This window comes from Macaca nemestrina, chromosome 4, assembly GCF_043159975.1.
Source record: "Macaca nemestrina isolate mMacNem1 chromosome 4, mMacNem.hap1, whole genome shotgun sequence".
In the NCBI taxonomy this organism is placed as follows: domain Eukaryota; kingdom Metazoa; phylum Chordata; class Mammalia; order Primates; family Cercopithecidae; genus Macaca; species Macaca nemestrina.
In genome coordinates this window covers 162622093-162694181 of record NC_092128.1, presented here as the reverse complement: position 1 = coordinate 162694181, position 72089 = coordinate 162622093, and the positions used below count along the sequence as shown (strand labels likewise).

Genomic DNA, 72089 nt, shown 5'->3' with positions numbered 1-72089 from the left:
AGGAAGTAATCTTAAATCATCAGTTAACACTGGTAAAAATTGTCTCAAAATATGCATTAGTTCCTAGAAATAAAACACTACCCCAAGACCAAAATAGATTTGCTCAAGAATAATAAGCTTTATTACAAATGTTATTAAAGATTTTTTACAAATGAAAGTGTGCTTCTATGTGCCATTTAGCTCTGTCTTTAAAATGGATTCAATGTATTTATTTCATGTATTGTAACAATAGTATTAATTACATTAAATTAGGAATAATATCTTTTGGATTTATTTCTAAATGTCTGCTTTTTGTTGTCATTGTAATTAAATTTTAAAAACACAGATTGTTTATTTAATGGATATTTTCTTCCAAGAATTGTTTTGCTTAAGGATTGCACTGGGAACAAGATGTGAGCAACTTTCATCTAGTGCAAACATTATCTGACAACCACTACTAAAACTCTTCTCGGGTCAGTTTTGTGTTTCAGACAGATAAACCTAGGAGTAGGTGAATAAATCATTTAAGTATCTAGCTTATCTGCTGCACTAAGATCTTACTAAATAATTTGTTTAAATTGGTACACATATGACGTCAGGCACTACCAAAACAAAACACCTGATTTAAATCTATTAGAATAATAAAACATATTCTATCCTTTCATCATCATTCTCAATTGGAAAAAAAATGGTGTAGGGTTTTATTTGCATTTATGGAAAACAATGTCTGCTTGGGAAAAATTAAGGAACACAGACAACCACTTTAAATGTGCAAGGTTAATGCAATGTATTATTTTCTTAAAATACATTTTTTGGATTAAGCAAGTCTATTTGCCAAAGTTCAATGTTGTTTTGTTACACACACACACAGACACACACCACACGCACACACACACAAATTTTGACAATATTTCCATTAGCAGGTGTTTTTGTATCAACAATGCCACCTTTGAAATGTACAGGACTCAAATATTATTTGATGTTTAGTATTGTTTTATTCCAGATTATAGCACCACACCCCTGCTAATCCCTGAAAGATTTGGCAGTCACAGCGATGGTTGGAGGATAGCTTTAAGCTGTTTAAATCATCCCAGATTCTGTGTTCTTTCTTTCTGCCCAATTTGACTGATGTCTTGCTCCTTGATTCTATTTGCATATGGAGCTCAGTCACTTTCCTCAGATTCTTTAAAACTAAATAGAGGGTTAATAAGCACATACTTCATCTTGCACCATACAGTAAATTGACAAGGTTTTGTTCTGTAGAAGCTTTACTGAAGTTACGGATAATGAAAATTTTAATTACAACACAACAGAAAATATAACATAAAATTGGGTGTTTTGATGCTCTACAATCATTTTCAATCCACTATTTTTATCCTCCCACAACATTATCACTTTTTCTTTCTGCAAAAACAAATTAACTCCACTCCCACTGGGATTTCCTCTAAAAAATGTCTTTTAAAAAATAAACTAAATAGGGCCGGGTGCAGTGCCTCACGCCTGTAATCCCAGCACTTTGAGAGGCGGAGGCAGGCGGATCACGAGATCAGGAGATCAAGACCATCCTGGCTAACACGGTGAAACCCCGTCTCTACTAAAAATACAAAAAAAATTACCCGGTCACGGTGGCGGCACCTGTAGTCCCAGCTACTCGGGAGGCTGAGGCAGGAGAATGGCGGGAACCCGGGAGGTGGAGCTTGCAGTGAGCCGAGATCGCACCACTGCACTCCAGCCTGGGCGACAGAGCAAGACTCCGCCTCAGAAAAATAAATAAATATACTAACAAACTAACTAAATAGAAATGAACGGAAAGTGTGATGGTTAATATTGAGCGTCCACTTGATTGGATTGAAGGATGCAAAGTTTTGTTCCTGGGTGTGTCTCTGAGGATGTTGCCAAAGGAGATTAACATTTAGGCCGACCCACCCTTAATCTGGAGGGCACAATCTAATCAGCTGCCAGTGAATATAAAGAAGGCAAAAAAAAAAAACATGAAAAGGTGAGACTGGCCTAGCCTCCGAGGCTACATCTTTCTCCCATGCTGGATGCTTCCTGACCTCCAACATCGGACTCCAATCTCTTCAATTTCAAGACTCAGACTGGCTCACTTTGCTCCTCAAGCTTGCAGACAGACTATTGTGGGAACTTGGGATTGTGTAAAAGTTAATACTTAATAAACTCCTTTATATCTATCTATCTATCTATCTATCTATCTATCTATCTATCTATCATCTGTCTATCTATCTATCCATCCTATTAGATCTGCCTCTCTAGGGAACCCTGACTAATACAGAAAGCTAAACAAAGCAGTTCAGCTCTTATGAAAATACTTTGTACCTGCCGTGTCCTTCCATAAATTGCCTACATCCAATTTTGTCCACACTTTGATAGGCTATCGGGTGTTTCCCTTAATAAGTAATGTTCCTCCACTAATAGATGCCAGCTTTTAAAATACTTTATTTATTTTTTTTAATTTATTTATTATTATTATACTTTAAGTTGTAGGGTACATGTGCATAACGTGCAGGTTTGTTACATATGTATACTTGTGCCATGTTGGTGTGCTGCACCCATCAACTCATCATTTACATCAGGTTTTACTCCCAATGGTTTTATCCATTGTTTGTATGGAAGAGTACATTATATCTGTGACTACATTGATGGTAAATTAAGTATATTATTTCAATAAAATTTATAAAGAAAGCATTAATCACAGGATCCATTTCTTTAAAATATAACTAAATTTAATCCCACTATTAGTGATTAAACATAATGCCTACTTTAACTGATTTGTCTGGGTTTGTTGAATCTTCAAATATTTCAACTAAATTTTTTCATGTATATAGAAATATATCTATATGTTCCTAGATGGAAGACAACAGGATTTTATTCACCAAATAGTATTTTAAGGAAGAAAGAAATGGCTTAAATCCCTGTTCCTGGTATGGAAAAATGAGGAAGTGTATATTTTAACATTGAAATCAAAGGAGTACTCTGAGTTGAATGAGAAACAAAGTATAATATATATTCTTTCTTGCATTTTAGCACAGCATCCTTTTTACACAACGTATTTGACTACCTGTGATTTATGCAGCACAATAGCTTTCTTATGACACTTATGTTAATCTTTTTCCCCCTTTCCATTACCTGAACATATCAGTATGTTTTCTTGTTGAAATAATTTGGAGTAGTAATTTGCAAATTTCTTCTGACAGCCCTTAAGGTACAATAAATTTCTCAAATCAGTAGGAGCTCTTGAAATGTGTTTTCAATATCCCTGCTGCAAATGAAACTAGCGAGCTACAAATGTGCAAGTGCACAGAAAATCAGAAAGAATGAATTTTTCACTTAGACAGAATTGGATGTTTCCTTAATTATTTGTAACCTAGGGCCATAAAAAAGTTTCTCATTTTAGAATTTGGTTTTACAACCAGGATTTTTTGTTTATATGAATGTACTAATGAATTTGAACCCATAAAAAAACAGAAGGACAAACACAACCGCCATATTATACCATTTCTTTTAATAAATTATAAGATTGTATGCATATAATATTAAATCAATATGTAAAACAATGTTACTGAATACCCATGGGATAGAATAACAAAAATATTTAGTCTAATATAAATTTTCACAGATATTAAAGATTTTCTTCTGTGACTGATAATGACGATGGCAAGAGCAGGTGGCAGAGAGTCTAACTTATGTAGAGTTTCTCCATGAGAAAATATGTTATATCCTCTATATCTTTAAAATTCTACCATTATGATATATTTTATTTTTGATCTTTTAAAAAGCATTATAATATTTCACAGTCATGACAAGTGCGCTTTTGCCTCCAGGGCAGTAGGCTGTAATTAAACTGAACCTCTGAAGACAGAGCACTGGAGTGCAAATCCTTGCTTTTTACTAATTAACTTGGGCAAGTGACTTGGTTTATTTAAAATGCAAAAAACTATTTCTAAGATTGGCAGCACATACAAGAAAATCCAATATAATAATGTCTTAAATATGTAATTGGCTACTTTTCTCTCACGAAGATTAATTCTAATGGCCAACGATTCTGAATTTCTAGGAAGACTTGATTGAGTCAACAAAAATTTAGTCTCCTTCTGTATGTCTATCTCTACTGCCATCTTCAGGTTTCCATCCTCAATGGTATATGATGGGAACTGGAGCTCTAATAATGATGGTTACATCTTTATTTCAGGGTGCATAAAGGTAGAAAAGGGAAGGACACAGACTCTAACCTAGCTTAGCCATTTGTTTCCTTTAAGAAACTTCTGGCTGGGCACAGTGGCTCACACCTGTAATCCCAGCACTTTGGGAGGCTGAGGCGGGCAGATCACGAGGTCAGGAGATGGAGATCATCCTGGCTAACACGGTGAAACCCCACCTCTACTAAAAATACAAAAACAAAATTAGCCGGGCGTGGTGGCAGGCACCTGTGGTCCCAGCTACTCAGGAGACTGAGGCAGGAGAATGGAGTGAACCCGGGAGGCGGAGCTTGGAGTGAGCTGAGATCGCACCAGTGCACTCCAACCTGGGCAACAGAGCGAGACTCTGTCTTAAATAAATAAATAAATAAATAAATAGAAAAGAAACTTCTAGGTAATTTCCAACTTTCATTTATATCTCATTGGCTCAAACTTATTCACTTGACTATAGTTAGCTTCTGCTCCACTTATTATCACTGACTAATCACCTCAAACTTGGTGGAATCAAAGAACTACCATTTTGTTATGGTTGCAGGAATTTAGAAAGGACATAGAAGTAATGGCTTGTCTCTACTCCAAAATGATTAATGCCTCAGCTAGACAGACTGAAAAGCTAGGAGTAACTTGATGGCTGTAGGCTGAAATAGTCTGAAGTCATCCTCACCGATGTGTCTTAGGAGTAAACATCCAACATAAAGCACAGAAGCTGAGTCCTTTTCTAACCTAGACTTGAACATCACATGGTATAATTTGAATGCAGTCTCTTCCTGCACACACATACATAAACCTTTGCAGATTAAAGAGGAGTAGTGGCATATTTCCAGAAAATCATATTTTGTAGGAGATACTGTTTGTCATCTTAGGAAAATTCAAATCTCCTGTCTTTACAACTGAGTCTCAGAAAATCTAATCCTTTGTCTGGGTGCATTTTACCCCTGTAAAAATTGTGGTTTGGGTGCCTCTATAAAGATGAGAGGTTATTCAGCAGAGGTCTTTGAATGACCTCTGTTTGTCTATCTATAAAATAAGCAATATGATAGTAGCTACCTCTAAAAGTTATTATCAGCTGTAAGTGAAATAGTAGCAGTTATCACTTTGGGGACATTGTAAAGAAATATGATGAAATATGATAAAGCACCCACAGCCTGGTACTTTACTCCACATGGATTCCCCATTGCTCAGGATACTTCCAATGTATTATCATAACCTGTTGATTCCCAGCATTTTCATATCATGGCTCACACAAAAAACATAATAATCTGTGACAAAAATTGAAGTGTCAAAGGTTGCTCATAGCCTGAGCTGCCAGAACAAAGAGCTCTGAGTCACATAGGCCCAACTCAGTTCACCTGCCTGCTGAGGAAATCAATAACTCTGCAAAACTTTAACACACTGTCCACCGTTATCAACCTTTGCTGGGCCAAGAACCTTTAACTTGTAAACTCCTTCATATAATTTTTCCTCCTCCCTGGAAGTTCATGAGCTATTCCATCAGATTAAAGATTTAAATTTTAACCAGAAATTTATGTAATCCTGAAAGCATTTCAAGGTTTTCTATCACTAAACTCTAGTTAAGTTTGAATCTATGTTCCATTTCCAAGGAACATCATTTTGCTTCCCTAAGATTTATTACTTCTGGGTTGAGTAGGATTAGGTCTTTATAGTTCTGTAGAAATCCCTTAAAGTGAGTATCACATTTTCTTTACTAAATTTGTTTTTTCTGTCAAAGAATTTGCTGCACCTCTTATGTGTCCAGCTCTTTCCATTAATTGCCACAGAGAATCCCACATTTAAGGAGATTCTACATTAAACATTCTATTCTAAGCAACTCGTGCAGGTATTTTCCTCTAACATAAGTTTCCTTGCTAAGAGGAATTCTGGCTCCAGTTATTCTGTTACCTGTACTACTTTACAGAGAAATTTTTTGAATGAGAACAAGTTGTGTCAGGTGGAAAATCACCACTTTGCAATGGTAATCTTCAGGAAACTATGAGGCAAGAGCTCCTGGAGTTGAAAGTCACACACACCTCCTTAAGATTTGAATTACATTGTCTACTGAATCAATTTAAAACATAATAGAATCAATAGCAAAATGGGATAGGTTAACACAGTTAGAATAGGGCACATGTTGGGTGGAATGACCACAAATGTACACTGTGTTACACAATATTAATACGTCCTGTCTCTTACTCTTTTTCTGCCACAACATCCTTCTCTGCTGATAATGTGGTTATGAGAATCAAAGGTAAGATTTGAGCAAGGGGATTCAGCAGAAAGAGGATGCCTGGAGCCAAGTATACTAGCTCTGTTGGAAGGATGAGCAGCCAGTATGCCTGTTCAGTAAATATAGCTTGCCTGTGATTTGCAGAGCAGCCATGCTTATTAACTACATTTCTGCAGTAGAGCACACAGGAGTTCCACGTTGGATCATAATAAATGTCACCAACAGGTGATTTATTTAGGGATAATTTCACTGTCAAACTGAAGGGGGTATGATTTGTGCTTCTTAAGATTTTAGATTTACTGGTTCCTTCCATCCCTTTCTATCCATAATGGAACTCTTGCTTTTGTCTTTATCTACACCATTTATTCTATTTATCTTTTACTTTATATTATAGGTTGCTAACTTATATTTTCTTCTTAACAATTTTATGAATTTTTCTTTTGTCTCATAAGCTATTTTCTTGCTTACTCTGTATCCTTAATACATCCTATGATTTTCACCCATTCTACTATTTTTTCATCATCTTTAGCAGAATTGAATATTCTTAAATAATACAACACATTGCACTTTGATAATACAACTGTTTGAAACTCTGGCTATGTTTAATGAGGTAGAACATAGACACCACAAGGATTCTGAACTCTAGATTGCTCACATTCCATTCTGAAACTCATCAGCACTCATCCTGTTTCAGTTGCCATTGAAACCCTGTGTAATTACTTTTCAGTGACTGGTGTTAGGGATAATTTGTGTTCTGCAACGACACTTCTCTGGTTTCTGGTCAAATAGCTCCTTTAAAAAAATTTTCCTTGCCCTATTGTAAGTTTTCAAGAGGATTCAGACATCCCCCAAGGTAGTCTATAATTTCAGATCACCGGTAGCTCTTGGAAGAAGACTAACTTCCAAGAAGATATAAAAGAAAATATAAACATCTTCTTTTTTGCCAGAGACAATTCATTCATTCTAATACATTTATTGATTATTACTGTGACCCATGTGCTCTTGCAGGTGTTTAGCATAGGACGATGAACAAAGAGGCCCCTGTACTTCAATAAGTAGAGACAGACTTGATGCATGCCTGTCAGATCTCCATTTGTGAGGAGTGTAATTAATTGCCAATTACAGATCTTATGCTCTAAAATTAATCGTTTTTGCCAAGGGCATGCTTTCTGTTGTTTTTCAGTGCCAATGACTGAATGAGGCAAGGGTGTTAAGGTGATCACGTTCAGGAGGGTGATATGGTGCTTCTTTGATGGGACATTTTGACGCAAGAACTTTACAATAGCCTTGTCAAGTCTCTTGGTCTATACAGCAGGCTAAGTTGCTTCATTCTTTCCTTTGTTCTTTTTATCCCTTGCCCAGGGCCAACTGGCATCAAGGTCTGATAACTTTTCAGACTCCCCCAGTTCCCCTCTGTTATCCCTCCAAGGCATTGTCCCTGGTAGGTCTCTTGCATGACTAATTTCATCTTGTCTGCATCTCAGAGAAGCCAGATGAACTTATAGAACAATGGAAATAAACAACAAAATATATAAGACATTACTTTTTGAAAAGTTCTATGGCGAAAAATGTGAAACAGGAAAATAGAGATAAGAAATAAAAGGTAAGTGGAATTGCTATTTTATGGTATTTGGGCAGTGGAGGTTACAGACCTCAGGAGGTGAAGCAGCGAATATGCAGTTATCTCAGGAGGGCTGTATTCCTGACCCTACACCAAGCCTGTCCAACCTGTGGCTCACAGGCTGCATGTAGTCCAGGATGGCTTTGAATGTGGCCCAACACAAATTCTTGAACTTTCTTAAAACAGTATGAGGTGTTTTTTTTTTTGGCAATTTTTTTTTCACAATTTTTTTTTTTTTTTTTTTTTTTAGCTCATCAGCTATCATTAGGAATGTTAATGTATTTTATGTGCAGCCTAAAACAATTCTACTTCAATGTGGCCCATGGAAGCCAAAAGATTGCACACTCCTTACCTAGACTTTGCATCTTAATCTTTGGGTATTGCTGTGATACACCAAATTAGGGGCAACATCTAGAGGAATAATGACAATGTATTTTTTTCTTATTCATGGATACATTTATCCTATTCATATTACCCCATGGTGTAGAAGGGCCATTGAGTAATATGGATCAAAGCTAAATAAAAGCACCAAATTAACATAGCCTTAGAGATGATCAAAGAAGAGACATCTAATAGAAGGTAATGAAATTATGTAAGACAATATTGTAAGTTGTCTTCTAGATACTGTGATTAGAGTTAGGAAACTTTTTGAGACTGTAGTAACTTAGGATAAATGAAGTTGCTGGAAATGCTTGAGTTTGCATACAATAGACGGGCTAGTCTGTTCACAATGGGGGAGTTGCTTACTTAGCTATACAAATAAAAGATTTCTCCTTTAAGCCAGAGGCAGAATATCAAGATATTGAAATCTGGATCTACTATGTAGATAAGTTATTTAATTGATTTTGTTCTTATTTTTCTCATTTATATAAAAATTGAATTTATTTTAAGTGATTAGACAATATATGTAAAGAATTTAGAACTGTACCTGGCTTATTATAAGAGCTAAACAACTATTAAACCAAGTGAATTTTAAACAACCATGGAAAAAAGATATCTCAGCAATTCTAAAAGCATTGAAAATTATTGTTCATTAAAGAGCTATAGTTAGGAGTATGCAACAGATTCTTTAGTTGAATTTAATAACACAGATTGATTCAATTATTGATGAAGTTCTATTTTCACTTACGAGAAACTCTGAGAAGTATTTTATGGCATACTTGTTTCCTTTGACTTAGTTTTTTGAGATGTCATTGCAATCATATTGACTTAAGTATTGTGTGGATGGCATTATGTTTGCAATAAAATACAATAAGATAGTTTTTATTAACTACACAAGTCATAGTGATAAAAGAGCATGAGTATCCAGTATTTTAATTTCTCATTAGTCATTCATAGAAAAATTACTTTTGTGAAGTCCTCAAATAAAATAGCTCCTAAAAATAGTTATAATCAAGAAAGGAGACTTGTAAAGTGGAAAAATTATAAGTTACTTGAGTTACCTTTTCAGTACAAGTTTATCTTGAATATATATTTATAGCTTGGGAAGCAAAGGTAATTTGAATTGAATAAATATTACCACTACTAATTTGAAGGATTAAAGAAATAAATTAAAATTTATCATTATTTATCCTTTGCAACATCCTTGCTATAGTATCAAAGAAATTTTAATAAAAAAAGAGCCGTTACACTGTGGCACAATTTAGCCTCTATTTACGGCCATGGACAGATAGTCTATTCTTTTACTAATACCACATTGTCTTAAATATTGTAGTTTTATAGTAAGTCTTAAATTCTAGTAGAATTTTGCTCTCCTTCAGTAATAAGTTGGCTATTCTGGGTCTTTTGCCATTCAGACTTTTTTCTTTTTTCTTTTTCTTTCTTTCTTTTTTCTATTTTTTTTTTTTTAGCTGGAGTATAGTTTTTATTTTTGAAGGAGATGAAGTCTCACACACTCTTGCCTTGGATAGTCTCAAACTTCTGTACTAAAGCAATCCTCTCACCTTGGCCTCTCAAAGTGCTGGGATTACAAGCATGAGCCACTGCACCTGACCCAGATCATTTTTAAATTAATGTTTACTCAAAAAGTGCCAATTTCCAAGGGAGGCAGGACAACCTGAGAGTCATTTAGTTCACTATTAATGAACACAACATGTCTACACTTAATAACTCGAAAACAACCCGCCAAAAGAAAAAAAAAAAAAACTCTTTAAGTTCTGCTATGGAGAGTCCATTCTCCAAAAACACAAACTGTCTGTGCCCATAAGTAAAGGCTAAATTGTGCCATATTGTGATGACTCTTTTTTTATTAGGCAACTATATAAATAGAACAGAATAGTGAATCTATAAACTGACCCACATAAACACAGTCAACTCATCTTTGATAAAGAAGAAAAGACAATACAGTGAAGAAAAAATAGTCTTTTCAACAAGTGGTGCTGGCACAACTAGGCATCCACATGAAAAAAAAAATAATAATCTGGAAACGCTTCACAAAAATGAGCTCAAAATGGAATATAGATCTAAATGTAAAACAAAAAATGTAAAACTTCTGGAATATAACATAAGAGAAAATCTAGATGAGCTGGGGCATGGGAATGACTTTTTAGATATAATATCAAAGGCACAATCTGTGAAATAAATCACCAACAATCTGAACTTAATTAAAATCAAAACTGCTCTGTAAAATGAAATGTTAAGAAAATGAAAAGACCAGCCACAGACTGGAAAAAAATATTTGCAAAAGACTCATCTGATAAATGACTGTTTTCCAAAAATCTACAAACAACTTTTAAAACTTAACAAGAACAGGAATAAAGATGTTAATAAATGGACAAAAGACCCAAATAGATGGCTCATCAAAGAAGGAATATGATGGAAAATAAGTATATGAAAAGATATTCAACATCATATGTCATTAGAGTATGGCAAAGTAAAACAACAATCAGACATCATTATACGCCTATTAGAATGACCAGAATCCAGAACACAATACTAAATGCTGATGAGGATGCAGAGCAATAGGAACTCTCGTTCATTGCTGGTGGAAATGCAAAATGCTACAGCAAGTTTGGAGAATAATTTGTATAATTTGGCAGTTTACAAAATTAGACATAATCTTACCATACAATCTAGCAATAGCTCTCCTTACTATTTACTCAAATGAGTTAAAAACGTATGCTCACACATAAACCTGCATAGGGACATTTATGAACAGTTTTTCATAATTGTTGAAACTTGGACGCAACTAGGATTCCTTTGGTAGCTGAACAAACTGCTACAAATAAACTGGCACACCCAGACAATGGATTATTTTTCAGCACTAAAAAGAAATGAGCTAACAAGCCATGCAGAGATATGGAGGAATCTTTAATGCAAATTACTAAGTGAAATAAGGCAATCAGAAAAGATTACGTGCTGTATGATTCAAATGATATGACAATCTTGAAATGAAAAAACTGTGGAGACAGTAAGAAACTCAGTGGTTGCAGGGGAAAAGAGGAGCTGTGATAGGCAGAGCAGAGAGGATTTTAGGACAGTGAAACTATTCTGTATGGTTCTACAATGGTGCATACTCATCATTATACATTTGATGGAAAAAAACAGAATATGTAACACCAAGAGTAAACACTAGTGTAAATGATGGACTACGTATGATAATGATGTGTTAATGTACATTGATCAATAGTAACAAATTCACTCCTGTTGTGCTGAATGTAGATGATGAAGAAGTTTGTGAATGTGAAGGGGCAAGTCTTACATAGGAATTCTCTGTATTTTCCACCCAGTTTTGCTGTGAACCTCAAAGTGTTCTAAAAGAATAAATTCTATTTTTTAAAAAAGATCCAATCTCTCATCTCAAATTTGTAAGTCCCAAAGGAAACTGTTGTTTTTATATGAGTAGGAAAATGATGCACTCTCATAATTATATAATGATTTTCTTATAAAAACTGTCATATCAAATATCAACTAAAGCAATAATCTATGTCTTTGAACTTTCAATAAAATGGATCAACCAGCAGCAAGATGGATGAGAAACAAAGACAAAATATTTAAATACATTTGTATTAGAAATATTAAAATGAGACACTTCTGCACATATCCTACACAAATCATTTTCATAAAGGCACATCTTGTGGTGGATATACCCTAATGAGCAACACCTTTACAAAGTCTCCTCCCCTGATGTGAAGCAGAAGCAGTCACTTCCAGCTGGTAGAATAGGGCAAAGACAAGAGAATGTTGCAAATATAACCAAAATCCCAAATCAGTGGATTTTGAGTTAATTAAGAGGAGATTATATTGGATGGGTCTAATTCAAACAGGTTAAAGTTCTTAAAAGAGGGATTGCAGCCCTCGTAAGGTGAAAGAGCCTCTGTCCTACTTGCACTGAAAAACCAAGCTGCCATAAGTTATTCACCAATAAGAAAATGAATTTTGCCACCAACCCAAGAAACTTGAAAGCTTAATTTCCCCCAGTTAGATCTCTTATGAGAATATGTCTCCGCACATACCTTGACCACAGCCTTTGGATATCCTGAGCAGAGGAACCAGGTAAACCATATACAGACTCCTGGTTGATGGAAGCTGTAAGATAAGAAAATGTGTGATGTTTTAACCTAATAAGTTTCTGGTAATTTGTTATTCAGCTGAAGCAAAGTAATACAATTACTAAGAGTGTAACAGTGATTTATGAGTAATGAAAAATTACAACAAAAAATAGCGTTTCAAAAACCAAATCCATAGTCTAAATTTTTCCCCTGACAATGTACATGTTCCACGTATTTTAAAATCTAATTTTAGGGAAATATATGGGATATAGATAGTCCTATTTGTTATACAGAAAGCTATTTATTATTTACAAAATAAAAATTTAAAGCTTACAAAATAATTAACTAGTACAATTTACCCTAGGAACGCAAAATAGGTTGATATTTTTAAGTTATCATTTGAATTCTCCACATTAATTGATTACAGGAAAAAAACTCTTGGTAGATTCAGAAAAAGCATCTGAGAAAAACGTATCAAATGTGACAGATTATAGCAACTTGATAAACTTCTCAAAAATCCAAGCAAAATCATCCGTAAAGAAGGGAAATGCAGTCATTTTCCTAGTATATGCAAAGTGCTAGCTTGCCCACTGATGTCACTAATAATCTACAGGGTACTGGAAGTCTTACCTGAAGAAATATGACAAAACAATAGAGTAACAAAAAGTAGAAAATGAAAACAAGCTGGTAAATTTTTAATATAAATCTCATAATGATGCAGAAACTAAAAGAAAATCAATCTTTAAACTAAGATGTATTTAGCAGAGTAATTGTATCAAAATATAAAAGTAGTAGCATTTCAACGAATCAACAATAACAAATAATTAGTATGTTTTAAAATATGAAAGGAAACATTTAATATGACGGACATATTCATATATGAAGCTACAAAAAGTTTTCAAAACTTAATGAAGAAATTTGCTAAATGCTTTTGAATATTAGATTTTGACTCTTAAAATTTAAAAACCTCTGTGATGTCAAAAGCCAATAACCTTTTGACCATTTATTAATCAAATTATTAGATTTTTTTATATTGAGTAATTTGAGCTTCCTTTGTATTCTGGGTATTAATCCCTTGCCAGAGGAATAGTCTGCAAATATTTTCTCCCATTCCGTGTGTTGTCTGTTAACTTTGTTGATTATTTCCTTTGATGTGTAACTTTTTAACTTGATGTGATCTCATTTGTCCACCTTTCTGTTTCCTGTGCTTGTGGAATATTACTTGAAAAATATTTGCCCACTCTAATACCTTGAAGAGTTTCCCTAAAGTTTTCTTATAGTAATTTTATAGTTTGAGGTTTTAGATTTAAGTCTTATTCCATTTTGATTTGGTTTTTGTATATGGCAAGAGATAGGGGTCTAGTTTCATCAATACACATTTCCCAGAAGAAGACATGCAAATGGCAAACAGGTGTATGAAAAGGTGCTCAACACCACTGATCATCAGAGAAATGCAAATCAAAACTATGATGAGGCTGGGTGTGTTGGCTCACACTTGTAATCCCAGCACTTTGGGAGACTGAAGCAGGTGGATTGCTTGAGCCCAGCAGTTCAAGACCAGTCTGAGCAACATGGTGAAACCCTGTCTCTACCAAAAAACAGTAATTAATGGGGCATGATGGTATGCACCTGTAGTCCCAGATACTTGTGGGGCTGAAATGGGAGAATCATCCGAACCCAGGAAATCAAGGCTGCAAGGGAGCCATGATTGTTCCACTACACTCCAGCCTGCCCTGCAGAGTGAAACCCTGTCTCAAAACAAAAAAAGAAACAAAAATCAAAACTACAATGAGATACCATCTTATCCCACTTAAAATGGCTTTTACTCAAAAGACAGGCAATTACAAATGCTGGTGAGGATGTGGAGAAAAAGAAACCCGCATACACTGTTGACGAAAATGTAAGTTAGTACAACCACTATGAAGAACAATGTGGTGATTCCTCAAAAAAATAAAAATATAACCACTATATGATCTAGAATCCCACTGCTAAGTATATGCCCCAAAGGAAGAAAATCAGCATATCAAAGAGATATCTTCATTTCCATGTTTACTGCAGCACTATTCACAACAGCTAAGATTTGGAGGCAAACTAACTGTCCATCACCAGATGAACAGATAAAGAAAATGTGATCATACACACAATGGAGTACTATTTAGCCATAATAATGAAAAGATGAGATCCTGTCATTTGCAACAACACAAATGGAACTGCAGATTATTATGTTAAGTGGAATAAGCCAGTCACAGAAAGACAAACTTCACATGCTCTTACTTATTTGTGGGAGCTAAAAGTTAAAACAATTGAACTCATGGAGTCAGAGAGTAGAATGATGGTGACCAGAGGCTGGGGAAGAGTAGTGAAGGGTAGAGGAGAGCGGGAGGAGAGTGGGAACGGTAAATGGGTACAAAAATATAGTTAAATAGAATGAATGAGATCCAGATTTGATAGCATAACAAGGTAACTACAGTCAACAATAATTTATTGTGGATCCTAAAGTAACTAAGAGAGTATAATTAGAGTTTTTTGTAACACAAAGAAAAAATAAATGCTCTAGGCAATGGATACCCCATTTACCCTGAGGTGAATATTACCTATTTTATACCTGTATCAAAATAGGTCATGTACCCCAACAATATATACACCTACTATGTACCCACGACAATTAAAAATGAACCAGAATAATAATGTTAAAAACATTTTAAAAACTGGAAACGGATATTTACATATAAGACAACAAATGACGGCTGGGAGCGGTGGCTCATGCCTGTAATTTGGGAGGCCAAATTACAGCACTTTGGGAGGCCGAGGCGGGCAGATCACCTGAAGTCGGGAGTTCGAGATCACCCTGACCAACACGGAGAAACCCTGTCTCTACTAAAAATACAAAATTAGCCCGGCGTGCTGGTGCACGCCTGTAATCCCAGCTACTAGGGAATAAAGAAAGAAAGAAAGAGAGAAAGAGAGAAAGGGAAAAAGAGAGAAAGAGAGAAAGAGAGCGAGAGAGAGAGAAGGGAGAAGGGAGGGAGGCAGGGAGGGGAGGGGAGGGGAGGGAAGGGAAGGGAAGGGAAGGGAAGGGAAGGGAAGGGAAGGGAAGGGAAGGGAAGGGAAGGGAAGGGAAGGGAAGGGAAGGGAAGGGAGAATGGAGTAGGAAATGGATATAAATGGTAAGTCTATATTAAAGTGTGTGTATTATTCTACCTTTATACTTTTCTGGATAATTATGTTACCCCCAATATACTTCCATCTTATAATTTACCTGAATGATAATAATAAAATCCTTGCAATGAATTTAAGCAGCCACATAGTGATGCTCTGAAAAAAAATGTATCTGCAAATGGAAGGTTAAATGACTTTATGAAAACTCAAGTCCCAACATTTTCATTATAGAAATGAAACATAGTTTTTCTTTCAAATAAAAAACTCACATTCAAGTTTGAGGAAATAAGTGTATGTTATTAGAATGTAAAGCATGGGAAGTGATAAGTGAGAATACTATGAAAACATGATGGAAGAAAATATGTTAGATTTGCTCAAGAAGAATAAAGGGGATAAAGCTTAAGCTAAATTTTAAAAGGCAACAATAAGATATTACTCAAGATAGGTGACTCGAATGAGAATACATTTCTAAAAGAAAACCTGCAGGAAAACCTAATTTTGAAGAGCACAAGGATAGACATAGATACTTCAAAAAACTATAATTTATTTTTCCTTAATCATGCTCCTGGCCATGTACTAAGCACTTTACGTGTATTTCTTTCCTACAAAAGTCTTGTAAGTATATATTAGAAGATAAAAGAATTAGACTTAGAGAATTTAAAAGGGTTAAATAAGAAACTCCTTATAGACACAAATATAAGCCTTTCCTGATTCCAAAACTCCTGTTATAAAAACTAATGGCAATAAACATTATGAGTGGCTTCATACAAGGCAATAAACAAAAACTTCCAAAAGGATTACAGATACAATAGAGAATTGAAATGAAAATTATACAATAGAGTGTGAATTAGAGAGTGGCAGGTAGCATTTATAGTGTCACTGAAATAGGATAGAGGAAGTCCGTATGTGTTCAGTTGCAGAATGATTAGGGAGTGAAGAGCCAAGGTTACTAGGTGTACTATTTTAAATGACTGCACTGTGAATGAAAGCAAATGAGAGAACATTTACTAAAAAAATTGTACATGCATTTTTAATCTGAGAAAATTTTATGGATTTTGAAAACTATTTTGTAGTCTATCAACATGGTACTGGAAGTCATAGTGTGATAAGAAAAGACATTTTAAAAAGAGAGTGGCATTAAGATTGGAAGGCAATAAATAAACTGTGTTTCTTCTACATATAGCATATATAGGATTTTTTAAAATTATAGACAAATAATAATAATTAGTAAGGAAATTTAGCAAGGACAAAAATTAAATGTAATTCTCACTATAAGGAAAAACATGGAAAATAGAAGATAAAAATGAAACGTTTTCAATAGCATTAGAAAGATAAAATACATAGTAGTATATCTAACAGAAGAAGAGCAATAACCTTTCAATATGAACTACAAAATGTAAATACCATCAATTAAAGACTCTCTAAACAAATACACTGTTCAAGGTTCAAGGTTTGGAAAAGTCAGTATTGTAAACATGTAATCTCTCCTAATTAATATATTGATTCAATGCAACTCCAACAAAAATCCCAGCAGGTTTCTTGGCAAAACTAGATAAGCTGTTTTTGAATCTTATATGAAAAATAGAGCCAATAATAGTTTGAGAAATCTTGCAGAAGTATTAAAGAAGCTGAAGAACTTTTATTCTCAGATATAATTATCAAATATACATATATATTAAGTATGATAATATACAATTAACTTAGAAATAGACACCTAGACAAGAATATTATAAAGTGCCAGAAAAAGGCTTTGGAGTCTTTTGTGTGACTTATGGAGCCACATAAAAATGTGATATATATTGAAATGGGGAAGAATTTATTTTTGATACTGAGCCAATTAAACATCAAAAATGTAAATCGTGACTCTTACATCATTGTATTCACAAAACTCAATTCTCAGTGCATTGTAGACTCAAATATAAAAGAAAAATACTATTTTCTAGAAGAAAATATATTTCAATCTTTATGATCTAGGAATAAGCAAATATTTTTTAAACAGGACAAAAATATATAAACCATGTAGTAAAATATGAACGTTTAACCTACATTAATCTTAATCACTTTTATTCATCAAGATGCACCATTAAAAGAATGAATAGACAAATCACAGACTAATTTACAGTTTAAATTACTGAAAAATAACTTACATCCAGAATATATACAGTATTCTTACAAATCAGTAAATAACAGTCCATCAGTTTGTTACAACTGTTGCAACAAATAACCACAGACAGAGTGGCTTAAACAACAGAAATGCATTGTCTCAGTTTTGGAGGTTAGAAATCCAAGATCAATGTGTCACAGGGTTGTTCCTTCTAAGGGCTATGAAGAAAAAAAAAACAGTTTCATGTCTTTTTCCTAGCTACTGGTGGTTGGCTGGCAATGTGTGGCATTTGTTGGCTTCAGCTACGGCATCCCAATGTCTTCTTTAATCGTCACATGGTATTCTCCCTATGTGTCTGTGTGTCAGAAATTAAACTTTCCCTTTCAATAAGGGCATCAAGTATATTATATTAGAGCCCACCCTACTTCAGTATGACCTCATTTTACCTGACTACATCTGCAATGACCTTACTCCCAAAGAAAGTCTCATTCTGAGGTTCTGGGGGCTAGGAACTCAACACGCGAATTTTTGAGGAACACAATTCAACCCATAACAGTCAGATAACTGAACAGATCAAAAATGCAAACACCAGAAAACTGGATCAGCTACAACACAGGAAAACATGCTCTACCTCATTAGTTAACAGAGACCTGCAAGATAAAATCACGATTAAATTTTAGTACACAAACACTAGGATGAATAAAATAAAAAAGACAATAGCAGATGTTGTTCAACTGTGAAGATTGCTTATAATAGCCAAAGAAAACCTGAAAACTCAACATTTATAGTAGATCACAAACACAGACACACACTTTGTTTGTATTTTCATGTAATAAAATATTTCATAACAATGATGAAAATTAACTATTGTTTGGATATCTCACTAAGTAAAAAACGCCAGATGCGAAATAATCTATACAGTAAAATTCCATCTTGCAGACTATACACAAATATGCAAAGTACTTAGTGTTGAACATCAGAAGGATTATCAACTTGTTGGAGAATTTTAGTGACTTGGAAGGAAGCTGAGGGTAGCTTCTGGGGGTTAGTGATGCTTTATTTCTTGATCTAGCTGATGGCTATAAGGAGAACTCATTTTATGAAAATCCATCAATTTGTACATTTACAATAACTTCTTTAAAGTTTTTGTATGTATATTCTCCTTCAATTAAAATTACATAAAACATTGGAAAGTTATTATACCATAGTGCTCAATATCACAAGAGTCTCTCTAGATAAATATAGTACATCTATATATTCAGTTTCAGGATAATTCTGTTTGAAATGAATAGATCATGTTTTTAATAAGAACATGAAAAAGTATGTGAAATAAAATATAATGTTTTTAAAAAGCTATTTTAGTGCTTTAAATGCAATAAACTTTGCAATAAAAAATTATACAATTTTACATATGGTCTTACTTGATTTTGCTTGTTTATCTTAGTGTGTCTAGCATAGTATATTTGCAAGTTGTTCAAATCCTTTTAGAAAAAAACACAAACACAACTATAAATCGCTGGAGTCACACTGACATATCCAGAAATACATTTTATTTATTTTCATAACAATCAGTATCATCAGGATAAATATTATCATAATATATAGGAATTTTTAAAATATAGTAATATTACAATAAGAATAATTCTGGAACTAAATGAAATCTCACTTTTAAAATTTTTTCTTATTTACTTATTTAAATAAAGTTTAAATTTGCATAATCATTTGAACGAGGGTTCCAGTATACTGATTACATAGTATATAATTCCTACGTGCATGACATATCATCATTTCTATCATTATTAAAAGTTTTTAGATTTAATCAAAATTTGCTTCTATGTTGGGCAGTAGAAAACATATTCAGGCCTGGTCATGCCTTAAAATATTTATAAATAAGACTTGAAATCATATTTCAGTCAAAACTATCATCACTATGAATAATAGAAAAAAAACCCTTAAAGACAAGAATTATAAATACTAGGAAAAAAATGATCTCTTGCTTCTTCCATAGATCTTGACTAATAATGATTTTAAAAATATTTTCATGATAAGCCTGCTTGTGATTTCATGTTTTCTTAAACAATATTTAAAAAAATAAATATCAGTTATTCAGAGTTGACATTAAAATAAAATCATTATTAATTCAAACTTAAGAATGTCAGCAATATGGCAAAGAAAAATCCTTGACCCCCATTCCTCTAAAAGAACGTTCAACTAGCAACTGTCGAAAGACAGGACATCCTTTCGAAAACCTCGGCATCTGGAAACAAGCCTGAGACACCTGTGCAATACGCAGAACTAAACAAAATCTAAATTTGATGGCTAAGAGGAATGGTCTCACTCCGACTGCACCCCCACCTCCCCTTCTACCAAAGTAGCATAGCACCAGATAAAGATTTTCCTGGGCTCACAGTTTCTATGAGGGGAAAAACGAACTTGAAACAGTTATCCGACTTCACTAGCGTTCTGAAAAACTTCTCAGGAAGTGCACTGTGGTCTCACTTAATGAGGAATACTAGGAGAAATGGCATGCTTGATCACCCAGGAGTAAAACAAAGGAAATGACAAGGATTTTGGTGTTCCCACTGCATCCCGTCAGCTGTAGCACTTGGTCAGAGGCATCAACCAACCTCTTAGCACACTTACAGAGCTAAGCTTGTCACCTTTAAGAGCATGGTAGGAAACACAATCTAGCTCACACAGAGTGAGCCCTTAGACGAGTCTCCCCAGCCAACTCCAGAACCAACCACAAACCTGTCCAGTCAGGGAGACTCATGTCTTCACAGATTTCAGAGATGTGAAGGAGCTACACATGTTTGATCTGGGAAGGTAATCAGAGGTGCCACATGGCCAAAAAGCCTGGCCAATGACCCCACCCAGGCAGAGAGATTCCTGTCTTTGCAGATTTCAGAGAAGCAAAAGGAGCCAGACTGGTTTGACCCAGGAAGGCAAGCAGTGACCCCACACAGTCAAACAGCCCACAGAACAATCCCAACTAGGCAGAGAGACTCCCATTTCTGTACATTTTGAAGAAACTTAGAGGCTAGTCCTACTTGATCTGGGAAGTCAAACAGCCACTCAACTAAGCCAAAAGCCCACCCCACAGCTCCACCCAGACAAGGAGGCAATCTCAAATTGTGCGTTTGTAAGGAGCACAACCTAAGGTCCTGCCTGTTCAGAGTAGTGACTCCACCTATTCTTAGAGTCCAACCTGCAGCCCTGCTCAAGTGCAGATTTCAAATAGCAAAACTGCCCATCCAGGGAATATATATTGTGCCGGGTCTAACCAGAAGCCACTGAAGTATGAGCCAGCATACCACCTAATAGCAGAGTCCAACCAATGGTCTCACTGCTCAGCAGAACCAGATAGTAACTCCATTCAATATCAAAGCAAAGGCAGTGACCCAGCCAACTGGATAACTTATAACAAGCTCGCCTCTCCAGGATCATCACCAGCTGAAGCTTCCAGGACCACAGCCTAGACAATAGCTCTATGTCTGCTAATAAATCTGTGCAGGACCAAAAAGGAACCTGTCTCTTCACATATGCAGGTCACAGCATAAGAATACAAAGATTATGGATAATCAGGGAAGTATAATTTCTCAAAAGGAAATAAATAAACCTCAAATAATGAATCCCAAATAAATAGAGATCTATGCAATGACTGACCAGTAAGACAGAATAATATTCATACAGAAGTTCGGTAAAGTTTAAAAATATACAGATGGAAAATTTAATGAAGTTTGGAAACCAATATTTGAAAACAGTGAGATCAATAAATAAGTAGAAACTAATAAGAACACAGTAGAAATCCTAGAAATGAATAATACAATGACTGCAATAAAAAATTTAACAGAAAATTTTAACAGAATAATTTATCAAGTAGAAAGAAAGAATCAGTAAGCAGAAAGGCAGATTTTAAATTATCCAGTCAGAGGAGAAAAAGACAAAACAATAAAAAAGAATGAAGAACATCTATGGGAATTATAGGACACAAATAAGAGATCAAATGTTTTTATAATAGAATCAACAGAAGAAGAAGACAAAGGGAAAGGTCCAGTAAGCACATTTAAAGGAATAATGACTGAAAACTGCATTAACCTGTGTTAGATACCAACACACATATATAGGATGCATAGAGGTCTCCAAGAAAATTAAATCCTGAGAGAAATACAACAAAACATAAAATAATCAAATTACCAAAAAAAAAAAAAAAAAAAATTCTTAAAGCAGCCAAGTGATAAAAACACATGGCATAAAAAAGAATGCCAATATAACTATTAGTGGATTTATTAGCGGAAACCTTACCATCCAGGAGACAGTGCTGTGATATATTCAAAGCACTAAAGGAAAAAAAAGCAACCAAACTGCCAGCCAAGAATACTTTAGTCAGCAAATCCATCCTTCAGATGTGAAGGAGATGTAAACATTTTTCCAGACAAACAAAAGCTGAGGGAGTTTTATTTGTTTTTTAACTCCAAATCTGTCTTACAAAAAATGGTAAAGGAAAGAAAGAAAGCTTAAAGAAAAGGATGCTAATGAGTCACACACACATACAAATATTTTGAAAGTATAAAACTCACTGATAAAAATAGGTAGAGTCAAATAAAGAATACTCTAATACTGCAATGATTGTGTATGAATCATTTATATCTTTAACATAAAGATTAAAATACAAAATTATTAGAAATAGTAAAAATTAAAATATTTGTTAAGAAATATGCAACATTGGCCGGGCGCGGTGGCTCAAGCCTGTAATCCCAGCACTTTGGGAGGCCGAGACGGGCGGATCACAAGGTCAGGAGATCGAGACCATCCTGGCTAACACGGTGAAACCCCATCTCTACTAAAAAATACAAAAAAAAAACTAGCCGGGCGAAGTGGCGGGCGCCTGTGGTCCCAGCTACTCGGGAGGCTGAGGCAGGAGAATGGCGTAAACCCGGGAGGCGGAGCTTGCAGTGAGCTGAGATCCGGCCACTGCACTCCAGCCTGGGCGACAGAGCCAGACTCAGTCTCAAAAAAAAAAAAAAAAAAAAAAAAAAAAAAGAAATATGCAACATTAAAAATAGGTAAATTGTGACATAAAAATTCAAAATATTGGAGGGAGTGAGGTCAAATTGTAGAGTCCTTTTTTTAAAAACATTAAGATCAGAGTTAATAACATCTCAGACATATAACAAGTTATTTTAAGCTGTTATATCTATGAGATATTACTTGTTAGCTTCATGGTATCCACAAAGCAAAAGCAAAAACCTTTAATAGCTACATTAAAAATAAAAATTAAAAAAAATTCAAAACACACTACTAGAGAGAATTATTTAACCAAATACGAGGACAGGTAAAAAGAAAGAATCTATAAAACAATTAGAAAAATTTTTAAATACATCTGTACCTATCAATAATCACCTTGCATACTAATGGGTTAAATTGTACAAGTAAGAGGAATAAAACCCAGTGTTTTGCATGGGCCTGTAGTCACAAATACTCAGGAAGCTGAAGTGGGAGGATTGCTTGAGGCCAGGGTTGTGTACAAAGCTGTAGTGTGAAGTGATTGTGCCTGTGAATAGCCACCGCCCTCCAGCCTAGGGAACACTGAAAGAATCCATCCCTAAAATGATAAACCAATAAAGATCTTGAAAATGTAAAAATAAAAAGACAGAGTGGATGAATGGATTTTTAAAAGACCCAATGATATGCTGCCTATAAGACACAAATAGACTAAAAGTGAAAGGATAGAAAAAAAATATTTCATACAAATGGAAGCCACAACACAGTGAGAGTGGCTGTACTTATATCAGGTAAAATAGACTTTGGATTTTACAAAAGAAGCAGAAATGAAGTTCATGACATAATGATAAAGGGGTCAAATCAGCAAGAGAGTATAACAATTGTAAATATATATGCACCTACCATTGGAGCACCTAAATATATAAAGAAAATATTAATAGAGCTAAAGAGAGAAATTGACTATCATACCAAAATAGTAGGGAATTTCAACATCTCACTTACAACAATAGACAGATTATCCAGTAAAAATAAATTATAAAAATAACATTAGATTTAAACTACACTCTAGATGAAATGGGCCCAGCAGACATTTGCAGAACAGGTACAAAATATACATCCTTCTCTGCTGCACACAGAACATAGATCAAATATAGATCATATATTAGATCACGAGACAAAATGAAATTTAAGATTAAAATTACATCAAGTATCTCTACTGAGCACAATGGTATGAAACTAAAAATCAATAATGGAGGAAATACAAAACCTTTACAAATATGTAGAAATTAAACAAAATGTTCCCAAACAACTGATGAGTAAAGACATTAAAAGGAAAATTTTTAAAATGTTAAGACAAATGAAAATGGAAATGAAACACACCAAAACCTATAAATACAGTTAAACACATTTCTAAGAGGGAAGTTTCCTGCAATAAAAATTTACACCAGAAGGAAAACATCACGAATAAACTACCTAACATAGCACCTTAAAGAACTAGATAAGAACACACTAAACCCCAAATTATTGGAAGAAAATAAATGATATTCAAGAGGAAATAAATTAAATTGAGACAAAAACTTAATTAAAAAAGTCGATAAAATAACTAGTTGTTTTTTGAAAAGATAAACAATATTCAAAAACTTTTGATGACTCTAAGGAAAAGTGAAAGACAACTGAAATAAATAAAATTAGAGATAAAAAAGAAGACATTAGAATTGATACTATAAAAATACAAAAAAAATAGCAACATATTGGATAGTGGTAGAAGAAACAGATAAATATCTGGACACATGTAACCTATCAATATTGTATCTTGAAACAATAGAAAATCTGAACAAAGCTAGTAATGAGCATTAAGATGTGAATAAGTAATAAAAAGTTTCCTTTCAAGAAAAAATGGCCTCACTGCTGGATTCTACAAAGCATTTAAAGAAAAAGTAATACCACTTTGTATGAAGTTATTTCAACAAATAAAAGGAGAAGAAATACTCTTAAACTCATCTATTAATCCACCATTACCCTGACACCAAAATCAGACAAGGATACAAACATACAAACATACACACACATGCACATGCACATCTACTCACACCAAACCAAACAAAAACAACTGACTACAGGCCAATCAATATCCCAAATGAATATTCATGCAAAAATCCTCAAGAAAATACTAGCAAAACAAATTCAAGAGCCTACTAATATTAAAAAGATCATTCAACATGATCAAGTGAGCCTCATCCTAGGAATGCTAGAATGGTTGAACATAAAATATGAAAATCAATAAACATGATACATCATATCAACAAATGAAGGACAAGAATCATATTTCAATTTCAATAGATGTAGAAAAAGGATTTGACAAAATTCAATATCCCTTTATAATACAACTCTCAACAAGTTAAGTATAGATGAAATGTACCTCAATCTATTAAAGGCCATATATGATGAACTCAGGGGTGATACAATAGTTGAAAGCTTGCTCTCTAAAATCTGGAACAAGATAAGGATGGCCACTCTTGCCACTTGTAGTCAACATGGTATTGGAAGACTTAGCCAGAGTAATCAGGCAAGAGAAAGAAATAAAGGGAATCCAAATTGGGAAAGGAAGAGGTTGAATTGTCTCCGTAGGTGGCATGTTCTTATATATATAGAAAACCCTAAAGATTCCACTAAAAAACTGTTAGAACTAATTCACAAATTCAATATAGATGCAGGATACAAAATCAACATACAAAAATTAGTATTGTTTCTGTACAGTAGTAGTGAACTATATGAAAAAGAACTCAAGAAAATAATTCCATTGACAACAGCTACAAATAAAATAAAATACTTGGGAATAAAATTAGCCACAGAGGTAAAATATGTGTAAAATAAAACCAAAAAATTGATAAAAGAAAATAAAGAAGATACAAAAAAATAGATATTCCATGCTCATAGATTGAAAAAAATGATATTGTTACAATATCCACAGTACCCAAAATGATATACAGATTCAATGTGATCTTTATCAAAATATCAATGACATTCTCTACAGATACAGAGAAAGATACTCCTAAAATTCATATGGAGCCACAAAGGACTCTGAATAGACAAGGTAACCTTGAGCAAAAAGATCAAAGCTGAAGTCATGACATTTTCTGTCTTCAAAATGTATTATCGAGCTAGAGTAACTAAAACAGCATGGTGATGGCATCAAAATAGACACATAGAGCAGAGGAACAGAATAGAGAGCACAGAAAAATTCCATACACTTACAGTGAACTTATTATGGACAATGGTGCTAAAAATGCACAATGGAGAAAGGTACTCTAATCAGTAAATGGTTCAGGGAAAACTGATGTCCACATGCAGTGAAGAATGAAGATAAACCCCTAGGTCCCACCATAAACAAAAATCAACTAAAAATTATTAAAGTATTAAATGTGAGATCCTAAATAATAATATTACTATGAGAAAACACAAAGAAAACACTTTATGACACTGGTCTGCACAATAATTTTTTGAATAAGACCCCAAAAGCACAGGCAACAAAAGAAAACATAGACAAATGAGATTACATCAAACCAAAAAGCTACTGCCACAGCAAAGTAAACAATTAAGAAAATGAAGAGACAACCTATAGAATGGGGAAAAATGGCAAGCTAGTCAGCTGATAAGGTTTTAATATACAGAATATATAAGAAACTCATAAATAATTCAATAGCAATATTTTTAAATTAATCAAAAAATCTGAGTAGACATTGCTTAAAAGAAGACAAGCAAATGGTCAATAGATACATCTAAAAATGCTCAACATAACTAATCATTAGAAAAATGCAAATCAAAACCGCAATGAGATATCACCTCACCCCAATTAGAGTAGCAATTATCAAAATAAATAAATACTCGTGTGGATGTGAAATCAGAGAAATTCATACATCGTTAGTGAGAACGAAAATTAGTACTATTATGGAAAGCAGGATGGAGGCTCCTCAAAAAATCAAAAACAGAAGTACCATATGATCCAGTAATCCCATTACTATTATTATTTATTATTTATAGCCAAAATAAATAAAGTCAGTCATGTTGACTGCAATACTATTAACAAAAACCATGATAGAGAATCAACTTAATTGTTCATCAATAGATAAATTAATAAAGAACTTGTGGTATATATACCCAATGGAATACTATTAATCCATGAAAAAGAATAAAATCCTGTCATTTGCAGGAACATGAGAGAATCTGAAAGGCATTACATTAATTGAAATAATCCAGGCACAGAAAGACAAATACTACATGATTTCACTAATATATGAAATCTAAAATAGTTGAACTCTAATTCTCTTAGAAGTAGAGAGCTAAATTGAGGTAACCAGAGCTATGGGTGTTAGGCATTGGGGAGATGTAGGTCAAAGTATATTAAATTTCAGTTACATAGGAGTAAGCTCTGGTGTTTTATTACACAATGCAGTGACTATGGTTAACTCTATATATTTCAAAATAGCTAGAACAGGGAATATTGAATGTTCTTACCACACAGAAATGATAAATGTATGAGGTGATGGATATGCTAAATAGCCTGATTTAATTGTTACACAATTTATACATGTATCAAAACATTACACTGTACCAAATAAATATGTCCAATTATGTCAATTAAAAATATAATAAAAACAAATGAGAGAAAATTACTGAACAGGCAATCTTTTAAAAGTTTCAATTACATTAGTAAAATACAGTATTACATATACACATGCTTTTGTTTTTGTAGCTTAAATCTTTTAGTCTTTTACTTGTTACCTAAAGTATAATATTAAAATGAATGAAATAAAATATTTCATAATGAAGAAAAAAATTATGTAGCTAGGGTTTCCCAATTTATTATTCTATTCCATATTAGGTTAAAAATATAATTAAAATTATAATATACAAAAAATATTAATGTATTATGTATACAGACATGCAAATATATATTTGTGCTATATATAAAAATATAAGTGTATACATGTGAATGTATATTTGTTTATATACATGTATACATAAATACATATATACATATGTCTTTTCTCAAGATGAAAATGCACCTTCCCAAAATAAATATACAAAATATAATAAGCTAACTTATCTTTGAGGATAATCCAGTAATCCCACTACAGGATATATATCCAAAATAAATAAAGTCAGTCTGCTGGGTGCAGCGGCTCACGCCTGTAATCCCAGCACTTTGGGAGGCCTAGGCAGGCAGATCACCTGAGCTCAGGAGTTTGAAACCAGCCTGGCTAACATGGTGAAACCCCGCCTTTATTAAAAATACAAAATTAGCTGGGCGTGGTGGCGCATGCCTTTAATCACAGCTACTCGAGAGGCTGAGGCAGGAAAATCACTTGAATCCGGGAAGCAGAGATTGCAGTGAGCCAAGATCGCACCATTGCACTCCAGCCTGGGCAATAAGAGCAAAATTCTGTCTCAAAAGTAAGTAAATAAATAAATAAAATAAATAGTCATGTTGACTGAAGCACTATTAACAGAAACCATGATAGAGAATCAACCTAATTATACATCCACGGACAAATGAATAAAGAAAATGTAGTATAAAAATACCACATAATACAAGTCAATTTTGTCAGGCTCTCAATGACTTAAATCCTTTGGGCATGGTGGTTGGGTAAAGGGAAGAAAAACAAAACTGACTTAAAGATAGCTGGTATTCTTACTTCTTCTCACTCCCAGAGCCACTCTTAATGCAGCTTATCCCAAGATTTAACTTTATAAACATTGCTTTCTTCTTTCAGGTACTCCATATTCTTCTTATCTTTTGCTGGAAATCTGATAAAATGGGTTATTTCCTGGGGTAAAGGTAACCTGAAGGGTTTTTTTTACTGAATTATCTGGATCTACATCAGTACTCTCTTAATAGACGTAATTTTCTATTGGCTAAACCTTTTGAGCAAAGGAGTATTAAGAACACCAGTGAGTTCCCTTGGGTCTTATTTACTCCTATTTTGTAGCAGTATCCCAGTTCATGCTTGGTAATTACATTTATTCACTTTGGTCACCCTTTTCAGTTTGTTGGTTCTTTAACACGAGATTCAAAAAATGTCCGTGGGTGAATGAGGAGTCAGCGGTTTATTCTCCTAAGTATCGACATATTCTGAGTATTAAATTTCCTTTCTTTATTGTAATGCTTCTGGCATTATTACCTTTCCTTTTTTAAATTTTATTTCATTTTAAGTTTCAGGGCACATGTGCAGGATGTGCAGGTTTGTTACATAGGTAAATGTGTGCCATGATGTTTTGCTGCACCTATCGACCCATCACCTAGGTATTAAGCCTGGCGGGCATTACTATTTTTCCTGGTGCTCCCCCATCTCCCCCAGCAGGCCCCAGAGTTTATTGTTCTGCTCCCTGTGTCCATGTGTTCAGCTCCCACTTATAAGGTAAAACATGCAGTGTTTGGTTATTTTATTCCTGCATTAGTTTACTGAGAATAATAGCTTCCAGCTTCATCCATGTCCCTGCAAAGGACATGATATCCTTCCTTTTATGGCGGCATAGTATTCCATGGTGTATATATATTACATTTTCTTTATCCAGTTTATCATTGATGGGTATTTGGGTTAATTCCATGTCTTTGCTGTTGTAAATAGTGATGCAATGAACATATATATGTGCATGTATCATTATAATAGAATGCTTTATATTCCTTTGGGTATATACTCAGTAAATGGATTGCTGTGTCAAATGGTATTTCTGGTTCTAGATTCTTGAGGAATCACTACCCTGTCTTCCACAATGGTTAAACTAATTTCCTTTCCCACCAACAGTATCAAAATGTTCCTATTTCTCCTCAATTTTGCCAGCATCTGTTTATTGACTTTGTAATAATTGCCATTCTGACTGGCATGAGATGCTATTTCACTGTGTGGTTTTAATTTGCATTTCTCTGATCATCAGTGATATCGAGCTTTTTTTCATGTTTGTTGTCTGCATGTATGCCTTCTCTTGAGAAGTGTCTGTTCCTGTCTTTGCCCACTTTTTAATGGGATTGTTCGTTTTTTTTCTTGTAAATTTGCTTAAGTTCCTGGTAGATTCAGGATATTAGACCTTTGTCAGATGGATAGATGGCAGAAATGTTCTCCCACTCCGTAGGTTGTCTGTTCACTCTGATGATAGTTTATTTTGATGTGCAGAAGCTCTTTAATGCAATTACATCCCATTTGTCAGTTGTTGCTTTTGTAGCAATTGTTTTTGATGATCTCATCATAAAATCTTTGCCCATGCCTAGCTCCTGAATGGTATGGCTTAGATTTTCTTTTAGGGTTTTTATAGTTTTGAGTTTTACATTTAAGTCTTTAATTCACCTTGAGTTAGTTTTTTGCCACAAAGAGAATAAAATATCTAGGAATACAGCTAACAATGGAGGTCAAGGACCTCTTCAAGGAGAACTACAAACCACTGCTCAAAGGAAATCAGAGACAACAGAAACAGATAGGAAAAACATTCCATGATCATGGAGAGGAAGAATCACTATCATGAAAATGGCCATACTGCTCAAAGTAATTTATAGATTCAACAAGTTACCATTGATTTTCTTCACAGAATTAGAAAAAACTACTTTAAATTTCATATGGAACCAAAAAAGGGCCTGTATAGCCAAGACAATCCTAAGTAAAAGGAACAAAGCTGGAGGCATCATGCTACCCGACTTCAAACTATACTACAAGGCTACAGTAACCAAAACAACATGGTACTGGTACACAGACCAATGGAACAGAATAGAGAACTCAGAAATAAAACCACACATCGACCATCTGATTTTTGACAAACCTGACAAAAACAAGCAATAAGGAAATGATTCCGTATTTAATAAATGATGCTGCAGAACTGACCAGCCATATGCAGAAAATGGAAACTGGATCCCTTCCTTATACCTTATTACCTCTCATCATCTTACAGAATGCCTATGTATCAACTTGTAATCTCATAGGACCACTTTCCTTAATTTATGGTAAAGGAAGTATAACAATGTGATTACATGCACAGGATTTATTGGTTTGAACACATGATTAGAAAGAGCAGGCTCAAGCAGAATGATGGAACAATATGCTAGAGATTTTGTTATAGAAGCCTTGCCTGAGAAATTGGATGTGGTAACAACTACTCCTTAGTGAAAATACCCTGGTCTGAGAATTGGGTAGAAGACAGGGGCATGAGCTCTCTCCCAATTACACCTAAAGATATAGAAGATATTGTAAGATATATGTAAGATATTGTTTCTTCCAAATCTTGAATTCAGATTAGGACATCTGGAAGTTTTGGTACTCAATGGATAAATATTTCTCCCTAGAAAAATACTCACATCTCCAGTGGTTTGCAAGTTGAGGCTGACTTCTTACCCACCTGCCAACAGTTTTGAGATTTATGCCACTGAACCAATAGGCAGAAAAAGAGGTCAGTGTTCTTACTGGCCAAGGTGAATAATTCTAACAACCGAGCATGAATTGTTGGTCCATATACAAAGTGACCATGTGATAAATATCGAGGCTATCCATGGACTCTAAAAATAGACCCCTGCTCACCAAGGATAACCTGTTTACCCTCATTGCTAAGCGCCTAACCTATCAACATACAGCCTTGTATGTGAAGCACCACTTTTCAGAGGTAAGCACCACTTTTGAAGCACCACTTTTCAGAGGTAATGCCAGACACCTGGAAACAAGTTGCTTGTGTTGAACTGAATAACCATGGAGACACAAAGTAATAATTAGGGTGCCTGGGGAATAGGGCACCTAGATACCCATAGGCTACTCATAACAAGCCACTGAAAAATTTCTAGTCTCCCTGAGTCATTGGGTTTCTTCCCCTTCTATAGTCCAGGGATATTCCGAAATTTGTCTCTCACTGACTAAAGGTCCCATCTGAGTTCAGAATTTAATTAACTAACCTAGCTGACAGTTCCCAGTTACTAAAAGTATTCCCTAATTCTGAGTTGGTTCATCCATATCAACACATTTGGCCTGACTAGTTTCCCCCTAGAGCAGTTAAATGAAGCTAAATTATGTGCAGTATTTATACTTGCCAAATGGCTTAATCTGTCATCTCCTTGCCTCTACCCACATTTCATCCTATGCCAATTAGTGGAAAACTTAGTATTAATCATGCCATTTTCAGTGTTCAATTTGCACAGGTAATACACTCAGAAGGAGTCATTTCAAATGCCTTAATAAAGCAACACATTTATAAGGGTATAAGCAGGGATGGTGAGGTACCCTGGGGCTAGTGGTAGAGCAGAACTATTATCCACCATATCCAAGATGCACTACCTAGTACCTACCACAATTGTTTCATGTCAGAAGCATTTTGTTTTTAATTGCTGCATTTATTTGTATAAAATAGAAACAGAGTTTAACCTTATATTTGTAAGATATATTATAGTAAACCATAAACAGAAGTTGTTAGTACAAATTTGTAGCAGCAAATGTTAAGTTCCTTCTGAGTTGCACATAACCCATATATCAGTGATTTCAATAAGTTAGAGTTATTTTTCCCTCATAATAGTCAAGAGCCAGGTGGTCTAATGATGATAAAACTTCTTAGCCCATGAAGTTTTTAGAGATTGATATTCCCTTGTGCTAAACAATTTATCCCTTATGAAATACATGATCCAGAGCTCCAGGTATCCATCCTTATTACAGGCAATATAAGAAAGAAGCACAAAGTGTTTGAACTGTCTTTGACAAAGGATCCTTAGGAGATTCCTTGTAACACTTCTATGACTTTGATTTGCCAGAACTTAGTCACAGGCCAGACTGTATGGAAGACAGCCTAAATACTACAGTTTTTGGACTTTGGTGGTTATGTTTACAGGTAAAGGGTTCTTACAATAGAGGAAGTGAAAACCTTTACTGGGATTCACCTAGTTGTCTCTGTCCCACAACACTGACAATTCTAGCATAGGCAACGTAAGTGGGGATAGGGAAAGATCTGAATAAGAATTTTTAAGTTCTATAGTTGACTCAACAAAGCCATTGAAATGTTGTTTATAAATCAAAATTTAGGGGAAACATTTTAAGTGCAAATGATATATTACAAATTTATTTAACTTGAAATAGGGCAACTAGAATCACTACATTGTTAAAATTGTTGTGAAAAATGAACTAAATGGTTTTTCCATTGACATACATGATATTTCATTGATACTCCTTCTCATTGATCTTGAGGCCATCAATATATTTTTCATAATGAGGTGATTTTCTACTTCACTAAAATTCCACATTGTGTGCAAGTAAAAAGCTAACTTTGTCTATGAAAATTAATATTTAACACAATTTATAAAAATGTAATTATTTGAGAAATTCTAAATGATGTTATATAACATTATTTTGACTATTCAAAATATAATTTATATAGTTTTGATAGTGAAAAAATTAAAATAAATCAGTAACATTATCATGTTTTAAGAAAATAGTATATACTGTACCAAATCCTTAATGCATTTCAAATTATTAAAAGCATATTTTCAACTTTATTTCTAACATGGTTACATATGCCCTTAATTATCCTAACATTAGATAATAAAATTCAGAATTCTAGTGTTTTTTGGTGTTTGTCTGTTTTTATTTATTCTTTTGTTCACTATATTTTTTCAACTGAATTTTATTTCCCAGAGGAAAAAAAAGTAATCATAAAATGTCACATAATAACATTTGAGGCATTTTAAAAATCATAGACCTATGTCTCAAAGGTCAAGTTTATTTCATTTAAGGGAAATAAATAAACACTGCAAAGGGATGTTTTTGAGATATTATGAAGGCACTCAAAATCCACACACTATAAAACCATAACCTTGGTTAATGCTGTAAATATCATTACAGCATAAATATCAAGTAGCCATAATTTTTCAGTGAAAAAGTATAATATTTGATTGTATATAAACACTATTTTACATAAGACAATGAAGAAAACATCGTGTTTACCAAGTTAGAAACAAAGTGTGCTTTTTAAACAAGTTATCACCATAAAATTTGAAAAAATGAACAAATGAAGCAGAAAATTTTCAGGTAATAGAAGGCATTTACTCAAGTACTAAGAAGAATTCATCCATCATATTAAAATAGTACAGTTACATGAAACAAAAAAGGTCCATATAATTTTTGTTGAAATGTGCATGACAACACTGAAATATGTAAATCTCTAAAAATACACTTGTGAAGTTGTTTAGAAAAAATGACCACCAAAGTATAACAAATTTGAATTACAACATATTTTTAATATATTTCATGTCTAGAAAAATTTACAAAACAAAAAATATTAGAAAGAATTTAGAAAGTCATAGATGATTTTGTGCAAGTGTTAAGTATTTGCTTAAGTGTGATTCAGAAAACAATTTAATTAAATATAAAGCTGCTTTATCTTTCAAACACAATAAACTCACACCTATAAATTACACACATATACATACACATATATATTTATATATTTTTTAAATTTAAAGATAGTGCACAATGATTTCTGAATCTTCATATTTGGGGATGATGTTCCCCTTCTAGTGTTATTCTTTTATATAATCTTCTTCAGGAGTACTATTCTCAGTATTTAGATAACATATGCTTATTAACACTCACCTCATTAGTATCGATGGTAATGATATACAGTTGATAAAAAGTGGCAAATCCATAAACGAAAAATCTTTTGATAATTTGGGGTTAGCAGTTTTTCTCGTCATTCACTGATTACTACATTCATTTTGTCATATGCTCTCTTAGTTCTTAATCTATTCCACAGCACATTCATTTATTTCAAAACATTTCTTAAGTGTCTATTCTATGCTTCACTCTCTATGCGTAAGCATTAAATATTTGCTTATGTGCAGCAATTCAGAAAAAAGTCCCCTGAGTATCAAAGAGGGTAGTAATCAATTCCACCTACATCCACAAAAAAGAATTGGACTCAATAGTAATTTTGGAAGCTGTCAGTTTGAGATATGATAACTATTGCAGAAAATGCAGAAAAATAACATATAAATAAATATGAATGATCAATAATGCTGAGTAAATAGACTATAAAAATGGGCACATTTCACCAGCATTTTTATTTTTATGGAAATATTAAGTGTCCTCTATTGGAATATGTTGGATATGAACAGAATATAGAGCCAATTATTTATCTAGAAATTGCAAATACCAAAGAACAAAATGAACAATAAAAGTTATATAAAATGATGTTATATATTAGAATATGAATCTAAAATGTAAAGACAACTTTTTAAAGTCTAATTTTGTTTTCAGAAATGGCTTTTGTTGACTTACATGTAATGAATACAGGAAAATAGAAAAGGCATATGACTGCAAATTACTGAATTTAACTGAAAATTCATTTTTTTCATACTGAACTTGAATGTGATAATAATCTGTTGCTTCATATTTATTAAAATGCACAGAATTTTAAGACACTACATCTTCTCAAATTCCATTTACTCTGCACTTACATTCTATTCCAGCAGCCAATTTTGATAACTTTTTGGGTAATTTATACTATTTCTCTACAAAAACTGAACCTTCATTAAGAAGTAGGTATCTCTGATAAAGTCTCATTTTCATTCCATTGATAGTTTCTTCCTTTCCTTGAGGTTGAAACTACTTTCCTGGTAGACATTTTAAATTCAACTCAATAGCTGCAAAAGTTCTCTATGTTCTGGCACAAAACACCATGTTCCCCTCTGTTGCCTTTTCAATGTTTGTCACTGATACTGCTAAGGATTACAAATTTTTCATTACACCAGCCTTAAGATGATACAATGGCACAACATATTTTAAATACAGTATCAAATTAAAAAAAAACAGACAACTAAATGAAAAACAGTAACTCATATTTGCCCTTTAATGTCTCAACTTCCTTACTTTGGCTTTGAAGAATTAAGGACCCCTAGGCCTTTTCATTTTATGTCAAAAGACATGTTTTAAGTTCCATTTCATGTTCTATTCACTGTATTCAGGGACTTGTTCGGAAAGTATTTTTGGAAAATATTCTTTATGACTGCAATGTATTGAATTGTGTCCTTCAAAACTTCAGATGTTGAAGTACTAACCCTCAGTACCACAGAATGTAACCTTATTTCACTGTAGGATTGTTGCAAATATAATTAGTTAAAATTAGGTCATCCAGGAGTAGGGTATGACCCTAATTCAATATGACTAGCCTCTTTATAAAAGGGTAAATTTGGACACAAACATGTATACAGGGAAAACACTTGGGGAACATCGAGGCAGATATTGGAGTGATGCTCTGTAAGCCAAGGAATGTGAAGGATTTCTAGTGAACCTCCTGATGTCAGGAGATAGACATGAAATAGATTCTCCTTAACAAATCTCAGCAGAAAATAACCCTGCCAACACCTTGATCTCAGGCTTCTAGCTCCCAGAATTACAAGACAATACATTTCGGTTTTCAAGGTCACCTAGTTGGCAATACTTTGTTACGGCAGCCTATAAAGTAGAAAATCTAGAAGAAATGGATAAATTCCTGGACACATACAACCACCCAAGACTGAATTGAATCCCTGATAGACCAATAACAAGTTCTGAAATTGAGGCAGTAATAAATAGCCTACCAATGAAAAAAAAAAAAAAAAAAACGAAAAAAAAACCCACCAGGACCAGATGGAGTCACAGCTGAATTCTATCAGAGGTACAAAGAAGAACTGGTACGGTTTTTACTCAGACTATTCCAAAAAATTAAAAAGCACTGACTCCTTCCTAACTCATTCTACGAGGCCAGCATCATCCTGACACCAAAACGCAGCAGAGATATAACAAAAAAAGAAATCTTCAGGCTAATATCCTTGATGAACATTGACGCAAAAATCTTCCAAAAATACTGGCAAACCAAATCTAGCAACACACCAAAAAGCTTATTCACCACGATAAAGTAGGCTTCATCCCTGGGATACAAGGCTAATTCAACATATGCAAATCAACAAATGCAATTCATAACATAAACAGAACTAAAGACAAAAACCACATAATTATCTCAATAGATGCAGAAAATGTCTTTGATAAAATTAAACATTGCTTCATGTTAAAAACTCTTAATAAACTAGGTGTTGAAGGAACATACCTCAAAATAATGAGTCATATACAACAAATCCACAGCTTTTGCCTATCATACTGAATAGGCAAAAGTTGGAAACATTATCCTTGAAAACCAGCAAAAGACAAAGATGTCCTCTCTCACCACTCCTATTTAACATAGTATTGGAAGTTCTGGTCAGGACAATCAGGCAAGAGAAATAAATAGTGAATTAAAATAGAAAGAAAGGAAATCAATCTATCTTTGTATGATCCTATATCTACAAATCTCCATCAGCTCAGCCCAAAAGTTTCTTAAGCTAATAAGCAAATTCAGCAAGGGCTCAGGATACAAAATCAACGTGCAAAAATTGCTGCATTCCTATAAACCAGGAAAAGGCAAGCTTAGAGCAAAATCAGGAATAGGCTTTCATTCACAATTGCCACAGAATGAATAAAATACCTATGAATTAAGTTAACAAGGGAAATGAAAGTCCTCTTCAAGAACTACAAACTACTGCTCAAAAAAAATCAGAGATGACACAAACAAATGGAAAACATGCTCATGGATAAGAAGAATCAGCATCATGAAAATGGTCAGACTGCCCAAAGGAATTTGTAGATTCAATGCTATTATCATTAAAAAACCATTGACCTTCTTCACAGAATGAGAAACAAACTATCTTAAAATTCATATGGAACTAAAACAGAGCCTGAATAGCCAAGGACATCCTAAGCAAAAGGAATAAAGCTGGAGGCATCATGCTACCTGACTTCAAACTATATTATAAGGCCACAGTGACCAAAACAACATGGTACTGGTACAAGAACAGACACATTGACCAACGGAACAGAATAGAGAACCCAGAAATAAGACCACACACCTACAACTATGTGATGTTTGACAAACCTGACAAAAACCAGAAATTGGGAAAGAATTCTCTATTCCATAAATGGTGCTGGGAGAACCGGCTAGTCATATGCAGAAAATTGAAACTGGACCCCTTCCTTATACCATAGAAAAAAATTAACTCAAGATGAATTAAAGACTTAAATGTAAAACCCAAAACTATAGAAACCCTAGAAGAAAACCTAGCCAATACCATTCAGGTCATAGGCACAGGCAAAGAGTTCCTGACGAAGATGCCGAAAGCAACTGCAATAAAAGCAAAATTTGACAAATGGGATATAATTAAACTAAAGAGCTCTGCATAGCAAAATAAACTACCAACAGAGTAAACAGAAACCTACAGAATGGGAGAAAATTTTTGCAATCTATCCATCTGACAGAAGTCTGATATCCAGCATCGATAAGGAACTTAAATTTACAAGAAAAAAATTTTTTTGAGTGGGCAATGGACATGAACAGACACTTCTCAAAAGAAGACATACATACAGACAACAAACATATGAAAAAAAGCTCAACATCACTGATCATTAGAGAAATGCAAATCAAAACCACAATGAGATACTATCTCACAACAGTCAGAATGGCTATTATTAAAAAGTCAAAAAAAAAAAAAAAAACCAGATTCTGGTGGGGTTGTAGAGAAGAAGGAATGCTTTTATACTGTTGTTGGGAGTGTAAATATGTTCAACCATTGTGGAAGACAATGTGCCACAATCAACTGCTCAAAGACATAGAGGCAGAAATACCATTCAACCCAGCTATCCCATTTCTGGGTATATATACCCAAAGGAATATAAGTCATTCTATTATAAAGACATATGGACATATATGTTTATTGCAGCACTATTCACAATAGCAAAGACATAGAATCAACCTAAATGTCCATCAATGATAGACTGGATAAAGAAAATGTGGTACATGTACACCATGGAATACTATGTGGTCATAATAAGGAACAAGATCATGTCCTTTGAAGGGACATGGATAGAGCTAGAAGACATGGATAGACATGGATAGAACTAGAGCTTTCCTTAGCAAACTAATGCAGGAACAGAAAACCAAATACTGCATGTTCTTACTTATACATGGGAGTGAAATGATGAGAACACATGAACACATGGTGGAGAACAACACATACTGGGGGCTATCAGAGTGGGGAGTAGGAGAAGGGAGAGGATCAGGAAGAATAGCTAATGGATGCTGGGCTTAATAACTGGGTAATGGGATGATCTGTGCAGTAGATCAACATGGTAAACGTTTACCTATTGATATAGTTTGGCTCTGCGTCTCCACCCAAATCATACGTGTCAAGGGAGGCACCTGTAATCCCCACGTGTCAAGGGAGGGAGGTGATTGGATCATGGTGGCAATTTCCCCGTGCTGTTCTCCTGATGGTGAGTGAGTTCTCATGAGAGCTGATGGTTTTATAAGCATTTGGAAGTTCCTCCTTTGCTTGTCTCTGTCCTGACACTTTGTGAAGAAGGTGCTTACTTCCCCTTCACCTTCTGCTATGATTGTAAGTTTTCTGAGACCTCCCTGGCCATGGGAAAGTCTGAGTCAATTAAACCTCTTTCATAAATAAATTACCCAGTCTTGGATATTTCTTGATATCAGTGTGAGAACAAACTAATACACCTATGTAACAAACTCTCTCATCCTGCCCATGTAACCCTGAACTTAAATAAAAGTTGGAAATAAAAATTTTAAATAAATTAAAAATAAAATAAAATCACTTAAATATGATATTTCTATTGAATCATTTATAGTGATAACATTAAAATATTAGAATTTAATCAGCTAACACCATTATTTATGCTTCAGCAGTTTGTGTACAGTTTTGTATATCTATTTATTAAACCTTTGTCACAAATGCTTATTTTCAAATGTCATAGATCATTCTGCATAAATATCTGTTAATTTTTTTATTTTTAATAGAAAAACAGCATGTACAAGTGCATATGTGTGAATATACAACTATATATATACATATATATATATATATTACACAGTTAGAATTAACTGTATATAATTAGAATCACAGTAATTCTCATGGAAAGATTTTTCCCACAAATGGCAATGTTTGTGAGAACAGATTTCTCCAAACTATATTCTCTAAAATTCTAGACATTTCAAGGATCCATACAGGACTACCACACAAATGTAAACCCTGACTATGTTGTTGCTACTGACTGTAATTTTACTTACTTTTCTTTCTTCAAGCAATCTGTTTTCTCTTTTTCTAGAGTAGGAGTTTTTCTGATTATTGACATTTGTCAAGAATCATCTTATAATGTTGTTTTTAAAAATTCTCTTAATTTGAGAGTCCTTTAAAATCTATTTTTTAGAATTCATCTCTAGTTTAGAATTTAGAATATTTTCTAACTTTGATGCTAAAACTGACTTTTAGAAAATTGTTTCTGTTTATATAAAAAATTTTCTTACATTTATTTAACTTTCACATCTTGTGTCTTTAAGTATTATTTAGAATAATTAAACATTATTCTTGCAAGCACTCCTACAATAGTTTTACTACTCTTTCTTGCCTACAAGTCTGTTTCAATGCTACTTTGCCCTGGCTTAAAATGCAAACATGAATTTGAAAGTAAGTGATATTTAAATTTATGTAACTATTAAATGTAAGCTGTTTTGTTGGTAATATTTAATAGATTAATATATCTGTATGTAATTCCAGTAATACCTAATTATTTAGTATTGAATTTTGGCTGCCAAATTTAAGATGATATTCTAAGTCCATAAAATTGACTCCCCTTTTCACTAATTTTCTACATAAGTGACCAAACTAATATAATAAATACAATATTATCATTCCATGACATTGCTAGAAATATGGGATTTATCAGTATATTAATATTCCCACAAACATGATATACAATGGTAGTAATAAAAGCAGAATGAGTGTTGGGGACTACTAGAAGCCACTGGGGAGAACTGGGGATTCCTAAACTTTGGCAGAGCCTCATCGGGGAATTAAATTAAAAAAAAAAAAAAAAAAAAAAAATCTGCCAGAGCTCCAGGTAACGAAGCATAAAAAGAAAGAAAGAAGAAAAGAAAGAAGAGTTCTCTGACAGAGGATCCAGCTTCTCAGGAAGTCACATGGAGCAATCGACACTTTACCAGTGTCAGGATGAATGAATGAGGGTAGTGATAAGGAAGCAGTCCTTCTAAGAAGGCTAGCAATTGGAAGGAAGGGTGCTGTCACACTGATTCAGATATCCTAAGGAGCTATGAATGAAAAAGATATGCCTAGCAAATAATTGAAAGAAGACTAAAAAGTTAATTACAGAGCTTAAATCTGCCTAAAATATTGAACAAAAGTTTTCACTCTGTAAGGACTAGCAAATGTGACCATAGTCAGCAATTTCAAAGAAGGGAAACAAACTTATTTTGAGAACAGACAACTTGTTTTTTGGGGTGCGGAGAGAAAGGGTACTAACAGCTATAACAAACAGAAACAATATACATAATAGCTGAGTACACCAAAAGAATGTTTTTATTTTTGTTTTTAATTATGTAAGAGTGGATGGTGATGCCTATGTTTTCAGAACATCTATCCTCCATTCCCATGTCCATTCAAGGAACTAGACTGTCAGAGACCTTTGTGTATCATACAAATAGTTTCTAAGTTTGTCTTGGGAGTTTTATTCATCCCAGCCAACCAAGGGGAAATAAACTTGGGGAAGTTGAAAAGAGTAATTTTAATGAGTCAGAATTTTCACAGGCACGCATTCCTTCCACTCTTACTCCATTGGTTTAGTCATATTGCCACACTGAAACAACAGAAGCTGGGAAATGCAGTCAATCTGTGAACTCAGAGCAAGCAGAAGATTTTAAGTTCAGCTAGCAGGTTATGGCACATTACTTTTGTGAAATTGCAAGAAAACTTGAAAAAAAATTTAAAACCTCTAACACTTTTGATAAAATGTTATGTATTACAAAAATTTGGAAAAAATATTAATATTAAATATTAAGACCAAAAAATAATTTCCAACTTAAAGAAAGACCATCACAACACAATTAAGGCTGCCAATATTATATAGAACTATTTAGAAAAGAAGAACCTTTGTATTAAAAACGTATCTTCATGAATTATACCAAAAATCAAAGAAAAATGATACAAATTTTGAAAATAAATTCTTACTATCTGCAGGTATATTAAAATGAAAATAGTTATTTACAAGCTACACTTCTCCAGTTAACAACAGTTCTAACTAATACAAGGAAATAAAGCAAAATATATCTAATTTGTGATCTACACACACACACACACACACACACACACACACACACAATCATCCTAAAGAGATGCTAATTTTATTATTGAGGTAAAATGTTTTATTCATTATTTTTATAAAATAAGAAAAAAAATGTACTTAGTTTACTAATACCCGGATAAAAATCTACTTTAGCAGTTATCTGGATGTGTAATTATCACTAAAGAACTATGGGCTTGCTTTGTCATCTATAAATTTGTGATTAATAATAATCAACCTTTAGGATCACTGTGATATTAGAATGAAACAGTCAACATGAAAATATCTAGTTAGTATCTTCCATTAATAAATATTTGTTGAACCTAACACATTTCTCAATAAAAACATCAATTTTTCCATCAATTTGTACAATTTCTACCTACAAAAGAAAAATTAAAATGTAATAGAATTAAACTCTATGGCAATTTGTTAACAAATGTTTAATACAGTTGTTTTACTAGTTTTAGTGTGCATCATTAGCTGATAACTGTCAGCAGGAAGTTTTTGAAATAATTTTAGGAGTTACATTTATAAAAATGTGTTTTTGAGATCTCACATGTTAGGTTTTAATAAGTAACAAATACATTTTTGAAGCTTTGCTTTGAAATAAATTTGACATTTGATTATTACAATAACTATGGTTTCCTTTACCATTTAATCATTTTTTTTCCCTCAGATTATTATAACATAGTTCATTTACATGAAGACTCAGGGATTTTTTTTCTTTATGTAGCTGCAGCTGTGTTAACACCTTAGAATGTTTTCTTCATTAAGTTGGAAAATACATTCCAATCTACTCAGAAATATTCATAGTAACTATGCTTTTGCATGGAATTCAGGAATGTGAAGTAAATTTGATGCTAAAATTTTATAATTGCCAGTTACAAGGTAGCTGGATGCAATGTAAGTATATGATGTGTGACTTGGTGACTAGGTAGAAAAATAATTATTCGAGGTTCTGAATTGATTTCATGATCATTTATTATGCAGAAATAGGAAACTAATAAAAGATTTTGGTACCTAAAACAGAGTGCTACTGAAAGAAATACCTAAAATGCTAGAGTAGCTTTGGAATTGCGTAGTGCATGAAGGCTGGAAGAATTCTCAAGAGTATGGTAGAAATAGTCTGAATTGCCTTGAATAGATTTTTAGTAAAAGTATGGATTACTGAAGATGTTGCTGAGGAGGGCTCAAAAAAAGAAAGGAATACTAGAGTGAAATCCTAAACTACCTTAGAGAAAGCTCAAATTGTCACATGCAGACTATTATCAGAAATTAAGACTTTAAGAATATTGCTGGCCAGGCGCAGTGGCTCAGGCCTGTAATCCCAGCACTTTGGGAGGCCAAGGCGGGCGGATCATGAGGTCAGGAGATCGAGACCATCCTGACCAACATAGTGAAACCCTGTCTCTACTAAAAAATGCAAAAAAAAAAAATTAGCCTGGCATGGTGTGCCTGAGGTCCCAGCTACTTGAGAGGCTAAGGCAGGGGAATTGCTGGAACCCAAGAGGCAAAGATTTCGGTGAGCCAAGATAGCACCACTGCACTCCAGCCTGGCAACAGAGCCACACTCTGTCTCAAAAAAAAAAAAAAAAAAATTCTGCTAGAAAGGGCTCAGAAGTAATGAGGACATCTTACTCCAAACTGCAGGAAGGAGGTTGAGAAACGTGGTTGAGAAAGTTTGGCAAAATTGCATCCTACAAATACCAAGAGAGTAGAACTTGTAAGTGCCAAACCTCAATATAAGAAGTCTTACAACAAAGTGTTGAATATAATGCCTAGCTTCTTGTTGCTTACAGTAAAACGCAAGAAGAGAGAAATATATTAAGGTAATAATTATTAGACAAAAAGCAATCAGGTGGAGATTTTGGACACTTTAGCCTGTTCAGATAGTAACAATACTAAAAGAATGATATCCCAGCTGAAAGTGTGGTATAGAAAAAAGGGAGTATATTTCTATACAATTATTTTCCTGAATTTTTGGAAAGACCAAAATGTCAGTGTGTGTATTCACAATTGATTAAGGGTGTGCTTCAAAGGTTTCTTCATCAAATCAGAGGAAGCTTAAGGGTCACAGAGCCATCTTGACTAGAGCCAAAAATAGAAAAATATTATAGCAGAAATATATCTGGAAATGAATTTTGTCTAAAAGGGTGAAACCCAGTGCAATTGATGCACGGCCCATGAGTTTCTTGAATTTTTCTCATCAGAAATACTGCCATCTGGGATTGAAAGGGACAGAGAGAGTACAGATAGAAAAATCCTGTTGGACCCCCAAAATTATACTGGCCAGCGTAGGCTGATAACCTAGTTAGTTCGAAACAGGTGGTGATTTTCATGACATATGAAGGATGACTCAGAGGGTAGAAACTGGAAAGCAGGGGTTGGAACTAAAAGCCTAGTAGGCAGAATCAAGAGTTCAGAGGAAGTAGCTGAGAACCACAAAGGATTAATCCCAAGCCTTGAAACCCAGTTGAAGAACTCTAGCTTGAATTTGCCCAGTTGATACTGAAACTGTGAAAGTCAAAGATACTATGATGAAGTCAGTGTAGTCAGAGCAAGAAATATTGGGGCCAGGAGAGTACAAAGGAGAGGAATTCATGCTTGCATGTATGAAGATCAAAACTGTTTCAAAGACTTTTAAAAATAACCCCGCAATCAATTCTCTCACACCCTTCATGCATCTCATGCTTTCAACAGCTTGCATGTTTTGCATATTTACACATGTTCCTAGGACAGGATTTATCACTAGACATTGTGTAGGCACAGAGCAACTCTGGAGAGAACATTTTCCCAGTAACAGCATCTCCACCAATGAAGTGCAATGTACTGATGGCATCTTTGACTTTGAACTTCAAGAACCAATAAATTCTATTTCCAAGCAGATTAAATAAACTCCTCTTTTGCTGGAAAAAGAAGAAAAGAAAAGAAAAGAAAAGAAAAGAAAAGAGAAAGAAAAGGAAGGAAGGAAGGAAGGAAGGAAGGAAGGAAGGAAGGAAGGAAGGAAGGAAGGAAGGAAGGAAGGGAGAGAAAGAAAGAAAGAAGGAAAGAAAGGAAAGAGAAAGGAGGAAAGGAGGAAGGAAGGAAGGAAGGAAGGAAGGAAGGAAGGAAGGAAGGAAGGAAGGAAGGAAGGAAGGAAGGAAGGAAGGAAGGAAGGAAAGAAAGAAAGAAAGAAAGAAAGAAAGAAAGAAAGAAAGAAAGAAAGAAAGAAAGAAAGAAAGAAAGAAGGAAAGAAAGAAAGAAAGGAAAGAAAGAAGCAAGCAAGCTAGCTTTCCTTCACCCTCCCTTCTTCAGATGCATTTGTGGCATGCTATATCTGTGCATCCCAGAATACAATCCTTTCTGCTTATTCTCTAATAAAATCATTATTTTAAAATACATTTTTCTCTGATATGTTTTGTTAAATTGACAGCTTCCTGCAATCAGAGAATTATTTTTGCCTTCTACATACTCCCCTTTTTGAACTTGAATGTCTATAAGGCTTATGCTATGCACATATCACCATGTTATATCGAGAATGTTAAGGTAAGATAAATTATTCCTTTAGTGTCCTAAATTCACATATGGAGAAGAACTACATTATGGGAATCTTTACTTACCAGAGTATATTCAAGATGTTCAATGGTACTTGATTTAAAAGATTTGGAAAACGACCTCTAAATGTTTAGAGCTGATGAGATTTTGAACTTCGAACTGATACTGTAATAAAATAAAAAACTTGAGAACATTGAGAAGAACATAAACATATTTTGCAGACAGAAAATAAATACCCATTAAAAGGAGCATGATAGATTAGCACCAACCTATTTAATGTTTAAAAATTTTGTTCAAAACATAATTTTCTATTCTATTGGGATAAAAACATTCACGTTTTGAATTTTTAAAATAATTATCTTTAATATGCCAACATTTAGAGCTAATTATGTTCAGCTCTATTCCTTTTTAAACACCTAAGCATTAGTAATTGGACTTGAAAGTTAGTTTTGATTTTTAGTCCTTCTCAAAATGTATCTCTAACCTAGAATTTTTGTGAATGTCAAATTACTACAATGTGAATGTTTCCTGTATAATTTCTTTGAAGTTAATTTTCAAACACTGGTTTCAAAATTATTAGCTGTTGCCTAGTTTTTAACATGTCTAATTGTTGTGAAGTCACCTCAACATTCGTCTATGAGAATTGCCATGCTTTTTTCAACTGGATTCCATGATATTTCAACCAAATATTAAGAAAAATAAAAAGATAAAGCCCTTCTGTCTTGAATCTAAGTACTGCCTTATTTCTGTCTCCAAGTAAATGGCAGTGAGAATCACTATGAAGTGTAGTGAAAACCCTCACCTTAGGTGTGGCATGATTCCCGTATTGGTTAAGATATAAGGACAGGGTGCTGAAATGGATTCTCAAATATATGTTGACTAAAATTGGATAAGCATCTCCTTATCTCTCACATGACAGTCTGGAAATAAATGAGGGTGCTCGGATAGGTAAGCAGTTTTACTCCATTTTTTCTTCCATCTTCTTGCTTCATCATCCTAAGATGTTATACTATTCATAGCCAAAGCTGTTAAAACTTCATCCCTAAATTCCAGCTGATGGAAATAAATAAGAAAAGAGATGAAATGGCTAGCTAACAAGTCGTCTGGCATTTGTACTAGTGCTTGCATTCACATTCTACTGCCAAGAGATCAGTCACATGGTCAAAGTTACTTGTAAGTCTAGGTGTGAAATGTAATCTTCATAAAACCATGTGCCTCGATAACCTTCCAAAACTATGAAAAATGGACAGAATAGATTTGTGGAGGGCAGAGAGAGGGATCAACTAACATTCTGTAATAGTCTCCATAACAAAGCAAAGCAATTTCAATATTTCAGTATATGTATTTTCCAACCTCTGATAAGAACTATCTGGAGTGGCACAACATACGGAATTTGATAGACTATCCAGGCTCTGAGTTACTAACATCACAAACCGAAGACACACTGACTTCATCTTCATCACAACAGCTTTTATTCTTGATTTTGACATTATCTCTTGGAAAAAAAACATGTGCATACATTTCTACCAAGAGGAAAAACGTGGTTCAGACTTGTGGTAAAACATTCTTCTAACCGTGCCAGGGCTTAATGATACTGAGAGACCTAAACGACATTTCTAATACTGACATCTCATTGTAAAAGGGCATGACCCAAATTAGTGAATAAGTATTGGTTTACATTTTCCATAACTGAAGGATTCATCCTGACAGTTCTTCTCAGAGGAAAGAGAGCATGTGATTCTAGGAGATATGCCAGGGTTTACTATAGCATGCATGACTTCTAGTTTCATTATATTTAAGGTCCAGCCTGCGGAGGCACTTTTTGACTCAGATTAAAGAAAAAAAAAATTTTTTTTTGATGATATAAAGAATTCCAGCCGCTTTCTATAGAGCCAAGAAAGTAATAATAAGGTAACCATCCTTTCTGATTGCTGTGTTTCAGTCTTCAAATTTTCTGAACAGATTACTGATGAACTGGTAGTATCGGGGTAACTATTCTATTCATTTTTCTCTCTTCTTTCAAACATGAAATTAACAAAACAATCATTGAGATAAGATGTGCTTTGAATATTGTTTTTAAAACAATTTAATATAGATGGAGAACATGCCTAACCCACGTAAAGTTTATTTTTACAAGATCACAATGGTAGTATCACATATGATGAACTGAAAGAATTATTCTTGGTATAATGGGTATTTAATGTGAAAATAAATTTAGATAATTAGAAAGATTAAAATAATCTAAATTTCAATTATGATATTCTGCATTTTCATTATTGTTACATCTATTTCACTCACTTTTATTTGAAACTACTGCAAAAAGAGGAGAAATAGACACAACATATGATAATGCAATAGGAAGTATAGACATAGTCCTGGTGAATCATATGTATGTATGTGTATGGTAGTATATGTGTGCATTCTTATATGTTTTCAAAATAAAACACCATTCGAATGTGAAATTATGTCCTTATGCCTTGTTACCCATTACTGACTCTATCCAAGTAGAATACAATCTATCTTTCATTCAGTCTTTACCCTACTCAGCTTTATATAATTTGAGCCCATTCTTCACCATAAGCCACACAGAAATTTTCATGCAAGCTCAATGAAGATTCAAAGTTGCTTCTGGTGTGAAAGTTCTGTTTTGATGTGGGCTCAGTTTTGTGTATGTACTGGAACTTACTGAGCTCACATTGGTATGGTCTTTTTAGCTCATCCTTGCTACACGGCTACCAAACTGTCCTTTACTTATACTACAAATGTATACCTCAAAGGTCTAATTGACAGTGTTTGGAAGAACAATGAAAACACTATGTTCATGAGGCACTGCTGCAGTGGTTGTCGAAGCTGTGTGGTTTTCACATCCTCACCAGGATTCATGGATGCCGATTGCCACAAGTAGGCACTCTGTGAACAACCAACTGCAGATGTCTTTTGAGAAAATTACAGTGTTGAGCTTCTAACCTAAGAATATATTATTAAAAGGACAATTTCTCTTTGGGGAGCAGAATTTTCTTAGAGAAGACTCTTGGGTAGGATTTAAATAAGGTCCCCCAAATGTTTCCTCATGGCTAGGAAATAACATAATGCTTTCAATGAAAATAGAAATTGGTGTGCTGTTGAAGCTGCGTAAAGCAACTGTTATATAGAAAGGTAAATCTTTACCTGTAATTGAAAGGCCAGCAAAAATTAGGTAGAATCATTCAAGCCAGGCACTTTGTAATATATTGCTTAAAAGACAGAATGATCGAATGAGTTAATAACTGCAAAACATTGATATAAGGTTTACTGTGTTCCAGACACTATTTTGTATGTGTTATATATATGCATATTTATTTATATATTGTATATATTATATATTACATATAATTTTTGTATTTATACACGCACATACACTTAAGGCTCACATTTCAAAAGATGCTCTGAAAACATTTTCAAGTCTATAAAAATGCATAAAAAATATAATCATCCATTGTAGAGCTAATGCACATGGGCACAAGTGAAGAATATTCATTGAGGAAATTTTATAGTCAGTTTATTACATTTTTACAAATAAAACCTTATGGAATTACGGCTGAGATTCACATCAGTGTTAAAACATTCACTTATAATCAGTTAATATGAGGCCATGAGCAAATTCAAAAATACTGCTAAGAATTCTAGATAAAATCGATTTTGTAAGTTTGTTAAATTATTCTGATTTTAACATGCAACTAATTTTCCAAATAAGCTATTGCTTCATGACATTTAATATCTAGTCTCAGAGCCACTTTTTGATTCAGATTAACTAAAAATAGAACAATGCTGATACTGTAATGCATTCCAGCCTCTTCCTATCGAGCCTAGAGAGCAAAAATAAAGTAGATTATCTTTTCTGACCACTTTGTGTCAGTCTTCAAATTTTCTGAAGGAATTCTTGATTAAATGGTAGTATTGGAGTAAATCTTCTTTTTCAAAGAAAAAAATATGATATTCAGTTATTAGTATAGTTTTAAATTCAGTAGACATCTTTTGTTAACTCAAATGAAGGCTTTATAAGAATGTATATAGATTATACTATATGTACATGTAAAATTGGATTGTTTGAGTTATACCATAGTGGTTAATAACGGCACCAACAACTCTATTAAAATAAACAGTCATCAAAGAAAACAGGGCATTTTTTTCAAACAAACAAAAAACAATACACACATACATCCCTTAACATATTTAATATCTATGAGGAAACAAAAGAGGTCACGTGTAAACTAATTATTCAATGACATGCCTTAGAATATAAAAACACTAGAATATCATAACCATAGTGAATGTAATGTGAAATGCAAGTAAGAAGACTAGTTTTAAAGAGTCACTAAAATAAAATGTCATATTGATCTTATTAGCTTATTAGATAATCTCTATTGTTTTACAGCAACCTTCACTTGTAATCACTTCTTTCGGAAATGCTAATTATATGGGAGTTTGATAAGTGAGATTGCTTAATAAACTTAGAGAGGCAAGTTTTTTTTTTTTTTTTCCTAAAAGAACCTTTTATATTTACAAAAGGGTACTTACTGGTATTATTTACAAATCCAGTATTTTATGAAAGAAAAGTTAAGTTTTCTGCAAGCCCTACTCAATCCCACCCTCACCCTTCTATAAATACACAGAATAAAATATGTAACGGCTTGGGGACACAAATCTGTTTCTTCTCTAGGCTTACATATGCATATATATATATATATGCATACCTATAGGTGTATATACACATTTATATGTATGCATATACATGTATATGCATACTTACAAATATATTCATATTATATAGTAGCTACACCTAAAGATTTTTACAGCTGAATTATGCCCCATAATGTGGATGGAGTATAACCTATTTAATAATTTGCTATTGATAGAATTTCTTGTTTTTGTCATTTATTTTAAAATATCATTATTCAAGAACTGCATTTCCTTTCAGGATAGCAGTGTACTGCTACAAATACTGGCTTAGTGCAGCTCAGTCCACACCTGAGAACAGCTTGTCCAATAGAATTTTTGTACCAGTTCCCTGGTCCTTGCTGTGGTAGCTTCTCACCCTTGACTCTCAAATCCGTATATTACATTTCTCTTCCCATTTGTTATGAATTGTCTCTCCAATATTACTCTATTCTTATCCAATACTAGTTTCACCTGGTTTCCCCCCTCAAAATAAATTTAATTCCATGCACGTCTTACATCTTTGTTTCTGATTCATGATGAATTCAGGTAAAGGAAAAACAGTCCATGATCTAAAAGTGAGAGAGAAGAGTGGGAAATAAACAAAGTACAGCCATAGTACAACCAAGTACAACCATCTCTATAGTGCTGGTTCTAAATGTAACACATAGGTACATTCACGTACCAAACGTGTCTTGATCCCCAACCAGGTGCCAGGTAGTGTCCTCAGGGGTTGCGATGCACTGGTGAGCAAAAGAAAAGTCGCTGCCTTCTTGGAGTTTCCATTGTATGGTGGAGAGACAGAAAATGATCAGATACTCAACAACCGAATGAGTTATATTTACAGAGGAGTAAAGGAGACAGAGTCACAAGTATGCCAAAAACCACTTAATTTTAAACAATGTTAGGGTGAATCTCAGTGAAAAGCAAATTTAAGCAAAAACTGAAAAACGTTGCACAAGTCACCCAGGTGTTTACAAGGTAAAAGAGCATTCTGGACAAAATCCTTAAGGAAGGAGCATACTCGGATTCTGAAGGAACACCAAGCTGACTAGCATAGCTGGAGGAGTGAGGAAGAGGGAGATGAATGGGAGGGGGTTAGAGAGATAGGAGTTCCTAATCACATAGAACCTGGTAGAATATTGAAATCAGGATTCTCATCTGAGTGAAATGGAAGCCGTTGAAGGGATTAGGACAAAAGAGTCCTTTAAAGAAATCAGTAGCTTGAGAATGCATGGTGACTAAGACTTGGGGAGACCATTTATATGATTATCTCTAATCTAATGCAAGATAATGGTGAATCAAACCGTGTTTGCGGCCATGAAGGTAGTGAGAAGCGGTTGAATTCTGAATATACTTTTCAAAATTCACATAAATTTATTTCAGAACATAACGCAAATGTAAAAACATAGAAACACAATGATAGTTTCTAATATCTAATATCATTTACTTAGAACTTTAATAACAAATCAAATAACTTGATCTCAGGGTGTTAGAGTACACACACACACACACACTTTTTTTTTTCTAACTTTACACATTTTTTAACCAGTCTGTGAGCTAAAAAATAAAGCAATATGTACCCCAAATTTATTATTAGAATATATTCTTATTCTTTGTAGATACAATATAAAGAAAACCCCCATGCCTGTAGACACTAGAAATTTTAAACACATTTAATTTATGCCCTACCAAAATAAATTTTTTTTTTTTTTTTTTTGAGACGGAGTCTCGCTCTGCCGCCCAGGCTGGAGTGCAGTGGCCGGATCTCAGCTCACTGCAAGCTCTGCCTCCCGGGTTCACGCCATTCTCCTGCCTCAGCCTCCCGAGTAGCTGGGACTACAGGCGCCCGCCACCTCGCCCGGCTAGTTTTTTTGTATTTTTTAGTAGAGACGGGGTTTCACCGTGCTAGCCAGGATGGTCTCGATCTCCTGACCTCGTGATCCGCCCGTCTCGGCCTCCCAAAGTGCTGGGATTACAGGCTTGAGCCACCGCGCCCGGCAAAATAAATTTAATGAATTTAAAGACACATATGAATATTTATTTTGCTTGATAATTAAAATATTTTAAAATCCTCATTCTCCCAACTGACAAAACTGTTAAAAAGTAAAAACTGAGTATATGAATGGTTGGGTAGATAGAGAGACAGACAAATAGGAAATGTTAAAACACACACACACACACACACATACACAAACAAGACTCCAACAGATGTAGTACAAGAGGGTAACAGCAGAATTCTATCACAACTGACTCATTAGCATTAGAAGAATTAGAAGAATGTAGTCCAGAACTAAATAGCCTCTGGATACATGTTTACAGCTTCTTGGCCGGACAGCTGGTGTCCTGAGATGCTACTTCACTGCTCTTTTCTAGCTGGAAGTTGCATCCCGTCATCCCAGGGCAGTAATTAGTGCTAAGGCTCTGTGTAAGTGACAAATTTGGGGATGTTTTAACAAATTAGCATTTAACCTTTTTTTAAAAAAAAAATCCTAAGCAGCTAAATGATTTTCTTACGATTCTGTAGTAGAAAGTTATAAAGAATTTAATGCAGTACATGCTTTAGTGAAATCAGATCAGAAGTACTGAGTTAATCTGGAATTCAGTTTACAAATGGAAGCTACAGAAATGTTTTTTCTTGCTCTAAAATAAATGCCTTATGTGAGACAGCTCTACACCTTATGGTGATTTTTTTAGATCAACGTGGATGTTAGAAAAAAATATTGGAAAGGAAATGCATATGAAGTTATTGGCCTTAAACTCTATTTAATTTTCTCTAGTGGAAAGAAGATGGGTAACAGATGGTAGGAAAGGCGGCGAGTAGACCCCATGCAGGAAATGAAAATGGAAAATTAAGAAAAGAAAACAAGCTCAGTGAAAAGAAAAATAAAGAGGGATGGGAGAGTTATTTTACTTCAGCCACGTAACATTTTTGTCTCATTCTAGTCTCAAGAGAAATAATTGCTCTTCTTTTGGATTTAATACTATGGCAGAGATGATAAGTAGAAAATACAGAGAAAAGCCATAGTATTGTTCAAGACAGTTCTCCTTATAAACTCCCAGAAGTACGTTTATTTATCAAATGTCACACCTTGCCTTGACAAGGTACAGATAATAACCATAGTTTGTTCTGTTTCAAGGTACAGTGTGCATACTAATTACAATGATGTTATACTTTACAAAGCTAGGTTTATACAAAACAACAAAAAATAAATATGCAAGAATGGAAACGTACTACTATCTATTAAAGTCCTGTTAGGCTGAGTCAAATTAACTTTCAACTTCTCCCTGTACATTTTTTAGCAGCAATAATGTGTTTTCTTCTTTATATATACACAATGCACATTTAAATCCAGGAGATTTTTCATCATTTTTTGATGGATATTTAGTTGCAATTTTTATATTTTTATATTCGAATATTTTCATATTGGCAGTTGTAATTCCAATAAAAAAACATGCCAGTTGCTTCACGGCAATTTCAGAAAACTTTCCCATCCCTTTGTTTCTTCATCTCTCTAGATCCTTAAGAGTATCCAAAACTATTAATTTTGTAATTATAGCTGTGTCTTATTCTTGGTAAGTTCACATATGCATCTCAGGAGGTAATCCCCATATTCTGACCATTTTTTTTTCTTTGCTAGTTTATACCTTGTACATTTCAAACCTTGTACATCATTACATTCTAATACAGAATGTAGATACTCCTCTCTTCCAAAATTCCAATTATATGATAAGGAGTAATTTGTATTGAAGATAAATCTCTAAAACAAAATCTAGGAAGCAAGAGAGATGTAATTTTGATAGGGAGCTTTAAAACAAAAAAGGACTACACTAACAGTTTTATAATAATCTAAGGTTCAAGTTCACCTTTAAATGCATTTAAGTATCTATTAATTTAAATGTGTATTTAGAGCATAACAATTATTTTAACATTTTTACTCAAGTATTATGCAATGCTGCCAGATCTTGAGCTCAAACAAAACAAACCAACTTTAAAAAATGCCTTTTATGTAATAATAAGAACTAAATAATCTGTGTCTATGAAAATATTATAGTGCTTTCAGTCATTTGTTCTCTCTTCACACACACAGACACGGGCACACACATTAACAATACTTATAACTTTAGGTTATAGAAACTTTCTGGTAACTGGCAGTGGCTACTGAGATTCAAGGTACTAAATAGAGTCTTCATATATTGCAGCTATTGAATTTAAGCATTATATAATCAAAATAACTCTTGGTATTTCCTCTCCTAAGTAGGTTACAATCATTTAGTGCACTGGGTTGGTACTTGGGGAGATATAAACATAATCAAACTGCAATAAAATTCTCACAAATTGAATTATTAATGTAGATAAAAAATGTATACACACTCAGAATAAACTAGAACAGAAGTTTAGCTCCAAAGCATAAATATAGTTTTAGGGACATTCAAAAGAAATTACTTATGCGTTCCTGCATCTAAAATGCTGTATTGAAGAAATATGAACTTGAAATTGAAGGATATACAGAATTAAAAATTCTGCAGTAATTCTTAATGACTTGGGTCAAATGATATGTCACAAATGTTTCTTTGGTTTCTTCAGGATAGAAATAATGTCTAACTTTTTGTGCCTCAAATAGCACATATAAGTAAACCTATTATAATGTTTCCTGTAGAATTTTAACTGTTTTAACCGTTTGTTTTACTTTGGTCTCCAATTTCTGTTAGCTTCATAAGAGCAAATATTATGCTGTTTTCATCTTTTCCTTTTCGTGTTTTTATAGCATTGAATTAATTTATTCTTACTTCTGATCAGGTTATTCCATATCCACTGGTTTTCTTTAGGTTCCTATTACACATTAAGTAAAGTTTAAACTTTATATGTGTCCAAATCGGAGTCTAGAATACATTTATTTTTTCTAGAGACAGGGTCTCACTCTGTTGCCCAGGCTGGAGTACAGTGGTGCAATCATAGCTCCCTGAAGCCTCAAATTCCTGGACTCAAGTAATCCTCTGGCCTAGCCTCCCTTGCAGCTAAGACTACTGAATTTTTCCTTCCTTCCTTTCCTTCCTTTCCTTCCTTCCTGGACTCAAGTAATCCTCTGGCCTAGCCTCCCTTGCAGCTAAGACTACTGAATTCCTTCCTTCCTTCCTTCCTTCCTTCCTTCCTTCCTTCCTTCCTTCCTTCCTTCCTTCCTTCCTTCCTTCCTCCCTCCCTCCCTCCCTCCCTCCCTCCCTCCCTCCCTCCCTCCCTTCCTTTCCTTCCCTCCCTCTCTCCCTCTCTCCCTCCTTACTTCCCTCCTTACTTCCTTGCTTTTTTCTTTTTTCCTTTCTCTCTCTCTTTCCCTCTCTTCTCCTCCCCTCCCCTCTCCTCTCTCTCTTTCTTTCTTTTTCTTTCTTTTCTTTTCTTTTATTTCATTTTTTTTAAAGATGGGGTCTCACTATGTTGCCCAAGCTGGCCTCAAGCAATCCTCCCACCTCAGACTCTCAAAACTCTGATTTACACTTTTGAAAAATTATGTTGATTAACTTCTATTCATGTGCTTTAGGGGTGCTGAAAGTTGTGTATATACTAAGTAAATTTTCAATTATCTTTTGAGCATTTATGTGCCAAAGCACTAAAGTTTTTCATGTATTATAAATAAACTATATGGCTAAAATCACAATACACTATAAAAATATGATAAACTTCATGCATTCACTCCATTATTAATACCTAAATTCTGTGATCATTTGCAAAATACACTTTTCTTGATTAAGTAACCATTTAACACTTATTAAGAATTGTTACCAGTGATAAAAATTGGGAAACTTTAGTAAGCAGTTTGCAGCATATTACTGGTCCTCTCTCTTCTAGTCTTGATTTTTATTTTTTATTTTTTTATTTTTTTTTTTTTTTGAGACGGAGTCTCGCTCTGCCGCCCAGGCTGGAGTGCAGTGGCCGGATCTCAGCTCACTGCAAGCTCCGCCTCCCGGGTTCACGCCATTCTCCTGCCTCAGCCTCCCGAGTAGCTGGGACTACAGGCGCCCGCCACCTCGCCCGGCTAGTTTTTTGTATTTTTAGTAGAGACGGGGTTTCACCGGGTTAGCCAGGATGGTCTCGATCCCCCGACCTCGTGATCCGCCCGTCTCGGCCTCCCAAAGTGCTGGGATTACAGGCTTGAGCCACCGCGCCCGGCCGATTTTTATTTTATTTGACAATCTCCAACTTCAGAAAGTTCATGCATTTTTTTCTCTATCTCACATTATGTTGAGCAAGTATTTCATTAAGTATAGTCTGTATCATTTAATTTGCTGTATGAAACATGGAAGTAGATATTCAGTGTTCTGTGGTTTCTAAGAGATCTCAGCATTACGAAATTGTGAATATTTGAATAAAATACTGCAAATTTAACTGCTTTCGACTCTTCAATTTGCTTCCAAAAATGACTAGCTGACTAGCCTTCCATGAATTTTCAAAGCCTAAAACAGTGTCATTTGACAGCATATTTAAAAACAGCACTATCTTTTTCTTTAGTCATAGACGCATAGATGGCATCCACACAGCTATATTCAGTTATAGATGCACACACATATGTGTACATTTAAAACCAAGATACATGTCCAAGGGTCAGATAAATCTGAAAGCTGTATAGACAAGAAAGTGTCTTCTTTTTCAGCCAGTTTGACTGAATTTTTTATCTTTGTAACTAGATGATAGTGATCATAATTAAACCTCTTTGATAGCTCAGGACCATGAGTGTGTGTGCATTTAATATTACTTTTTAGGATACTAATTTTGTACATTGTGTTTGGCCATGTATTGTACATATCTGCATGAGAAAAGCATATATTTTTGGCTAAATTTATACTTGTCTCAAGCGTGCTCTGGAGGCATTACTTTATTTTTACCTCAACAAAATCAATGACATTAATTCATTTGCTGCTTATTTTTGTCTTTCATATTATAGTATATTATCGAAAGGCAAAAATAAAATGTTATTCATAAGATAAGAATTCTAATTATATTCTGAGGACAAGGTGTCTATTAAACTAAGGCCCTAGGAACAAAGTGTGGGGCAAAATTTCTGTAATGCAATTGATGATAATTGTTGAATGACTATCCTTCAAGAATAACATCTCAATCATTTTGACGAGGCTGTCATAAAAAAAAAAAATACAATATTACAAAACAAAGGTGTTTCTTGAAAGAAAAATATCCAGGCAAATTTTAAACTATTCATGAAAAAGAAATTGCAATTGCTCATTCAAGTGAGCATCAAATTCTGTTCAAATCATTTTTTGCTTTTAAGTTTAAACTTTAGTAAACTTTACTATTGCCGGCTTTTTAAGATGAATTACCAACAAAATTACAAGGGTAAAATAATAATCCCAAGCTTTTACTCAGAAAACTTTCTCAAATATTTTATTTTGGCAATCTACAAAAGCAAAATAAAGTATGCTATTTTATTAAATGTGAACAGAAAGTTGTATACATTAACATGATGGCATTTTCACAAATTGCTAACATTTTTTAGCAATCCTCAGCAATATACTAGATGAGCTCAAAATAATACCATCAAGCCAGTGCAGAAAATGTTAAACATTTTTCATGATTGTCACTGCTGTTCCATTAACTATTCTGAGTCAATCTTTTTGTACCCAGTTATTTGCTGTTTTAATAGTTTGATGGCATTTGAAACAAAGCACAAACATGTAATAGCAAAGCATTAAAAATATACAGACTTTTTTCATTTAAAAAGAAGTTACATTTGATCTGTATAATACATTTTTTCTATATTTTATATAAGAATGCTATAACTTAAAAAAGTCTGAATACACATTTGTTTTAATATGTCTTCAGTCATGCTTTTTCCTTTTTATTTTTCTTTACCCATAAGCATCTTTTGAATTTCCTAAGACAATAGGATCAAATAATGATTTATTCATATTTTGTCATAGTTCAAACGAAGAAAAAACATTCTTGGTTCCCCCATTATAATCTTGAAATGAGTTCATATGAATCCCCTTAGGAGTCATAAGAATTAATTCAAATTATTTTTACATTAGCAATATATTATGTAAAATATCCAAAAATTACTGAAATTAATGGTGTGTATTCTCGGTGTTTTCTTTACAATATTGAAATGTCAACAAACCATTATAAAAATTAAAAACATTAAAAGCAAAAGTTTAAGTCCTTTTAATATATTGTTTAAGATTTATTTTAACATTAATGGAATCTTCTATATTATAGAACAAGTTGAGCAACTGTAATATTTTTAAATTGTTTCCATGATTGGCAGAAATACTAGTATATTCTCTTTCTAATTTCTTTTCCCAAATCACATTATTTTTGGACATAACACTTGGTATCACCTTCAGAATTTCAAGTAGATATATCTTGTGATTTCCCTATTATGTGATTGATAGCTAACTTATAAATGATTTAAAGAAAAATTCAATTGCATATGTCTAGTTTTTAAATACATATTAATATATCTTAGAATTGTTACTAAAGATTTCTGTGTTCGTTTAATGATGGAGGGCTTAAAAATATAAACTGGAACCAAAAGAGTTTCCACATCCACATGAAGAAAAATCATAAGAAGTAAGTGCTGTGCTATCTGCTTTTTGTCTCTCCAATGCACTCTCCATTCTTCTCTGCCTTGCCCTGGGACACTGACCTGCACCAAAAGTCTCATTTGCTCCCTGATGTGTTTGGCCATTGGAGAGCAGCAGCAGGAGATCAGAAGTTTGGAGATGAGTGAGAATGGGATATTTATTTCTTCGTTCTCATATGATTGAAAACACGGCCTTCTTTTTGATCCCAAAGAATAAGAAATAGGATTTAATAAATACTTTGAGTGACAAATGACCAACGAAACTTCTCAACTAAATACAGCAACTCAAGAGACAGATAAGATTAAGGGAATGATCCTCCCTTCTCTTTTTCTGGATAGCCTAAAAATAGTCATCAGTGAATTGAGAGAATTGGGTTGAGAAAGCCTGTTAAACTAGCATCAAGAGTAATATCTAAGAAAGAAGTTTGAATTTATTGGCACATGAAATTGAGTGAAAGCAGAAGGAACTCTACTGAAATATTGATAGAATTCCATTGCTAAGAAATCACCAGCTTGTACTAAAAATGCTTTGAGTAAATAAGACATAAAACAAACTTCTGTTTCTTCCTTACATATTCAGGAAGGGAGCTGTAAATGCTAACTGAATCCAACAAGTACATATTCCAAAACGTCTATTTTAGTCATGACCATAAAGAGTAAATGAATAACCTCTCAGAATGCAGAGTCAAGAATCTTGGACAAAGTATTCTCCTATCCCCAAGAGCAGATGAATGAATTAATAAAGGAACCTTACCTCCTCTCTCAGTCAAGAATGTTGCAATGCCTGCCTTGTAATACTTGGAATTTTAAATAATTTTATTGTTATTTTATTTGAGATCCATAATTGTATATTTGGAGCTAGGGAGACACCTCTCACCCTTGCTCACATTCTCCAAGAATAACTTAATCTAGGTATGATAAAAAGATTACATATCAGCTGGAGATCCTATATTTCAAACTGAATTCAATGTTGGAATGGAACTCGGGTTTGATTCCCTCGCAAAAACATGATGATGCTTTAAGGGACAAAGAATGAATGAGTTGCATAACTGGTCAGTAGAGGGATAGACTGAGGCAGAAATATTACTATTAATTATAAAACCATTTAAATTTCTTTCTGGATGTGTGAAAAACTATACTATTCACCACCCTTTCTTTTAGACAAGACCATAAATATGGTTGTGGTCAATGTAATGGGGCGAAAGGTTGTGTTCAACACATCCATACTGTATTATAGTTCTCTAGAGAAAGAGAACCAATGGAATACACATACACAAACGCACACACTCACTGCCATATATATATACACACACACATATACATATATACTATTTTACTATTTAAATATTAACATTGATTATAAGCCAGTTCCTTATAATAAATATCTATATACTTAAGGAGAAATTGATTATAAAGAAGGAAACTGCTCATAAGATTATGGAGGCTGACACATCCCATGATCTTCTGGGTGATTTGACAAGTTAGAGACCTAGGAGAACTGATGGTTCAAAAGCCAGCCCAAAAACCAGCAGACTTGACACACAGGGAAAGCCACCATTTTTGTTCTGTTTAAAAGCGGGAAACTAGCTGATGTCTCAGTTTGAAGAGAGTCAGCCATTTTGTTCTATTCAGGACTTCAACTGAGTGAATGAAGCCTACCCATATTGCAGGGAGTAACTTGCTTTACTCAGCCTACAGATTTAAATGTTTTTCTCATCCAAAAACATGTTTACAGAAACACTATGATAATGTTTCGCAAAATATCTGGGTAGTACATGGCCCAGTCAAGCTAAAATATAAAAGTAACTTTTACATGTAATTAAATATAAAATGCTCTTGAATAGCCTGACATCTCTCTTCCTCCCTTTCTTTCCTTTGATATGGTGAAGCTAGACGATTAAATGGGTTCTGGTATTTGAGTCATTACTTGAAAATTCTTTGCTATGGTCTGCATGTTTACATGTTCCCCAAAAACTAGTATGATGAAATCCTCACCCGCTAGGTGATAGTATTAGGAGGTGGGATCTTCAGCAGGTAAGTAGATCATACGGGCAAGGCCATCATGAATGTGTTTGAGCCTTTATAAAAGAAACTTGAGGGAGTTCATTTAATCCTTTCACCATGTGAGGGGACAGAAAAGGCGCCCTCTATGAGCCAGACTAAAGACCCTCACCAGAAACCTAATCTTCCTTGATCTTAGACTTCCCAGCTTCTAACACTCAGAAGTAAATTTCAGTTTTTTATCAGCTACTTAGTATATGGTATTTTTTGTCAAAGCAGCTCAAACAAACTAAGACAGTCTCCTTACCTATCAAAGACAGAGAATATGAACAGGAATTAAAAGTTTACCTATGGACTAAACCAGAATATTTAACCCCAAAATATAACTGAACTAAAGAAGCAAAGTCAAGGTCTCTCTGACCTTTGTCTCCTCCTAACTAAATTATCTCTCTTTCCCAAAGCACAGAATGAAGATTTATGAAGAAATCAATACTGCTGAGGAGGAACACAATGGTCTTCTTTGAAATGTATTAACCAGAGAAGATTAAAACTCATATCACAGGAAGAAAGACTGAAGTCTTTCAACACACCCAGAAAGACATTTTTCACAAACCATCGTCTGTTCTGTGGGCCCACAGACTTTGTCTCAGGCCACTGTGTGCTCTCCAAGCTGACTGAATTCCCCTAAAAATCTTCTATTACTCCTCTAAAGTACTTCCTTATTTCCCTTTCACCTTTTGTCACTTGATTTTTAGGGACTGTCCAGAGGGCAAAGGGGAAGTTTTCCTTTGGTCTCTCCACCTATTAAGTCACTGAAATATTGTTGTTTGATATTGCAGCATGCATTATGCTTAATTAAAACAACTAAAACTGCAATAGGATATTAGAACATTTCCAATTCAGTATGAGCTTTAACAATCTTCTACAATAATAGGGAGTTATAAAAGTGAACCTTTCACTAAAAACACCAGGATAGAACCCTTGATGTTTTCACTGGATTCAGTCAAGATAAGAACACTGAGCTCTAAATCCTTACTCAGGGTGTACAATTCCAGTAAATTACAGTCATATTGGATTCAAAGCACTTCTGTTTGACCATATCTGAACCACAAATGCTGGGTGAATCAAGCTGGATAAGATTTAGTAGATAAAATACAATAAATGATAAAAGAATGTACACAAATATTAGGAAATACTAATTTTAAAAAAGAAATTAACAGAATGTTTTTAACTCTAAGAAAATACATCAGAAATATAGAAGGAATATTTAAGATTTAAATAGTAAACTATATTTTATAAGAAAAACATCATAATGCTTTAAGCTTTCACTACTGCAATACAAACATCAGAAATCTAGTGACTGATACAGTCAAGATTCACAAAGAAAGGATGCAACAAATGACAATAAAATTCATCAAGCTGCAATAAATTTATAAGTAAAGTTTTTTCAAAGCCACAATTAAAATTTATCCAGTTTTTTTATCCTTCAAGTGAAGAATACTCTGAATGCCAAGACTAATTGAGGAACACTTATATTGATTTTAAATTGTTTTTAAGTGACAAGTTCTCATTGATAATATTCATGATTAAACCAGGCTTCAAATAGAGAAATGAAGATTTTTTGATGAATCTATCACTTTGTGATGGATGTTGTATAAATGTATCCTTAAAAATACAAAAGTATATAAGATATGATACAGTAAATATGAGGTAATAAGTAAAATAGAAAAGGAGGGCAAAGGAAAGGATGACAGAAAAGACAAAAATAATGCACAATTAAAAAACAATTGTATGGATTATTTTATTATTATTTAACTTGGGAGATTTATGCAAAAAACACCAAGGAAATATTTTTGGAGAAGACTTATCAAAGATCATTTGCATTATATTAATTATTCTTAAAAGCCCTTGTGATATATTCTCCCTCAAGTGTGTTGCTAAAAATGTATTTTTGTTTCCAAAAATGTATGCTAATATTAATAAATTTACCACACACAGTAGAGAAGTTCAATATTTACTATCAGTGGTGAATCATCTTAGGTGCCTGCTTTTACTTAGTTATTATCTGTTGTTTTTTCTCTTTCCATTCCATTTTTTTCACAGTATTGTGCTTTAGTTTTTATTTGATTTTTATGAAGAAATAAGAGATAACTTTATCCATTGAAATAAAATGCAAAGTTTACATTAATCTTCATATTTTGTCCCTCTTCTCTCCATCACATTCCATTTTACTCCAAAGTCTTCGTTGGAAGTTGTTAGTACTTTGTGTTAGTGATAATAAAAACTAATCTAGAAGAACCAAAGTCACCTATGTCAAGGGTGTATTTATTGCCCTAATCCAAGATGAAACAAGCTTACCCAAAAACAAGTTCCATGAATGTCTCTAAAAGAAGAGTGGGAGAGCTAGAGCAGAGTAAAGCAGAGTAGTCTAGAAGTACCCAATGGATTAGTCGAAAGAAAGATTGCAAGGTGGCTTTTGTGGGGTTTCTCATTATCATTTCTGTCATTATTGGAATAGGCTCTAAGCATGAACATTAAACAGTCAATAAGGTTTCAAATGAGTTATATCAAGTTGTATTTATTTTCATAATCAAGGTCATGAAAAGGTATAAGAACTTAACATTTTCAGTTCATGTATTTTTATGCACATTCACATAGAACAGAAAAACTACCTCCACTAAACCATTAAAACAAATATCAGTGTGATTTTAGTCATCATTCTTAGAACCATCAAATTATCTTTATTCCAGAACTGTTGAAGATGAATTTCTCCAGAAAGTTCTGACAAACCCTGGCAGTCTATTCTTCTCTGGGGCTGTTTTCCTTTTCAGTCTGATCTAACCTTGAAGCAGGATTCAACTTTTTAAAAAATTTTAAATCCAACTTAATAAAACAAGATTCAGAGAGTTTTGGTTAAGTGTTGGAGGATTTCTACAGAAGGAGGAGAGGGGGTTACAAAGTATTCTTCATAAGACACAACAGCATAAAGCTGTTGTGAAAAGCATAATTGCTTTTTGCATTCATTTTCTGGTCACATCTGAATTGCAGTTGTGGAGAGTAGGGTGGAAGAGATTTGATCTTTGTCCCTCCCCTGTATTACTCTTTGTTACAGTTGAGTTTCCTCTGCTCCCAGATCTCACCTTGGGTCTATAAGCTAGTATCACATTTTGATATAGAATAATTTTTCTCCTTTGAGTTTGTATTGCTTTCACATTTTGTTTCTCAACAAATAAGGCAGAAATTACATCCAAAAGTACATTAAAAATTTGCAGGGCACTGTGACTCACGCCTGTAATCCCAGTATTTTGGGAGGCAGAAGTGGGCAATCACTTGAGGTTGGGAGTCCGAGACCAGTCTGACCAACATGGAGAAATCCCGTCTCTACTAAAAAAAAAAAAAAACAAAACAAAAAAAACAAAAATCAGCCTAGTGTGGTGGCGTACACCTATAATCCCAGCTATTCGGGAGGCTGAAGCAGAAGAATTGCTTGAACCCGGGAGGTGGAGGTGGAGGTGACCACTCCAGTCCGAGCAACAAAAGTGAAACTCCATCTCAAAAAAAAAAAGTTTATGTATTTAGATCCCACACTGTTTTAAAACTATAATTATTATTAAAACATACAAGCAAAAATTTTTGTATATCTAAAACTCTAAGCAATCAGACACAGAGAACTGTGGTGGAGTATTTTCCTAACTTCTGTTTTACTTTCTTATTTTTTTTTTCTTCATGCAGGCTTTGTTTATTTTGATTGGTCTTTAAATCAATGGTTAATCTCATTTTCTAAAAAAAGACAGAGAATGAGGAAGAGTGTTGTATATTTTAATATCCACAACATTTTGGTCCAACCTTGTCAGGATCTGAAAAAATACATGCCTATATGTTAGGGGAAATGTCTAAAGGCAATATTCAGTATGATTACAGGTAGATCCATTGCTGTCTCTTCAATTTCTTATCTCATCCCACGCATGGAGCTGCCACAGTATAAGGGACGTTTTGGTTTGGGAATGTTTATGTCTTTTTTTTTGGAATCATTTTGACTATTTATCAGTATACCTTCATAGATACCAAGGGTTAGCAACAAAGAGGATGGACCTATGGGACACTCATAATCAGGAATGGAATGCTGTGTTGAAAAACCTCAATCAGCCAATACCCCGGATTAAGAACACAGAAACTGTTTACAAAAAACATGGCCAGACCCAGGAGAAAAGTAATCTAATAAATTTGTGATTGTCTGCAGTTTGTGACTCAGTTGTACAATCTGGATTCAACCTTTTATGGAGCTTAATAGTGTTTCCAGCTGGGTTTGGCTCAGAGCTCATTTTTGGTTTTGGCTTTAAAAACGTTGTGGTCTCCTCTCCCAGGAAAATTGAGGGTTTGAATAAATATTAGTAACCTATATATTTGCTCTTACAAACATAAGCATCCAGATTCCTCTTTCCTGGGGTTGCCAAGGAATCTCTTACTAACTAGCTTCAATACATGCTAAGCCGTAGAATCATCATTGCTCAAAGTGTCTAAGCCTTAACAGCACACCCTTAGACATCATGGGCAGAAGTTTCTGCCCACATACATGGATGAACTCAAGACTTCCAACAAAGAAGTTTATTTTGCTGAAAGTAACTTCTGTGCCATATAAACAATGAGGGAGGTCGGAAATGAGTTATGATGGATTAACTCTCCTCAGATCAACTCCAGTAACAAAAGAACGATGAGGTGGAACGACTAAGTAAATTCTGACATTTTCACATAACAAATTAAAACCTATCATTAAAAACAAAATATAATGAATTTTGTTTATATATTGTAATATATAAATAGTATATATATATAGAGAGAGAGAGAGTATGGGCTAACATTTTTAATAGTTTTTTTTTTTTTTAGAGCAGTTTTAGGTTCACAGCAAAATTCAGAGAAAGGAAGAAAGATTTCCGGTATACTCCTGCCCTCACTCATGGACAGCTTCCCCCATTATGAACATCCTCTATCAGAGTGGTACATTTGTTAAAACTGACGAATCTACACTGACGCATTATAACCACCTAAAGTTCACAGATACATTAGGTTCACTCTCGTCATTGTACATTTTATATGGTTTGGGGCAAGTGTGTAACTATGTGTGTCTATCATTATGGTATTTTACAAAATATTTTCCCCGTGCTTCACTTCTTCATTCCATCCCCTCCACCCCTGGCAACCATTGATCTTTTTGACTGTCTTCATAGCTTTGCTTTATCCAGCATGTCATGTAGTTGGAATCACACAGTATATAGCATTTTTAGATTGGCTTTTTCACATAGGAATATGCATTTGAGTCTCTGCCATGCCTTATGACTTGATAGCTTATTTCATTTTAGTGCCAAATAATATTTCATTGTCTGGATGTGCCACAGTTTATTTATTCATTCACTTACAGAAGGACATCTTGGTTATATTCTAGTTTTGGCAATTATGAATAAAGTTGCTATAAATATCCAGCATGTTGATTTTTGTGTAGACATAAGCTTTCAACTTATTTTGTAAATAATAAAGAGTGAGATTGCTGGATCATATCGAAAGAGTATGCTTAGCTTTGTAAGAAACTGCCAAACTATCTTCTAAAGTGCCTGTACCATTGTGCATTTCCAGAAGAAATGAATAAGAATCGATGTTCCACATCCTCATTAGCGTTTTGTCTTCCAGCGTTCCGGATTTTAGTCATTATAAACCACCAAGCTGTCTTCAAAATGGCTGCATTTTGAGTTAAATTTTATGAAAAGTATTAAATCTGTGTCTACATTCATATTTCACATGCTGATGTTCAGTTGTTCCAGCACTATTTGTTTCAAGATTATCATTGCTCTATTGGACTGCATTTGTGCCTTTGCCAAAGATAAGTTGACTAGATTTATATGTTTGTTTTGAGGACTGTCTAAATAGTTCATTGCTCTGACTGTTCTTTCACCAGTACCACAGATCATTAATTTCTGTAGTTCTATAATTAACCTTGAATTTGGGTAGTGTCAATCTTCCCACTTTGTTCTAATTCAACATTGCATTGGCAATTTTGGATTTTTGCCTTTTTATATAAACTTTAGAATGAATTTGCTTGTATCCACAAAATACTTTCTGAGATCTTGTTTAAGATTGCATTGAATCTGTAGATCAAGTTGGGAAGAACTGACATCTTGACAATATTGAGTCTTTCTATCCATGAACATAGACTCTTTATTTATTTAGTTCTTCTTTAATTTCATTCATCAGAGTTTTGCAGTTTTTCTCACATAAATCATGTACGTATGTTGTTAGATTTGTATCTAAGCATTTCATGTTTTGTGGTGGTATTGTAGTAAAAGTTGTTGTGTTTTAAAATCTAAATTTCAATTATGTATTGCAGTTTACAGAAATACAGAGTAAGTGTTTATATCTGGATATGAAAATATAAGATACATATAATTAAACGTATTTCCAACCAATAATTCCTTTTTTGTAGTGTTAAGCTCAAAAAACAAACTGGATAATAAGAATGTGATACATAATAAGGAATTTATATGAAGCTTGCCTCTAAATTTACGGGTTTAGAATTTCTTTGAATGTTAAATTCCAGTTTCTAGACAGTTTGCAGGGGAATTATGGTGAAGGTGGAGCAAAGGAAAAATCTGTATTTTCTTTGTTTAAGACTAAATTTAGAATGCCAGTGCTTTTTTCAACCTAGAAAAACTATTTATTCCAATTTTTTAATTAAATGCCTTTTAAAATTCAAATACTATATTTAGAAATATACAGTGAGATTTTAAAAACATGATCAGTGTATCATAATTTTAAAAAATATATGTTTTACTTACATGTTAGAAAATCAGAACAATAATTGTCAATAATTAAATGTATGAATTCTGATATTACATGAAATTGAACAGTAGTAAACAAAATCTGTTTATTCTTACAGAAAGCATGATTACAAAGGGGTACTTACAGTAGTAAGTCATTGTATTTAGTGTTAAGATAAATTAAATGGAGTCTTAAAATGTTGGAGAATGGCCTATTTAAAATGTTCTTTTCTCTTTTCTCAGGTTTGAACAAACTTTTCTGTCTTCCAGTAAATAAAAATTGTCACAAGAAAAACCTCAACCTTCTAAAAATTTAGAAATTTGATATGTAGAATGCCAGAACTCTCATATGAAAATCTAACTGAAACAAGTGACCTAATCATAAATAACTAACAAGATTCATCAATAGATATTTAAATAGCCACAAAGACTGAGAAAATATAAGTGATTCTAGAAGGAAGAAATTTGACTTCAGATATTTAACAGCATAAACTCTATAAACTAAATAAACCACTAGAATATTTTGAAATTCAGTAATTGTACTGTATTATTAATAATATATTATTTTGCAACAATTTACTTGTAAAATCTGCTAGTACAAATAAGTAATTATATTTTATTAAAAATTTAGAATTTCAGTATAAGAAAAAATTACTTCAATAAAACAAATTTCCTACTACAATCACAGTGAAAATCACAAAAAGTGATATTAACTATAAATGCACATTTAAATAAAATTTTAGAAAGTGTAAACATATACTTTCTGTATATGTGTCACTGAAATGGAAAGTATACTAATACTTTTATCACAAACTACCTTAGATCTCAGATTTATATCTCTAATACAAGTTCTATTAAAAGAAACTGGTTCTCCTTGAAAAAAATGGCTGATTTCATGTCTGGGGTTGAGACAGATTGATTTTTGAACATTCTGTTGTATCAGAAAGAAAGCAACTTCCAAGACTTAATGGAACTGCATCAAAAGGACAAAGAAGCCAATCTAAAGTGGGCTCTCACTGGATAAGCTGAGAGACATGAGCATCAAAAGGGGAGTATTGGCTGAGATCAATGATATACAGTAATTCTAAAAAGTCATGAGTCCATAATGATATAAAGAGGAAAAGTTAACATATAGTCATTGTGAACATAACAGAATGTTTCTGTTGAGTTTTGTTATTCAATCTTCTTGATATTATTTACTCATTTATTTTATCAACTTGGAAAACAATAAATTAAACATACCATTTAGTAGGAATTTTCTCGAAGACATATTAAATATCCAAATTTAATTATATATAATTTTATGTAACTTTGAGCATCAATAAATGTGCAATTCATTTGGTTGCAATGTTTCAAAAACTGCATTTCTTAGTAGATCCTCAAATACAAAGATGTGGAAAATACATTACATATTTTAGAACTTATCAACTTAAATGTTAATTGCAGACTTCTAATCCTCCACAGAAGAGTCAGGTGAAGTGTGTAACTCAAATTGGGAAAATTTGGCTAATTCCTCCTTGAACTAACAAACACTTTGACATCAAATTGCCACAAAAATAGGTGACCTGAGACCCTTCCAATTATTCTAATTTTATAGTCTGCAACTTATAGAATTGTGGTGTACAGGTTATAGGAAAGAAGCATGAGATGGCTCAAGAAGATTTCAACACCTGGAGAATATTTTGCCGACACTGTCAAATATTCACCTCTATTCTAAGTTTCCTTGTTAGCTTAACAGTGGCTTCTGGGTCCATACTGAACTTGATATCCCCTAGGCTCTATCCATTTGGAAGACCGGATCTATGGAAAGGGATTATAGAGAAAGCACTGTTTATTACCTAGTGCCTTGTGGAAATTTCTGAATGATCTTCATGCACATACATGCATCTTATTACAAATTGTTCTACAATCCATCAGACATCCATAGAGAAAACGATAATCACATCAAAATAAGGTGGGTCTGAATTTTCCACAAATCATACATACCACTTATAATCAAAAGTTGGGAGGAAAGCCCCCAAATTTTCATCACTCTATAACTTTTACTTAGAAATTTCAAAATGGTTTAGCTTGTAGCAACTATTCCTGGTTGAGTAAACACCACAGTGAAGTCATAAAAAATAATGAGGGTACCCAAGACACACAGCTGAAGGTCATCTGGCATGAGTTAGAAAACTACTGACCTAACATTGGCAAGAGGATTCATAAAGCTTTATCTTGTTTTTATTTGTAGTTTACTGCTCCTTACCTGGCTCTCATCATGTTCATTTCTTTCAAGTGTCTCTTACAATGATGGTAAGAAATGCTTTTAAAAGGGAATATTTGGAAAGGTATACATTCAGCCTCATAAATATATAGGTATGAAAGTTTAGATTTGTACAGACACAGAAAGAGTGCTATGATGAAAAGCAGCTAGCATAATCCACATAGCTTCACATAATACATTCTAAAATTTAAATAATTAACTAGCAAAAAAATTTAATTTACTGCCTCAATGTCACAGTCTCATTGTTCTTCAAAATGAATAGTGTGCCTTCTCTTCATTTCAAATGTTTATGTGCCATCTCCTTTCATACGTACACCTTATTTTGTTACTAACTCTTCTGGTTTTAAAGTATGTAGTGGATTTGTTTTCTAAACGTATATTATTGCTTTTCTGAAGTTTGTTTTAATATAAGAACAATTCTTGCATTGGTAGGATATCTTGAACTGTATACATGTATAAATAGAGCACTAGACGTGTTCAAAACTCAAGTTTGGAATTGTTGCCATATTTTCTTCCTGCACGCAGACCTTTTAAAAATCAGCAAAATCTATATTTCAACAAACTAAAAAAATAAGATACAGTGTTGTGGTCGAACTGTGTGGGACTTCAGCCTGAAACTTAAGCTTATATTTAGAGACAGCTCAAGGACACTCAAAGAGCCAAGTAACAAAGGTTCCAAGAAAGAACACATTTGTGCTAGTGACTGTATTTGCAACATCCACATTTCGTGGTGGGACAGAAATGCCTAGTCACCAATATAAGGTCAGGCATTAGATTGAGATATATTTTGCCTGGGAGATTTGGTTTCTGATTTATGTCTCAACTCAATATACCCCTTAATGCACATATATAGACATTATCATACTTACCGTGTAAGGCTGTTCATGTAGGAGATGTTTTACCACCAAATATTGGATCATTTTACCTGACTGTGTATCTGTTTCACACTAAAGTTTTTATCAAAAATTTCCATGTACAGCATTTTCATGACTTCAAATTAATTACTCATATTTCAGGATTTAGAATTCACAGATATCTATTTTTAGTCTTTCAAGCCTTTCTATGTACTTTTAAAACTCAATCCCACCTTAAAAATCAGACTCTAAATGCCAAGAACTGCCTACACAAAAAATAAACATTGAACAGAGCTGAAAACATTTTTTCAGTATTCTGTACAAAACAAACCTTGGTATGTACCGTGGGGGGAAAAACATAACATTCTTTAAGAAGTTATCAGGAAAAACACATAGAATGACAGGTTGCATCACTTCAGTAAAGTAGGGTGAGTGTATTTTATACGCTATTGAAATATGTTATCATCTATGTGATTTTCTTACTTATCAGCTAAAAAAGTGTGGCTTATTATGAAACTGCCACAAAAATAGTTAAGCTAAAAAGTACGGGCTTTTAAAACATCAAATTCACATAGAGTTTCTTTGTTATATTTTCTTCAAAACCTTTTCATTGCTAGGTTGACATTTTGCCAACTTTTTTTGTAGAAAGTGAATAAACTAGATCTAACTTTAAGATAAAATGGTTTGTTAAATTTTAATTTTTGAAGATGCAGAGGATGGTATAGTAGACTACAAAGTAATGAATTTTTTCACTTAAAAAAGTTAAAAACCAAATAAATTACTGATGAAGTCCTCTTGTGATTCATAAAACAAATGTTTTAATATTATTAAAATACAATGGCTCCCTTCTATTATCTATAATAACAACCAACCAAAGGAAATATAGGCAAAATATATAAATAGGCATTTCACAGTTTTTAAAAATTGTCTAAAATTTCAAGGATGCTGTGTTTTTCCAAAAGTAATGCAAATTAAAACAATATTGTGATATGCATTTTCATTATTTTTGACAAAAATAAAATTCTGACCTATAAAAAGTCTATAAAATCTAGGTTTGAGTCATAATTCCAAAGGACACAATTCCAAATGTCACGAACTTGAATGCTGAAATATTTTAAGATTAAAATCCCTAAAGTTTAAAGCTCTAAAGTTTAAAATTCCTAAGCTCTAAAATTCCTAGGGTCTGAAATTCTGAAAATCACAATCACAGGATTGTTGCATCATGTTAGGCAGATGATTCCCTTGTTACTGTCTTTATTTGGGAATTAAGTATGTTTCAAGGAGATGCATATAGGTGCCAAATTGACAAGGGGTGGAT

The 72089-nt window shown here is 33.7% G+C and overlaps 1 long non-coding RNA gene across 1 annotated transcript in view; it reads left to right on the top strand.

The window, feature by feature from the left end:
- The first annotated feature begins 72060 nt into the window (after positions 1–72060).
- The window catches only part of LOC139362979 (uncharacterized), a 2686-nt gene continuing 2657 nt past the window's right edge, over positions 72061–72089 (top strand). Inside the window, exon 1 of the long non-coding RNA XR_011622720.1 lies at positions 72061–72089. This exon is cut by the window's right edge and continues 101 nt beyond it. This is a non-coding gene — a long non-coding RNA (uncharacterized lncRNA).